Source organism: Camellia sinensis, chromosome 3 (assembly GCF_055761805.1).
Source record: "Camellia sinensis isolate YWXY chromosome 3, ASM5576180v1, whole genome shotgun sequence".
In the NCBI taxonomy this organism is placed as follows: domain Eukaryota; kingdom Viridiplantae; phylum Streptophyta; class Magnoliopsida; order Ericales; family Theaceae; genus Camellia; species Camellia sinensis.
The window spans coordinates 215,819,369-215,891,040 of NC_138963.1; the positions used below are offsets into that span (position 1 = coordinate 215,819,369).

General features: G+C 35.9%; 6 protein-coding genes across 9 annotated transcripts in view; 4 read left to right on the top strand and 2 right to left on the bottom strand.

The window, feature by feature from the left end:
• The first annotated feature begins 17,711 nt into the window (after positions 1-17,711).
• LOC114280904 (beta-galactosidase 3) lies at positions 17,712-22,944 on the top strand. The gene is made up of 18 exons (XM_028223306.2): positions 17,712-18,137; positions 18,229-18,324; positions 18,423-18,535; positions 18,713-18,779; positions 18,961-19,053; positions 19,193-19,336; positions 19,763-19,851; positions 19,954-20,059; positions 20,198-20,285; positions 20,368-20,486; positions 20,567-20,731; positions 20,860-21,038; positions 21,160-21,269; positions 21,415-21,524; positions 21,718-21,828; positions 21,906-22,019; positions 22,102-22,304; positions 22,394-22,944. The coding sequence occupies exons 1-18, from the start codon at positions 17,964-17,966 to the stop codon at positions 22,500-22,502; spliced, it is 2,190 nt and encodes a 729-aa protein (XP_028079107.2). The 5' UTR covers positions 17,712-17,963; the 3' UTR covers positions 22,503-22,944.
• Positions 22,945-23,038: 94 nt separating this feature from the next.
• On the bottom strand, positions 23,039-25,034 carry LOC114280872 (thioredoxin H1). Its single transcript, XM_082922261.1, has 3 exons — positions 24,701-25,034; positions 23,525-23,647; positions 23,039-23,382 (listed from the first exon to the last, which is right to left on the bottom strand). The coding sequence occupies exons 1-3, from the start codon at positions 24,788-24,790 to the stop codon at positions 23,221-23,223; spliced, it is 375 nt and encodes a 124-aa protein (XP_082778387.1). The 5' UTR covers positions 24,791-25,034; the 3' UTR covers positions 23,039-23,220.
• Positions 25,035-31,271: 6,237 nt separating this feature from the next.
• Positions 31,272-41,554, top strand: LOC145822224 (uncharacterized). Its single transcript, XM_082918834.1, has 2 exons — positions 31,272-33,081; positions 41,466-41,554. The coding sequence occupies exons 1-2, from the start codon at positions 31,272-31,274 to the stop codon at positions 41,552-41,554; spliced, it is 1,899 nt and encodes a 632-aa protein (XP_082774960.1).
• A 2,000-nt stretch (positions 41,555-43,554) lies between these two features.
• LOC114280906 (uncharacterized) lies at positions 43,555-45,868 on the top strand. Of its 3 annotated transcripts, none has more exons than XM_028223309.2 (2): positions 43,555-44,613; positions 45,468-45,868. In XM_028223309.2, the coding sequence occupies exon 1, from the start codon at positions 43,674-43,676 to the stop codon at positions 44,517-44,519; it is 846 nt and encodes a 281-aa protein (XP_028079110.1). In that variant the 5' UTR covers positions 43,555-43,673; the 3' UTR covers positions 44,520-44,613; positions 45,468-45,868. The 3 variants fall into 3 exon arrangements, with proteins under 3 accessions (XP_028079110.1, XP_028079111.1, XP_028079112.1); XM_028223310.2 differs by having other exon boundaries at positions 43,557-44,613; positions 45,729-45,868; XM_028223311.2 differs by having other exon boundaries at positions 43,557-44,613; positions 45,740-45,868.
• A 1,593-nt stretch (positions 45,869-47,461) lies between these two features.
• On the bottom strand, positions 47,462-52,091 carry XBCP3 (xylem bark cysteine peptidase 3). The gene is made up of 5 exons (XM_028223308.2): positions 51,393-52,091; positions 48,639-48,874; positions 48,413-48,553; positions 47,885-48,316; positions 47,462-47,789 (listed from the first exon to the last, which is right to left on the bottom strand). Exons 1-5 carry the CDS (start codon positions 51,802-51,804, stop codon positions 47,691-47,693), a joined length of 1,320 nt encoding a protein of 439 aa, XP_028079109.2. The 5' UTR covers positions 51,805-52,091; the 3' UTR covers positions 47,462-47,690.
• Positions 52,092-68,131: 16,040 nt separating this feature from the next.
• The window catches only part of LOC114280908 (LisH and RanBPM domains containing protein), a 16,411-nt gene continuing 12,870 nt past the window's right edge, over positions 68,132-71,672 (top strand). For both annotated transcript variants that reach the window (XM_028223315.2, XM_028223313.2), the window contains exons 1-2: positions 68,132-68,392; positions 70,082-70,223. In XM_028223315.2, coding sequence (XP_028079116.1) covers positions 68,360-68,392; positions 70,082-70,223 — 175 coding nt within the window. In that variant the 5' untranslated portion in view covers positions 68,132-68,359. The remainder of the gene's footprint in view (positions 68,393-70,081; positions 70,224-71,672) is intronic.

A 71,672-nucleotide genomic window follows, 5' to 3' on the forward strand; every position in this document is an offset into this window, starting at 1 on the left:
AGCTAAAAGTCCATTGAGCTAGGCTTATGTTGGGACAAAGATTGAGTTAACTATAAAAGAAAGGCACCCCCGATGGATCTAAAGTATGCAATTTATATTCTGAACAGTGAGTTTAGCACTATTGATTATCTTTGAGAGATATATTGACTTGATCGTCGAAGTGCTCCCGGGTGAACGAACCACCGCCGGAATCTTTTCTTTCTGTTGCAGGTCAGCCAGGTGTCATCTATTCTGCCAGTACTCTCTAGTTGAATACTAAGTTGGCAGTATGATCAGAAATTCACTCATACAACAACTTATGGGATTTTTCAAATTTTGCATATGAATTTTAATTTTAAATTTAATTATTTTAATCATATAAATTATATATTACCCTATACTATTAATACTTTTTAAAATTAAAATCAAATTGAGACGAGCACAATGGAACATTAGACGACGACAACAGCAACAAACAATTTTGTCATCCTCCTCACCGACAAAAGGGTAATTTTGGAGAAGTTATTGGTTGGTCTTGACTATTATCACATGATGTTTCAATAAAATTGTAATTAGTGAAGATGATAAAATTTATAAATTTATATTAATTGGTTGAAAAATATAAAAAAAATATATAATAAATTATAATTAATGTGAGATGTAACACGTGACACCCAAGACCATGCAATTATTTTTCGTAATCCTGCTGCCGTGAATTCGAAAAGCTTTTTCAACTTGTGAACCAATCCATTTCAACTCTTGAAACATTGCTCCAAATCATTTATTAAACGACAAGGGTTCAATTGTTTTTTAAAAGAGAGAAAAATATGATAAAATTTTACTATTTTAACTAATATAAATTAAGTCGGAACATCACATTAATATGTTTCAAGCGTAATGAATAATTTCCTTGTTTGAAATAGTCGATTTTTGGTTAAAATAGTAAAAAAATTAAAACATTCAATCACATCATTGCCTTTATTTTTTTCGTATGTCTTTTTATAAAAATTAAAAAAAACTAACTAAAATAGTCAATTTTGAAACACCTTCTAAATATTTTGTCCACTACATTTGAATTGACAAGAGCTGTCAAGTAACCTGTCAAAAATGTCCTAATACTACTACTATTTTACTATTAGACTCCGTTTGTTTGTTTAGAAAGAACGGGTAATAGAAAATAAAAATGGTAGAAAGTGTAATGGAAAAAAAAAAATTATTTTCTTGCATACATTTGAATGGATAAAAAAATTTGTAAGAAAATGATGGGAAAAAAAATAAATTTTCCTGTATATTTTATAATAAATTATTAGTCTAACTAATAAATTCGGGTTCGTTTGAAATGTAGATTAACTTTTTGACTATTTTAGCTTTGAGTTAAAAATCCTCGTTTGGGATGGATTTTTTTACTTTTGTCAGAGAAAAAGGGAAATGATTATAATTTGAAGTGACATTTTATCTTATTAAACCAAAAAACTTATTTTATTTTTTTATGACTAAAATTGCCCTAACCTTACCCAAATCCACATGTCAAACAAGCACAATTTAAGTTGTACATAAAACTTTAGGTTTCAGTACTTTCGGATTCTATCTAAATAAACACATAAGGTTTTTTTTTTTTTTTTCTTTCACTTTCCTGTATTATTTATCTAACTAAACTGAGCCTAAACTGAGCCTAAGGAAAATTTTATTTCAAGCTATTTTTGGATGTTGAATTAAATGAGAAATTTATTTTTTAAAACAAAATTAAATAATGTGAAAGTTAAATTTTTAACAATTTTTTTTTTTTTTTTCAAAATTAGTATTGTACGAATCATACCTAGAGCTATTTTTTTTAGGTGTGAAATATTGTTGATTTTAGATTATGTAGTTGTATATTTTGAAACAAGTAAAATAAATTTAAAATTTTAGAAATAAAAAAATATACAATTTTCTTTTTTTTTTAAAAAAAAATCAATCAATATATTATTTACAAATATAATGAAAATTACATTCGACAATAGTCCAACAATTATAAAAACTCAACAACTAACAAAGAACTCTCACAATAAAGAAGAAATATACAATAGGACATCAACCAACACTTGATCCCATGACGTCTCACATAAAAATGTATGACGGTATATGGTCCAGTTTTATTTTATTTTATTTTTTTGAGAGGTGTTTTTGTCGTAATAGAACACATTTAGGCACCGTTTGAGAAGAAGAATATGGGGTTTTTTTTGATTATTTTAGTCACAAAAGATAAAATAGGCTATTTTACTCACAAAAAATAAAACATCACATCCAATCCATAATCATTATACTCTTCTCTCACAAAAAAAATCAAAAAAATCAAAAAGTCAACAAACTCTTCCCAAACAAAGCTTTTTAACCTAGGTTAAAATAGTTAAAAAAGTCAAAAAATCAACCTACTTCCCAAACCAACCCTAAGTATATATTTTGTCAATTAGTCAATTCCAAAATAGTCAATTGACAAGTTTTGAGCTCGACTCAAATTGCGTGATATCTCTTTTATATAAGTATTGTTATGTTTAAATTTTAAATTTATAAAAAAAATAATATAAAAGAGAATGTGTGAAGAAAAAAAAACTTCGTTTTCTTTTCACAATTATTTCAATATCACATCTCATATCATGCTCAAAATAATCTTTTCCTTTGAGATGTTTGAAAAATGACTCATCAACTTTATAATAACATTAATGTATCTTTTGACTGGTGGTGGAGGCACTTGGCTGTAAATCACCGCTCCATAATATATAACTTCCTTGGTAATTTATCATTCTTGGGTTTCAAAAGTGTCTTTACACAAACACTTTCTTATTTGAAAAGAAAAATAAATAAATAAATAAAATATAATTATATTTGAGTTTATGCCTGGTAAGTCAACAATGAAAGCGATCTATCTTTTGAGGAGAGTAATAAAAAAGTATAAAGAAAAGAAAAGAAAAGAGACATTCATATGGTGTTTATCGACCTTGAGAAAGCATATGACAGAGTGTCCCGAGATATAATATGGTGGGTGTTAGAGAAGAAAGAGATGACAAAAGGCTACATTGACGTGATTAGGAACATGTATGAAGGGATGGTGACCACTATTAGATCGCCAACTGGAGAGACAAATGAATTTCCTATCACTGTAGGATTACACCAAGGATCTACCTTAAGTCCTTATCTTTTTGCTTTAGTTATGGACGAGTTGACGATAAATATTCAGGATGACGTGCCATGGTGTATGCTTTTTGCAGACGATATTGTGTTAGTGGATGAGACTAGAGAAGGAGTTAATACAAAGTTAGAGATTTGGAGAAAAACTCCTAAATCTAAAGGATTCCGGATAAGCAGAACTAAGACAAAGTACATGGAGTGTAAATTTAGTAACAGTAACAATGAAAGCAGAGGAGAAGTGAAGATTGAGAACCAAGAACTGCCTAAGAGTGAACATTTTCGTTATTTAGGGTCGATTATCACAACAGCGGGAGAGATTGATACAGATGTGGCCCATAAGATTAAGGCGGGATAGTGTAAGTGGAGAAGTGCGTCTGGGGTATTGTGCGATAAACGAATACCCACTAGACTGAAAGGTAAGTTTTATAGAACGGCTATTAGACCAGCTATGTTGTATGGGACGGAGTGTTGGGCAACCAAGAAATAACATGTAGATAAGATGAGTGTGACTGAGATGAGGATGCTAAGGTGGATGTGTGGTAAAACTAGACAAGACAGGATTAGGAGTGAATATATTCGGGAATTGGTAGGAGTAGCACCGATAGAAGATAAGTTGAGAGAGAATCATTTGAGATGGTTTGGTCATATTCAATGGAGACCAATAGAGACAGTAGTGAAGAGATGCGATACTGTAACGGTAGATGGAAGTGTTAGGGAACGAGGTAGGTCTAAATTAACGTTGACTAGCGTTATAAATAGATATATGAATCTATTTAATTTGACTAATGAAATGGCTTTTGATAGGGCTGCGTGGAGAAGAAGGATTCATATAACCGATTCCATTTAATGAGACTTAAAGCTTTGTTTGGTTTGATTTAGTTATATTTTACCACTATTTTATCTATTGTTTTTCCTTTCACTTTCTGAATAGTTGTTGGAGGGTCCAAAATGTAAATTTGTCCATGGCCACAAACTAATTAAAAGCTTCAGTGAAAAAGAGCCACAATGGGACCTAGTACATACTACTAATTATAGAGCTTTCATATCTCACTTATCTAATTGCATTATTGTTGTTATATTTTACTTTCTAACATTTATTAGTGGGTGTTTTTAAGACCGCAACTTCGGTTGATGGTGAGTTCACTACTATCTATCCTTCAAAGCTTCAACATCGTTCTCGCAACGACAATCCACCAAACGTTTACAAAAAAATTAAAACAAGATTCAAAAAATTATAATTTTAATACATATTTTACGTGTATATAAAAATGGCGGTGGTTAGTATTATTTTACGAGAATACAATAATTAAACAAAATTAGCAGAGGAAAAAAAAGTTTGCTTAGCTTTTTTTTTCAAAAAAAAAAAAAATTGAGATAGCACCACAATTTCTGATTTGTGGGCTCATACTTGTAAATTATTATATTAGCGAGAAATAGTAAGCTGATGAATAATGCAACAAGGAGAAAAAAATCCAAATAAACATGGTTGTTGTTGCTAAAGAGTCAAAAAGTCATTATAAGTTATCACATCACTTTCTTTATTTTTTTACATTTTTTTTTGTAAAAAAATAAAAAATAAATTAAAATAGTTAATTCTCAAATGAGCCTTTAGAACTTGAATTAGACAATTGCCCTAAATGTTTAAGGTAGTATGACATTATTCCTTCACTATTTCAAAAAGTAAAAATTAAAAGCGTTCATTTCTCAGTTTTTAAATAATTATTTTTTTAATTTATTTAAGTTACTCTTAATTAATTGTAAATAGAAATTAGGGGGAATATAATTTTTTTTAAAAATAGAGAGTACAAAATTAATTTCAAAATGATGAAAGTATAAGTAATTTATGCATTAAACTGTCCAAAAAAATATTGTACCTTCATCACTTAAAAATAATTATTTTTTACTTTTTTGAAATTCATAATTATTTTTTACTTTTTTGAAATTCTCCCTAAAAATTATACTACATAATTTGACACAAAATAAAAATAAAAACTCAAATACTTACAACTTTACAAGGGAACGAAATAGTCCTATATTGTTAGTAATGGGCGCTCATGTGGCATGACCATTTGAACATAATTTGGATCTTATCCAAATAGGTTTTGAATTAAATTCAAACCTATTTAGGATAACCACTCAGGATATAGATATTATCAGTTTTAACTGATACGGATAAATAATAATAATGTAATATATATCTGATATATGGTTATGGGTAACCAAGAGAGAAACAACGTAGGTTTTGTTTCAACCCATAAACTTACTCTCTCCCAAGAAACAACGATCAAGTCATTTGCACTGTGGTTTGTGTGGGTAATATTCACCATTGTAATATCACCCTACTGCTGGGATTGATTGATTAGATTCGGGAAGTACGTGATTTATCCATGAGGTTTTAGATCGAATCAGGTATGATCTAAACATTTTATTCCGCTGCATAGTTTTGTGATCTCTGATTTACATTGGTATCAGAGCCTTTGATGGATATTTTCGTGTTTCCTTTAATCATGTGTTTATTTTTACATGTGTATGTTTACAATATATACATGAATGTTTGTAAAAGAAAAAAAAATCTACTTTGATTAGATTAAGAGCATAAATATTTTTTTATGTTCATTAATGTCTTTTTTAAGACCATAAACGGTTTTATTTTGAAAAAAGGAGTCCGGCAGTATAAAAATCGGACCAGAAAACACCCGGGAAGGCGGCGCGTGTGATACACGCGCTGTATGACGCCTCCCAGCGGCCCCCACGCGCCACCACGCGCAGCCACGCGCCGGATGCCCTGCTGACGCGCCTGCACGCGCCATCACGTGCGCGTCGGCGGCGCTGTCCACGCACGCACGCCGTCCGCGCCTCGCACGCGCGCCGCGTGCTGGAGCCGAGCACCGAGCCGCGGGCTGAGCCGCGCTCCGAGCCACGTTGAGCCGACTCGCGCGGAGTTGCGCTGAGCGGCGCCGAGCCGAGCCAAGCCGTTTTCCCGCCTGGCTTGGCTCTAAGGCTCTGTTTGTTTGTTTTTAATTCTGAATTGCGTAATTGGCCATAATTTATTCGTTATAGCTTTGTTTTAAGTATGGTTGGTACCGTTACACTCAGAATTAAATTTTATATCTTCTGTAAAATTTTGAAAATTTTACGAAAATAAAAAATATTTTTTCTGTGTTAATAATTCATTTTTTATGCTTTAAAATGATTCTGGTATTGCATAAATAATTTTCTGGGATTGAAATTTTTATTGTGGACTTCTGAAATGTTTTACTATCTACTGGTAATATTGTTTCAGTTTATCAGTTTCTGGATTTTTTATTTCTAATTTTATGTGTGTTTATTACTTATTTAAAATTCCAGAATATTTCAGAAAAATTCCAGAAAATTTCAAAATGATGTACACTTTAATTATGGCATAATCTGAATATTGAATACAGCATATTTTTTTTGGATTTGTAATATGTTGTAATTAGAAGAGCATGATTATTTATTTATTTATTAGAATTCCATTATTAAATAAATATAGCATGAGTTATTTGTAGATTTACATTAAAATGCTATTGTATGGAATTTATCATGCTTTGTATATGCCATAGTCAGTGGGAGGTTATTCGATTGAGAGAAATCTTTATAAATTAACTCCCGAAAACCAATATTTTGCGCATAAATTAAACTAAATTTTAGATAATTGTCACTTGTGGCGCAAGAGATGATTACGAGCATAGCGGATTTTCGATCTTGCGACTTGTGTAATATTGTCATTATTTAATTTAGATTTTTGCGGCAAAATTATATTATGCTAATCAAATTAATCCCAATGCGAATTTCTCTCTAAATTGATTTAGCTTATGGAAGTTAATTTGGTTGACCTAAACTTAGTAGAGATGTTCAAATGTGAACAAACTAATCTCATTCTTTAGATGAGCAAAAGTCTTGGAGACTTTAGGTCAAACCTTAATTGAGCCAAAGTAAGGAAACATGACTCAAAGTCGCCGTGGTTTTGTTGCCTTGTTTGGCACAATAAAAACTAACGTGTGCGCTATAGTTAGCGGCACGCTACATAGTTTTGGTTGGCGAGTTTTGGAGTTATGAAATTAGTAAGCCCTCAGTAGATCTGTATATGATCTTGACTAATAAGCTGCACGGATTGACTTTGTAATTTGACTTGTAAATAATGTTACATCATTGGATGAAGTAACATTCAAGAGTCACGTCATCCAAGAAATGCGAGTTTAAATAAATTAGTCATTAAGTGTAAGACGAGTAGCCAGTTTGAGCAGTGTTTTGCTCTCTACCCAATTATTGGGAGTGAAAAAAAATAATAATAATAATAATAATAATAAATAAAAAATTTCATGCACTATAATAGTGTGCGTTGAAGTATCACTTGAAGATTAAAAGATTAGCGCTTAGTAGCAGCAAAATCTATTAACACTAAGTGAAAAGATTAGCGCCAAGTGGCTGCAAAATCTATTAGCATTGCTAACTTGTCTAAGTCTGGACACTTTGTTTCCACACTTAAGTGTGAGACATGGATAAGGTGCTTCTTTGTGTGATTCCTTTACTAGGCTAACGTTTTGAATAACATTTACCACTAAGCGCAAACGTTGCAGCATAGTAATGAAAAGGTTAAGGCTGACAAGGTTGTTATGACTCTAAGAATTTAACACATCGCTTGTAAGAGCATTGTGTTGAATTAGACTCTTTAGCCTAATTCGCGCTTAAGTTACTTCAAGAGCTATCATAGTTGATAGCTTATTCTCTCCTTCTTGTGGATAGTAGAATTAATTGCAAGTAACTATGAAGCGAGAAATAGAGATGGCAACAGGAGTATCGTCATCTTTCAACTAGATGTATTAAAGTGTATGGAGAATAAAATTGACTTGAAGGTGCAGGGGATTAGCACTTACTAGTTAAATTTGCGACTTAGGCGCAGTTGATATCTCCATGACATCCTTTTTATGATCTAGTGAATATGACTTAGTTGTGAGTCATTACCTAGTTGGGCCTAAACCTTTAAAACTTGTCTTCGAGAACTCACACATTAAGATGATTGGAATTAGTTTATGACATTGGTCATGAACCAGTGGCTTATTATACTTAATCACATTAATGAGATGATGACACGATGGTTTGAGTAGGCCTTCTCGGGCCCACTCGCTTATGACATCCTGCTCTCATGTGAATGTGTAACTTTGTTCGCAATGGGTGCGCACAAGTAAGTAGGAAAGCCGCAGAAGGTCATTTGTTTTGGCGCATTTAGTCCACTATGATATTTTGTGACTAGATATGTGTGAGGGTATGATAGCTAAGCCTCAATTTCGACACATTTATAGATTACGATACGCATCTGAGTCAAGACTATTTGATCTCCCATAAGTCAAAAGTTTTGAGATGATTTTTGACATTGCACATATGAGATCGAGATCAATTAGATAAGAGTTTTTTGTGCTTTTAGTTTTGACCAAGGTGGCGAGTATCTATTTGAGTTATTTTTTAGAAAACTCTGTGAAGAGAGATGGGTGCTTAGAAAATTGATTATTCCTAGTACTCAACAACACAATGGTGTAGTAGAGAATAAGGAATTAAATATTGTTAATGTTAGGTGGATAATGGCGCAAAATGTTTCCCAATTGGAAATTGCACTAGTTTGTTGCCTATATCCCTAACTAAGAGCCCTCCATATCAGATTTTACACTCCAATTTTGAGTAATAGGTTAGTAGAGAGCCATCTATGGGCGATCTGTAATCGTTAAGCAGCTTATCTTTATTTTACTTCTCATAAGATTACGAAGTTCAGACCTAGGGTTCTATAGCACATTATTGTATGCTGTCTTGTAAACACAAAGGGTCGTGTGGCGCATTATTGTATGCGGTCATGCAAACCCTCCGGGTCATGTGCATATAGGTAAGCAGCTTTGTGGTAGTGTAACTAAGTCACATAAAGTTTTATTAGTAAAGGTGACATGAATAGAGTTTTTGGAACTCTATAAGATGGAGAATTCCAAGCATAGCGCTCTATGTAGCCTAGTTGAGAATGGAAAGAAATTTCTAATATCCTAGGGACAGTGGGAGCGATGTGCCTACTAATGGATTACTCCATTAGAGCAGAATACTCTATATTCTTAGTTGCGTGGTAGCAAATGTGAAAATTTTTCACGTCATCACTGGGTGATTGAGAGGGAAACATTCATGATTGCTCCGCAAGATGATAAAGAGCCTAGGATAATGCCAAAGGCTCTAGTCCCCTGTTTTTAGAAAGTGGATCAATGTTGCGCAGTTTAAGACAAAGTCTTTGAGGATTAACCATTTTTTATAATTTGGTTGACTTTCCATTATGACGCAAAACTGTTATAAAGTTATGCGTAATTTGGATAGTCATTGTTGAGGCATAAGGCTCGCTAGATACCGAAAAGTCGCACCATTAAGGAAAGTGTAGACCATGAGAAGACTTCCTCCTGGGGAGTGAGGTTATTTTGACTTAGGCTATAATTGACATAAGTTCGGAACATTGATTTGTGGACATTGTGACCTGATTTCTCATTAGAGAATTGGATAAGTAGATCCGTAGGAATTTACCTTCTGCTTTTATGGTGAAAAGTTAGGAGTGCAAAAAGGTTGCTAGTTCCAATAAATCTTTTACAACCTAAAGCAGTTATCCAAACAGTGGTTCTTAGATTTCGTCAAGCCATGATAGGCCAACGATGATCAATGAAGACCACTGAGGCATGATCAATGGTCCAAAAGAAGTTTTTCCTTACTTAGTCATTATGAGCCAGGAATTTATAAGGTTGTCGCCACCTAGGGTGGGCAGTCCTCTATTTTAGATATGATGGACATGGGTGATGTAATTTATATGCTCGGATGTACGATCCTTAGGGATTGTTTTAGGAAAATTCTCGGTCTGTCTTCGATGACTTACATAGAGAATATCTTAGAATGATTCTAGATGCAAAATTGCAAATCCATTGACTTACCTATCGGTAAAAGCCAGAGCCTTAGCTATTGAGTGAATCCTCAGATTGTCTTTGGGAGAAACAGATGACTTATATTCCTTGATCTTTTCTTTGTTGTGGGAGCCTAAAGTACGCTATGTGGGCGTATTCGGCATGATAAGTGTTATCTTTGATAAATGGTTAACTGAGTTGTTCAGACTTTGACCTTGCTCATTAGACTGTGGATAAAATGCTTTATTAGAAGCATATTAATTTGCTCATTGTAAAATTCAGTGCGCTGGTTGGGCGCATCTGCGCTAGTTGGGCGCATTAAGAATGAACGCAAATTGGTCACCAAAAATATCTTTAGAGAGGTTATTGCGCAAAAGGTAGTGATCTTAAATCATTTCATGTGAGGCACACATGGTGGATTCCGTTGTATATACTTATCGCAAGAGGTGCTGATAAGGCTTATGTTTGGAATCTATAATTGCGCAAGTTGTGGTCAATTTTTTTTAAATCGATCACTTATTTTGAGATGATGGGATGTTGACACTATTACGGTTTGTGTCATAATGATTAGCAAATGATGATGTCAGCAGGCAAGATTGGCTCACTCACACGAGCAATCGCCCTTGACGCTTGGGAGTGAGCAAGGATGAGACTGGTGGTTTATTTTATTTGGAGCCAAGAGAGGCTTAAATCATCCACTATGTATGTCGCCTTGGTTATAACCAAGATGAGGTCGTGTTAAGGACCAAACATGGATGTTAGTACCCACTTTCCATGTTGTGCCTGTTATGATTAGCCAGATACGAGATCTCATTTGGCGCCTAGAAGGCGAGCAAATAGAGAATTCGGGTTAGGCGCTAGAAAGCGACTAGACTAATATCTGTACGGTGTATCGAGTATGACGTCACTCTTTATGGAAGAGTTACTCCACCGTAACATGTATTCATACTATATGTGCTTAGCGACCGAGTAATGAGGTGAGAGAATGGATCCCTGCTTCCTCACCGTGTGAGTCTTACGAGTCATTATTGATATGACTTTCATTTATGTACCATTTTGTGACTTTTGACTATGTCATAAGGTAAGGGGTTGATGTTCTGCTACTTTGGTATGTTGCCTGCGGTCATGCATGATTCGGCCTTAAGGGACATCACTGGGAAAGCGGTCAATCCTAAACTAAATGGCATGAGTGCAAAGGGAAGATCATCTAGTATTACACCACTGTTGTATATTCACTGCCGACAACTCACATCGCTCTGTATGAGAGGCGAATTGAGTGTGAATATATTGCAAGAATTGAGAGGGTCAAACATGCTCTTTTTTGAGGGATTAGAGATGTTTTTTGGACCGGTGTAATTAGATGGGTCTGGGGTATATGAGACACTATTTCTGTTCTTTTTGGGTTGATGTCTCTATGCTGGCTCATTTTGAGTTTCTAGTATAGAGCTCCCACATGCAGGTGTTCTCAGCAGTCGCACGGTGCAGTGGCTAGTATGAGATTGTTTATTTTTGGGAGATTGAGACAGAGATGTGGCAGTGTCATGCCAACTCATGTGCGAGTGGGAGATGTTAGTAATGGGCGCCCATGTGGCATGACCATTTGAACATAATTTGGATCTTATCCAAATAGGTTTTGAATTAAATTCAAACCTATTTAGGATAACCACTCAGGATATAGATATTATCAGTTTTAACTGATATGGATAAATAATAATAATATAATATATATCTGATATATGGTTATGGGTAACCAAGAGAGAAACAACGTAGGTTTTGTTTCAACCCATAAACTTATTCTCTCCCAAGAAACAACGATCAAGTCATTTGCACTGTGGTTTGTGTGGGTAATATTCACCATTGTAATATCACCCCACTGCTGGGATTGATTGATTAGATTCTGGAAGTACGTGATTTATCCATGAGGTTTTAGATCGAATCAGGTATGATCTAAACATTTTATTCCGCTGCATAGTTTTGTGATCTCTGATTTACATATATATATGGTAATATTGGTGATACAGGTAAAGACAAGTCACGTCGTATCAAACATATTGTTTAGTTTGTTTTTCAGAAAAAATTTTGAGAAAAATTTTCTACAAATAAATTTTTAAAAGTAATTAAACCAAACAAATTTTTTTAAAAAAATTTCAAAATTTTGTTTGGTTACGTACTTTTTAAAATCACTCTCTTTCTCATACCCATTAAATCAATCACTTTTTTTTAAAACTCTATTTCCAAAACAATTTTTCAAAATTATTTCTGAAAAAAAAAAACTAAATAAATTTTCGTACTTTTTATCTCAAAAATTAATCTATAAATATAAACCAAACACACCCACCGATTGTGTGTGTATGTGTGTGTGAAGTAGAGATGACAACTTATGGGGATTTTCAAATTTTTGTATAAATTTAATTATTTTAGTGATATAATTTATATTTCACCCTACACTATTAATACTTTTTTAAATTAAAATCAAATTGAGACGAACACACTGAAACATTAGACGACGGCAACAGCAACAAACAATTTTGTCATCCTCCTCACCGACAAAAAGGTAACTCTGGAGAAGTTGTTGATTGGTTTCGGGCATTGTCATGTGACGTTTTCACAGTGTGATCAGTAAAAAAAGGTGAAATTTATAAATTTATATTAAATGCTTAAAGAACATAAAAAAATATGATAAATTATAATTCGTATGAGTTATGACCATGTGACACTCCAGGCCAAACAATAATTTTGCCTAATTCTGCTGTCTTGAATTCAAAGAGCTTTTTCAACTTGTGAACCAACCCATTTGAGCTCTTGAAACATTGCTCCAAACCATATATTAAAGGACAAGTGTCCAATTGTCCTTTAAAAGAGATAAAAAAAATATGATGAATTTTACTATTTTAACCAATAAAAATTAAGTTGGAGAATCACATTAGTATGTTTCAAAAGTAATGAATAATTTTCTCGTTTGAGGTAGTCGATTTTTGGTTAAAATAGTAAAAAATTAAAACATTCAATCACATCATTGTCTTTATTTTTTTTTTATGTCTTTTTATAAAAAAAATTAAAAAAAAAAAACTAACATACATAGCCATTTTGAAACACCCTCTAAATATTTTGTCCACTAGATCTGAATTGACGAGAACTCTCAAGTAACCCTGTCAAAATGTCCTAATACTACTACTATTTTATTGTCAGGCTCCGTTTGTTTAGAAAGAACAGATAATAGAAACTAAAAATGATAAAAAGTGAAGTGGAAAAAAAAATTATTTTCTTGCATACATTTGAATGGATGAAAAATTTTGTAAGAAAATGATGAGAAAAAAAATATAATCACGGCATAAAAGGGAATTGTGGAAAGAAACATGGGTAAAAAAGAAAACAAAATGAACCTTGTTAAGATTTATGGGAAAAAATAAATTTCTCTGTATATTTTATAATAAGTTATTAGCCTAACTAATAAATTAAGATTCGTTTGGGATGTGGATTAGCTTGTTGGCTTTTTGGTTATTTTAGTTTGAGGCTAAAAAATCTCGTTTGAGATGGACTTTTTTGACTTTTATGAGAGAAAAAATAAAATGATTATGGTTTGGAATGACATTTTGTCTTATTAGACTAAAAAATCTATTTTATTTTTTTTGGCTAAAATAGGAAATTATGCAATAATCTCGGAACACCACGTAACCATACTTCAAGCCAATCATCAATTACTTAATCCCATGTTGTTCCCCATCCCCAACATAAATCGTGGACCCCTATCACTCTCTATCAATCAAAACCTTATAGAGCACTACGTGTTTATACTCCACGAATACTGAATAATCACTTGTATGAGCATGAAATAATTCTTCTCGTATGATCTTGTTGATCAAGTTTGCGCTCCTCCAAACGTCGTCGCTTTACTTCCTAAAAACACAATTGTGAGCTAGCCGGCGGGTGTGTGCCGGAAATCCCTTCGATGTCTAAGTCAACAATTAGACAATAGACAATAAGCTCTGTGTATTCTAAAGTAAGAATTGAGATACCTGTCCATAGGTCTGGTTATGAGCTTTTATAGACTTTACTTTGTCATAAGCCTAGTAGGATTCCAACTCTCCCTATGAGAGTCCTCGTAGGAATCACACATCCTATTCACTACCAACCAAGTGAGATGGTTTTGCACAATCCTAGTAGGACTCTACTCTCCTTTGCATAGTCCTCCTAGGAGTCATACTCCTATTCACTACCAACCAAGTGAGACGGTTTGCACAATCCTAGTAGGACTCTAACTCTCCTTAGCAGAGTCCTACTAGGAGTCTCATCACTGCAAGCTAAGTGAGATGGCTGAACCCTTTACCTCGGTTATACATTTCTGACCGAACTGTCTTATCTCGGTCTCCTGCCATTCGGACCGTGTGATCGAAAGCCAATCTATCGAATGCCACCCTGCCGAGCTATACACAGCTCGGCCCTCGCCATTGATATTACCTCTTTTACCTCGGCTGACATCCTTACCTCGGCTAACATTGCGGTCAACTAGGTTATTTCGGTTCGGTGATACTTTTTATGTACCACTCTCAGTCTTGACTCTGAGATGACGCCCTGCAGAGCTATCCTTTAGCTCGGTTCTCCCCCCACTGATACCTCGGTTTTGTCTGTTTAAACCGAGCTAACTGCAGCAGTCTCCGACCGAATTAACAAGGACGAGGTCCAACTTGCGAAGCCCAAACACCTCGGCCCATAGTTCAGCCCAAATCCGTAATATGAGATGTCTTTTTGGCCTAAGATCGAGCTACACCAACCCTTATTTCGGCCCATTACGCGGCCCAACTCTCAAAGAAGACTTTCCTAACTCGACCCAATTTGCTTACAAATTACCCTCTCATCACCCAACTAAAATAGCCTAACCTCACCCAAACTCACATGCCAAACAAGCACAATTTGAGTTGTACATAAAACTTTAGTTTTCATTACTTTCAGATTTTATCTAAATAAACACATAATTTTTTTTTTCTTCCTTCGCTTTCATGTATTATTTATCTAACTAAATTGAGTCTGAGGAAAATTTTATTTCAAGTTATTTTTGGATGTTGAATTAAATGAGAAATTTATTTTTTAAAACAAAATTAAATAATGTGAAAGTTAAATTTTTAACAATTTTTTTTTCAAAATTAATATTGTACGAATCATACCCAGAGCAATTTTTAAGGTATTTTTTTTAGGTGTGAAATATTGTTGATTTTAGATTATGTAGTTGTATATTTTGAAACAAGTAAAATAAATTTAAAATTTTAGAAATAAAATAATATACAATTTTCTTTTAAAAAAAAATCAATCCATATATTATTTAAAAATAAAATGAAAATTACATTCGACAATAGTCCAAAAATTATAAAAACTCAACAACTAACAAAGAACTCCCACAATAAAAAAGAAATATACAAAAGGACATCAACCAACACCTGATCTCATGACCTCTCCTATAAAAATGTATGACGGTGATTAATTGATATAGTCTAGTTTTGTTTTGTTTTTTTTTTTTTTTTTTGAGAGGTGCTTTTGTCACAATAGAATATATTTAAGTATCTACTTTGTCAATTAGTCAATTTTAAAATGGTCAATTGACAAGTTTTGAGCACGACTCAAATTGCGTGATATCTCTTTTAAATAAATATTATTGTGTTTGAATTTTAAATTTATAAAAAAAAATAATATAAAAAAGAATGTTTGAAGAAAAAAAAAACTTTGGTTTTCTTTCCACAATTATTTCAATATCACATCTCATATCATGCTCAATATGATCTTTTCCTTTGAGAAGTTTGAAAAATGACTCATCAACTTTATAATAACATTAATATATCTTTTGACTGGTGGCACTTGGCTGTAAATCACCACTCCATAATATATAACTTCCTTGGTAATTTATCATTCTTGGGTTTCAAAAGTGTCTTTACACAAACACTTTCAAATTTAAAAAGAAAATATATATATATATAATTATATTTTACCTCTATTTTATTTATTGTTTTTCCTTTCTCTTTCCGAATAGTTGTTGGAGGGTCCAAAATGTAAATTTGTCAAAGACTACAAACTAATTAAAAGCTTCAGTGAAAAAGAGCCACAATGGGGACATAGGACGGCGTAAGGATCCTCTAGAGTGAAATCCTACATTGATCTCCTACAGTGATGCATGAATAGCTATCACGTGTCTTACTCAACTTCCAAGGGTTGAGATGCAAGTTTTGGTGAGTAATTTAAAAAAAAAAAAAAAAATTCCAGATTCCGCAGAAACACAGAAAAAGAAAGAGAGAGAGATGGCCATTGATTGTGTGTGGCCTGATCATCCACTCCAACCCAAATCAATCCCAACTGATGGCCAGATTGCACCTTCTTCCTCCACATTTCTTGCCTCAAACTTTCCCTCAAATCTCTCCACCCCCTCTACCTCTCCCACCCCCTCTCTCTCCTCCCCAATCCACCTCCCAATCCCCACAACAACAACCCCTAAATCCCCTGCACCCATTGTCAAACACCTTGCTCTAGCTTCACCTACCACTGCTCACTCTGTTCCTTCACTCTCCACCTCCACTGCGCTTCTCAACACCATCATTTCAAACTCAAAATCCACCACCACCATCTTGCATTTTCAGTCTCTCCGTGAAATGGGTTCACGTCGTTTCGCTGCAATGTTTATGGTGATTTTGGTTATGGGTTCAATTTAGGTTGAGTGGATCAGAGATGTTGGATCTGGAATTAGAAGATGGGGTTTGTTGGATGAGTCTGGTTCCTCCATTGATGATCAGAGATTGAAAAAGAAAAAAGAGAGTTTGAAATTTGAATTTTTTTAAAAAAAAATTTAAAAAATTATTCACCAAAACGACGTCATTTTGGTGTGACTTAATCTCAGCCTTTGGATGGATCACTCTAGGAGATCACTCTAGAGAATACACTGTAGAGGATCTTAACTAATTATAGAGCTTTCATATCTCATTTATGTAATTGCATTATTGAATTGTTGTTATATTTTACTTTCTAACATTTATTAGTGGGTGTTTTTAAAACCGCAACTTCGGTTGATCAGTGAGTGTGGGTTCACTACTATTTCAACATCGTTCTCGCAACGACGGTCTACCAAACGTTTGTAAAAAATTAAAAAATATTTAAAAAATTATAATTTTAATACATATTTTACGTGTATATAAAAATGGCGGTGGTTAGTATTATTTTATGAGAATACAATAATAAAACAAAATTAGCGGAAGAATAAAAAAAGTTTGATTAGTTTTTTCTTTTCTTTTTTTAAATTTGAAATAGCAGTATAATTTTTGATTTGTAAACTTATACTTGTAGGTCATGTTTGATTCACAACACTAATAGTGAGGTATTAATAATCCTATCAAATTAGTGTGGTATTAACTATCCCACTCCTACCCCATTACTAATAATCTTACAAATTTGTTGGATTAATAATCCTAAACCAAAATATCAAAACAAACATAGGATGATTGGGCCCACGGATTAATAATCTCAATCTCATGCTTTAATCCTTCCAATCAAACATACCCGTAAATATTATGTAATAATATTTAAGAGTTCGAATTTAAAAGTTTAACTTGCTTATTTTTTTTTCCTTTTTCTTTTTATTTATTTATTTGTTTATTTGACACCACACTAATCAGTGTTAAGAGTACCAAGTATTATATTAGTGAGAGATAATAAGCTGATGAATAATGCAACAAGGAGAAGAAGAATCCAAATAAACATGGTTGTTATTGCTGTATTTGCAGAGTAGTGGCAGTAGATCAACAGCTGCTCTCTGTCTCTCTCTTCCTCCACATATTCCTCCATTCTTTTTCTCTCTTCCAAACTTCAAACCCAGTTCAGAAGAAGACAGAGAAACAGAGGAGAGAGAAAATGGAGACTAACTCAGTCTCCAAGTTGTTCACCCTGTTGAGCATAGCTTTACTAATGGTGGGTACTCAGCTGATCCAGTGTAGCGTGACCTACGATAACAAGGCCATCATCATAGATGGGCATCGCAGAATCCTCATCTCTGGCTCCATACATTATCCCAGAAGCACCCCTGAAGTAAACTTTTTAATTTTTTTTGGCTCATTTTTGTTAATATTGCAGATATATATATATTGATGATGATGTGGCGAAATGGGTATTGTTGCAGATGTGGGAAGATCTTGTACAGAAGGCTAAAAATGGAGGATTAGATGTGATAGATACATATGTGTTTTGGAATGTTCATGAACCTTCCCCTGGCAATGTGGGTGGTTTTTAGATCTCCATTTTTCTCACTCCGTTTTACTTTAATTACTCTGTTTTCAGTTCAATTATTTTCACTGAAAATGATTTTTGTTTCAGTACAATTTTGAGGGAAGATATGATCTTGTACGGTTCATAAAGACAGTTCAGAAATTTGGGCTCTATGTTCATCTCCGTATTGGACCTTATATTTGTGGAGAGTGGAATTTTGGGTAATTACTTTATTTAAAAAAATATATTTTAGTAGATCAATCATCATCAATGTGCCTTTTCATGTTCCATTTCAATTACATGGTGAATTCTTGATTATGGGCTTTTTTTTTTGTACTTCTTATTTCTGGTTTTTTATTTTTTAAAAAATTCCATTGATGAGTGCTTGATTTGTGCAGAGGGTTTCCAGTATGGTTGAAGTATGTTCCTGGCATCAGCTTCAGAACCGATAATGAGCCTTTCAAGGTTTCTCATTCCATCCATTTCCTAAGATTTCAAAAAAAAAAAACAAGAAAAAAGAAGAAGACATTATTTACAGAACTACTATCTTATGTTCGTTTCTGCTTTCTTTTTCTCTCTCTGGGTTTTGTTGGGGGTGGGAGTTAGAATGTTGTAATTTATTTATTTGCTATTTCTTGATTTGAAGGCAGCAATGCAAGGGTTCACCCAGAAAATTGTTCAGATGATGAAGGGTGAAAACCTGTATGAGTCCCAGGGCGGACCCATCATCCTATCTCAGGTATGAGTAAATCAAAGTGCCATAATTGAACGTCTTAGCTTCAATGTCAATTTCTCCAATAAAAGGATAAAATAAAAAAGAATTATTGGATAATTTACTACAAATGTAGATATCGATTGCAATTTCATCTTGTGTGTAGATTGAGAATGAATACGGGGCAGAAACAAAGGCTCTTGGAGCTCCAGGGAAAGCGTACATGAACTGGGCTGCTAGTATGGCGGTTGGATTGGGTACAGGAGTCCCATGGGTGATGTGCAAGGAAGATGATGCCCCTGACCCTGTGGTCAGTTATTTCTCTGAAGTTTATAATCATCAGATCTTTTTACATTGGTTCATTTCTTGATTACATACATCAGTTAGTAGTTTTATGCCACCCTGTTTCCTAGATTGTCTCATATTTACTCCAAATATCAAAATCCTGCTAAATTTGTTGCCATTTGTTGAATTTGAAAATCCAAATCCACTAATTCTATGTTAGGAGGGACCTTGTACTTGTCAAGAGGAACGAAAAGGAAATGGAAAAGATAATGTGAAGATAACTAAAATTCTTTTGTTTGGTTGAGTAACCATATAAAATGAAAAGTAAATTTCCTTTTCCTTCGACGAATCCAAGATCCAAATATAATGCAAGTCGTTCTTGTTTCGTGAACTCAATTTAGTTTCAGTTAAAAGAAATTCAACTTTTTTTTCTTCCCTATCTTGGCAACAGATAAATGCGTGCAACGGTTTTTACTGTGATGCATTTACTCCAAACAAACCTTACAAGCCCACCATGTGGACTGAGGCTTGGAGTGGCTGGTAAATATTACCTTTACATACACTTCTTCAACGTTGAATCTGTGGCATATAATTTTTTAACTCTCACTCCATTCAAATTTTTTTTTTTGCTGCAATAACAAGGTTCACAGAATTTGGGGGCACAATTCACCAGAGACCTGTTCAAGACTTGGCATTTGCAGTTTCTCGATTCATACAAAAAGGCGGCTCATTCATTAACTATTACATGGTTAGTCACCAATGTAGTTTCAACTCATCTTAGTTACCACAGACGCACACACAAAAAAAAAAATGAAGTTTCAACTCATCCATTAACATAACAGTATCAAAGCCTAGTTCGATATATGCAATTGACTGTTTCTGATAGTACCATGGAGGAACAAACTTTGGGCGCACTGCTGGAGGACCTTTCATCACAACCAGTTACGACTACGATGCTCCTATTGATGAATATGGTGAGAGACTCAAAACAGGTTTAGTATATCACATAAACTTCTAAATTCTAAAAGGTTTAACAAACTTCCTTGTCGCTTTCAGGTTTAATCAGGGACCCTAAATACAGCCATTTGAAAGAGCTCCATAAGGCTATTAAGCTATGTGAACAGGCCTTAGTTTCATCCGATCCTATGGTTACTACATTTGGAAGCTCCCAACAGGTCAGTCTCTTCTAAACTCAGTTTCTAAGATGAACTAACCGTCCTTAATGATCATTAACTCAACTATCACCATTTTCTAGGCTCACGTGTTTTCTGCGGGAAGTGGAAATTGTGCAGCGTTCCTCTCAAACTTCGATAGCAAGTCTGCAGCGAGTGTTATGTTCAATAACATGCATTATGATTTGCCTCCGTGGTCCATCAGCATCCTCCCAGATTGCAGGAATGTAGCCTTTAACACTGCAAAAGTAAGTGACACAGTCCATGACCAATTTATATCCTCTGTCAATACCATCTTATGGTACTTTGGGATAGTGTCTTTTGTTAGTTTCTCTAACAATGAAGTTTCTCGTGTTGTTGTCCTTTGATCGTTAAGGTTGGAGCTCCAACTTCATCGCTGAAAATGTTGCCAACCAATTCTATGTTGTTTTCTTGGGAGATTTACAATGAAGAAATTTCTTCTTTGGAGGACAGTCCGACAATGACAGCGGTTGGACTGTTGGAGCAGATAAATGTCACTAGAGATAGCAGCGATTATTTGTGGTACATAACAAGGTATTTTGCATGCTTATCGGATTATTTGTGGTGCATAACTAGTGTCCTAATTTAAGAACTATCTGACATAAACACCTTCACTACATGCATTCTGACTTTTCCCACTTTCTCTCTTCTCCAGTGTTGATATCAGTTCATCAGAATCGTTTCTGCGAGGAGGACAAAAGCCCACTCTCATCGTGCACTCAAGAGGCCACGCAGTGCACGTCTTTATAAATGGACAGTTTTCAGGTATGATTTGAATAGACTACCTCAAGAAAAATTTGATAGATTTTTTACACACATGTGCTATTTAATTTTCACATTAAACCCCTCCTCTCTCATCCATCACAAAATAGTACAATGTCGATGACATTGAATTTACGAGTAAGTACAGGTTCGGCCCACGGGACTAGGGAGGCCATGAGATTCACATTTACCGGACCAGTCAATCTGCAGGCTGGAATGAATAGAATAGGACTACTCAGCGTGGCAGTTGGATTGCCGGTTAGTTTTTTTTTAATTTTATTTTAAATTCCTTGTATTATTTTTATTTATTTATTTTTTTATTTATTTATTTTGGGGGGGGGGGGGGCATCTTGAAGAACCTTAATCTAATCTTTATATTTGTGCTTCAAATTATTAACCGAGTAAGTAATTTTAGTTACTGACTAAAAACTTTCGGTGTTTGTTGTTGTAGAACAATGGGGTGCACTACGAAATGTGGAATGCAGGAATCTTAGGGCCAGTGTCACTAAATGGCCTAAACCAAGGAAAGAGGGACTTATCGTGGCAGAAATGGACTTACAAGGTCGAATAACCTCTCTACATATTTCGCAATTTCATTGATTTTAGAATTTCTAGTACTCTTACACGCTCATAAAACAGGTTGGCCTGAAAGGAGAAGCAATGAATTTGGTATCTCCAAATGGAGTCTCATTGGCTGAGTGGGTTCAGGGGTCGCTAGTCGCCCAAAGCCAGAAACATTTGACTTGGTACAAGGTAAGAAAAGGAGAAAATGATAGAGAAGTTCTAACATAAATTAGTTCAATAATCGAAAGTTATGTTGGTTTGGTATTTTCAGGCTTATTTCAATGCTCCGGATGGAAATGAGCCGTTAGCCTTGGACATGCGAAGTATGGGAAAGGGTCAAGTATGGATCAATGGACAAAGCATAGGCAGATATTGGATGATTTATGCGAATGGCAACTGTAGGGCTTGCAATTATGCTGGGACATACCGAGCCCCTAACTGCCAGCTTGGTTGCGGCGAACCAACTCAGAGATGGTATTGACAAGTTGCAATTGAATATAAACTCGGTTAATGATATTAACTATATTCTGATCATTTCTTTTGGAATTTTGGGGTTTTATCAGGTATCATGTTCCCAGATCTTGGTTGAACCCGACACAAAATTTGTTGGTAATTTTTGAAGAACTAGGCGGGGATGCATCAAAGATCTCACTGGTGAAAAGAACAAAATGATGAAAGGAACCACAAAAGGAGAAGAATCCAAAAAACTTCCCACTGTAATTAGATTTTATGCTATGGTAAAATTTGAAGCAGAAAGAAGACGAAAACCCGACACTTCTAAGTCGATGGTCATCCGATGCCAAGCAACGAAATTGGGTCTGGTGGCAACACCTACCATTCACTAGTAGATGGGGCAATATGAATCTGTTGAGTGCTATTAGGTAGTGGAAAGCTTGCTATGCTTTGTATCAGGGTTCAAAAGGTGGGCTCTGTAATAAATTGTGTAATGGTGAGTTAAAAAATAACATATTTGATCATTCTTCACGACCAAAAAATAACACATTTGAAGGGTTCTAGGATTGTTTAGATGATTGCGGTGTAAATTTGTGTGCTTGCATGTAGACTAATATCCGTATTCAACATCAATACTCATGTGTTCTCTTGTTCTTATCAAGTGAGTTTCAAATAAAACCTAGTCAAATAATTAAAGAATCAGATTTGATTGAAAAGCATCTATCATCGACAGGCACTACACGAGAAGAATACAATTATTCCAACAAAACCTCATAGGCATCATAAATCAACATCAAGATGAAGTAGCACAAACAACTGGTAATATACACGCATTCAAAGTTTAAGATGGGGCTAGAAGATCTATTTATAAATAAAGCATAGTTCATAAACATGACTTAGGAAAGGTAGTGAGGTTCGTATATCCTCCAAACGTGAGTCAAGCAGCAGCGGTAGAAGCAACAGCAACAGGAGTCTCGTGCTTTGCTATTGTGTTCTGCAGTTCATCTTTCTTCGCACCCACAACACGGTCCACAATTTTTCCTTCTTTAACAAACACAAAAGTTGGCATTGCCTCGATGGCCCAATCCTCAGCAACAGACTGCACAGAGAAATTTCTTGTTAGAAATTACATCAGGAATTTCAAACTAGTCATTTCCATAATCCTAACATGATCAAATAGTATTCTCAGGTTGGCATAAGAATTGAAACACACAAATAAGGGTCTTGCATGTGATTTTTACCTTCAATTCATCGACATCCACCTTGAGGAATATGAGATGAGGCATCTTCTTGGCCATCTCTACCAGAATTGGGGTGATGAAACGGCATGGTCCGCACCATGAAGCTGTGAAATCCACCACAACCTATACAAAATAAAAAATAAAAACCCTTAATAATGACCGATATGGTTGTGCAAATTCCCTTATTTCAAAATTTGTGAACTTTTACTAGTCAGAAAAAAATGCATTAATTATAAAGGCATTGAACATAACAGATTTCAAATCTCTCAGATTTAGAGCTAGCAATTCCATGTTCTAGAGAAGAAAGCCAAATTTAAATTTTCAAAAATAAGGTAAGATTTTGAGTTATAGGGGTGACTATTGGTTAAATGGTAAAACTTTGACTTAATAACTTTTAGGTTATGGATTCAAGTATTAAGACAATCACTTGGTGCAATATGCTAAAGATTAGGTATGTATTCAATTTTTTCCTTCTCAAACACACATTAATGTATACTATTTGGACATTCCTTTTTTAAGGTAAGATTTTGAGTTGTATTTATAATTTGTATATGCAATGATTGTAAAGTGGCATCACATATTATTGGGACAGCCAAATGGACCCTAAATTAATAAAGTTGAATCCACAAATTTGTGCCTGTAAATTGATACTTTGATAATAAATAAAACTCTGGTGATTAATCTAATGGGCGTTAAAACAAGTCCCCAGCCTTATACGTAAACAACAATCTCTAAAAAACCCAAATTAAGCCCTTGGATTACCATAACAGAAAAGCAAAAAATTAACAGAAGTGACAGAAGAAAAAAGCCCCAAGAGTCCAAGACTGACTCCATGGAAAAGAAAGCAAAAATTATCAGGTGGGTTTGGGAATTCCACCATGACCATGAGCAGAGAAATACTCACACCAATGGTCAATTATGTTTCCAAAAAATAATAACTTCTCCCATGAAAAATCCTAATCAAAAAAGTATTTCTTGAAAACAATAAAAACAAAAACAACAAGAAGAGTTAAAAACCCAATCAAAATCCAACCCATTAACTAAAAACAGACATCAATCAAACATGGGATTAAAAGAACAAAAAATAAATTGTACATGGATTGAAATACAGAAAAAAAAAAAAAAAAGTGTAAAAATAAATCAAAGAAAACAGAGAGAGAAAAATAGTTAGAATACCAGTTTCTTGGAGTCATTGGCCGTCTGTAGCTGGTTGTTCCACTGGTCGAGGGTGTGGCAGCTGATCACTTGTCCCTCCTCTGAAGCCATTTTTGCGTATTGAAAATTATAATTGAAGTAATATCTCACTCGATTAATTGAAACAAGTTTACAGACAACAGACAGAGAAAAAAAAAGCTTTGCCAAAAACCAAGTTCTTTTTTTGTTTACAATCTGAAGAATGAAGATGTCACCCCCGCCCCTCTAACCTCTATTTATAGCCGGCCAGCCCTTACGTGTCGATTAACAAAAAATATATATAATAATATAAGACGAATTAATTTACGTGATATATTTTATCATTGTATTTTGTATATATATATATATATATTTTTTTTTTTTTTTTTGCGGATAAGGTGTTTGATGACGTGTTAACATACGTCAAGTGTGAACGCGGTCTTGCGTTTTTATTCCGACGACGACGGTACTCAAGAAAAGTCAAACTTCCTCAGAATATCTTTTTCAAGCAATATAGTGTTAGATAGAAAAATGCCCGGGAGCACTAATTAGTGCTCCCACTAATTATATGGCAGTGGGTTACGTTATTAATGATGTGATATTTTAGTTTTGGAGTTGTATTTTTTTTTTTTTTTAATACGTTAATGCTATTAGTGGTGATATTTTTAGTGGGATAAATTATTGTTGGTGTTAGATATTCTAAAAAGGATAGTGTTAGATATTCTAAAAAAGAAAAATGTTATGGATTTTAAAATTATCAAATTTTTTATTAAATCTTTTAAATGAATGTGAAACTCATACAAATTATATTTATGTAAATTTTATATTTATATAAGAGATTTAATAAAAAATTTGACAATTTATTTAGAGTCCCTAACATAACTTCTCTAAAAATGCTATAAAAATGTTTATTAAATGTCAAATTTACATCGAAAACTTCGTTTGACATTGGCTAATATAACCAACTTTTTTATGTTAGGACTTTTTTAACCTCGTTTGGTTTGAGTTTTTTAATTTTTTTGACTTTTGTGAGAGAAAAATGTAATATTTATAGTTTTGATATAATATTTTATCTTATTAACTTATTTAGGCTATTTTGCCATTTTGTGATTTTTCAGCCCCAAAATGATCGCCAAACCGGGGCTCCCATAGTGGAAGTCACACACTTATATGAGACATTTGATAAAAATTTTAATAGAATTTTTAAAATGTCTAACATTTTTCATATTAATGTGTTTCTAGTTCTTTCTAAGGTGTTTTTAACTAGTATCTTATTTTTATTTTTATTTTAAAAAAAAATTAAAAATAATAATAATAATAAAAAGAATACTAGATTCCGGAGTTATGTAATTAAAAATTACAAAATACTTCTAATTAAGCATATAATCCTGTGATATTCTATGAGAGGGGAGTTTGCGCCGAGCAAACGAGCCGAGCTAGTTGTGACTTGGGCCTTGCCGTTGGATTACGCGACCGAGTTGGCATAGTTGAGAGCAGTTTGGCCGAGGTTCTAGATGTGGCTGAGTTAGCCCACAAAGTCCGGAAGTTGGACCGGGCTAAGCCGAGCTAGGTGAAGCGATGGTCCAAGACCGAGCAAGATTAGCGGGAACGAACGGAGTTAGACAAACCGAGCTAGTTATTGAGCTTGACCCTGAAGGTCGATCGGAATTGAGGCTGGAACTAACGGAGCTATGCCTAGCTCGGTGGAAATTGCCAGGTGGTCCAATTGGAATGTGAGAAAAGAAACCCGCCAATGGCATGCTTCAATACCGTTTGGCAATTTAGCCAATATTGTTTGGCGGTATTGACGGGTACGCGTGTAAAGAATAAAGAGGGCAGTACAGCCACGTGTCCAGGAAAGAACGAGCAGAGCAGCGCGCGCAAGGGCTATATAGACTGAGCGGGGCCTCTATACAAGAGGTCTAGATGTCCGACAACCTAGAGCTCTATCTCTCATTTGTCTTCTCTCTCTCTCTTTCTCTCTTTCTCTCTTTAAAAGGGAGCTAACTTGATCGTCGGAAGGGCTTTTCGGCATCACACCTGCAAGGCAGCTCACCATTGTTTTGTTCTCAGGTTATTCGGAGTGAAGTAAAGCTTGGACACGAGGAGTACTGACAGCGACGAATATTTGCTCCCAATACAATTGGCGCCGTCTGTAGGAATATCGACAGACAAAACCTTGTCTTCCAACCTTTTCCAATCATCTTTTATGGCGAATAACGATGACATTCTGCTTTCTGCCATCGACGGCATCACTTTAGAATGCGTTCGGCACAGAGATAACCTACCCGCCATTTCGACGATGGTTGGTTTGGAGACCTCTGCACGAGGACTTCCCAGTGATGTACAAGACAAGCGCGCAAGGAGTTCTGGGCGCTCTTTCCGCCATCGACGGCATCACTCTAGAGTCCGTTCGGCACAGAGATGGCCTACCCGCCATTTCGACGATGGCTGGTTTGGAGACCTCCGCACGAGGACTTCCTAGAGACGCGCAAGACATGTGAAAACCCATCTTTAATTATTCCTTAAAGAAAATAAATAAATAAATTAATTAATTAATTTTTTCTACAGTCTATCTGAATTATATATTAGTGTAAAAGTTAGTTTTAAATTGACTCAATTCAATCACTAACAAGACATTATAAAAAAAATAATAATTTAGTGGGTGTTCAATATTTGTTGTTTATAAATTATTTTAATTATGATTCAATATAATAATTATTCTTACTAAATACCTTAGTTAAAAATCTTAGTGTGTCAATTTTCAGAAACCCACACACACACACACAAAAAAAAAAAAAAAAAAAAAAAAAAAAAAAAAAGGGAATCAAACCTTTGCAGAATTTTGGTGGAGGCTTTCCACATGTTGATTTGCATGCTTGTTTAGGGAAGAAGAGCTAATGATGCTCTTGGAATTGAGAGAAAGAAAGCCATAGAACTTGGAGAAAGAGAGCAAAAAATTTAGTGAAAGTCACATTTCTTAGAACTTGGAGAAAGTGGATGGATTTATTAATAGAAAGAATGTGTGAGAGGGAGGGAGAGAGAGAGAGCTAGCCTCGGAGAAGATCTATAAAATGCACCTAGTAGTCATGCACATTTTGAAGGCTAAGCATAAACCATATACATCCAATAGAGGGAATTCTTGTGGAAGAAGAGGAGGAGGTTGAGGTTGCATATTTTCCTACCATTTCATTATTCCATTTCAATCCTACTACTAAGTAAGAAAACCCTCTCAACCCTCTCATTTTTTTTATAATTGAAATTTTTCAGATTATGTACATTTGATACATTGTCTAAAACTGTGTTGAGAATACTCTGTCTTGAATCTGCCAGCATGTTACCCGATTTTTTAGACAATTTTATACTCAGAATTTCGAGATGATTTCTTCTACAAAGTTGTTGATAATGATGTCTAGTTTATCCAGGAATTTTTGGAAACAATTTTCGAGCTTTCTACGAATTTATACAAATTTTTAACTGAACCTGAAACTGTGTTGAGAATACTCTGTCTTGAATCTGCCAGCATGTTACCCGAGTTTTTAGACAATTTTATACTCAGAATTTCGAGATAATTTCTTCGACAAAGTTGTTGATAATGATGTCTAGTTTATCCAGAAATTTTTAGAAACAATTTTCGAGCTTTCTACGAATTTATACAAATTTTTAACTAAACCTGAAACTGTGTTGAGAATAATCTGTCTTGAATCTGCCAGCATGTTACCCGAATTTTTAGAAAATTTTATACTCAGAATTTCGAGATGATTTCTTCTACAAAGTTGTTGATAATGATGTCTAGTTTATCCAGAAATTTTGGAAACAATTTTTGAGCTTTCTACGAATTTATACAAATTTCTAACTAAATCTGAAACTGTGAGACAGATTTTACCATGTATTTGAAAATTTATTTAAAATTCTATACTAAGCCAAATCTGGTAATTTCTAACTAGAAGATGAAATTTGAGAAGTCTAGTTTCATAATAAATTTTTAGATTATGGGTTTGATCTATAAATTTAAGCATGGAATTAACGTAAGGAAATGTGACAAATCTGTGTCATAAACACCCTTAGAATTTGTTTAGAATTATTTATAAGTTATTTTTGGAAAAAGCTTTCTGAAAAATAACCATAACATGTTTATTGAGTATCCTGTAGATTGATATGAATTTTAGGGTTGTATAAGTAATGTATTTATAATTTTAATTGCAAGATATATACTCTGAAAATTTTTCTAGACAGAATAAAATCACCACTTTAATATTATGCTAGTCTAATTTTGTAAATCAAAAATTCGTGCATGTGTGTGTTTAGGGTTCAATTCTTGTATCTAAGTTATTATTTCATACCACGGTTTAAATAAATTGTTTATTTAAATTCTGTACTTTTATTTTGTATTGTGTGACACATGCAATATTTTATGATTGAGAATTTTAATGAGTTGGTATAACATTATTTGTGATTAAAAATTTGGAATTGTTTGTGATTAATATCAAAATTAACTGAAATGATTAACGGCATATACAAAGTTAACAATTGACGGTTAATACCAGTTGTTCGGAGTGAGTCTTGGTTTAAAGACTGTACGGAATTAAGGGTTGACGGTTAACACCGGTTGTTCAGGGTGAGCCCTGGTTTTGAGAATTCTCACGTAAATTGTGTTGCGAAACTCTAAGATGGCACGGGACTTATTTGAACCCTTTTCGGTATTCGGTTTTGGAATAAGGGTGGATGTGCAGGTGGCACACAGGGAGGTTGCTTACCCCTGGCAGACCGTTTCCTTGGGGCAGACCACGGATGCCACTACTTGGGTATATAACTCCGGACGTGGGCATCCCTGGTAGTTACGATTGGTAACACTTAAATATTTGACCAAGGGAGGGTTTCAAATTAACCGTTGCCATGCTTAGTGGTTGGTAAGTTAAATCTCTTTGGTGAGATTTCGAGTGTCACCTAATTTATTAAAATTACTGAAACTATTCTAATGGTTGTAATTTCTGTGTATAATTATATTGTTATCTCATGTTTAGAATATTATTATTTGTCTCTTAAAAAGAATGGTAGGTTGGTTACGTTTTCTTACTGTGTTGCAAAACTCATGGCATATATTTTGTTGCCCTGGCGTTTCATGCCAGATTATGTTGAAGAAGGGACTGAGGCTGAAATTGGAGCTGCTGCCAATATCGAACCTTGGCTGACTTAGAGTCAAGATTTTGTCATAATAAAATCCTGTTATCCCTTGTATTAGGATTAAACTATGTTGTGACGTTGTGTGTGAACTTGTAGTTTTATTCTGTCGTTGGACTTTGGCTTTGTAAGAACTTAAAAGTTCCTAACTAGTAGTTAAAATTTTATCTAGCAAGTTATTGTTATTTAAATCTTATGATGTTTCAAAAAAAAAAAAAAAAAATTTTTTGGGGCGTCACAGCGTGGTATCAGAGCCAAGTTTGAACCTTTGGGCCATGGATAGTAGTTTATTATTTTTACAATTAAGAAAACCTTAAGTTAAATTGTAATTCTCGGTGACCTAACTAAGTTAGAACCTTTTTATTTGTAGGATGCCAGGGTCATCAGACATTAACTCTAACGAGGAAAATTTAGTGGAAAACTATGACATAGAATCCGACCCGAGTGAAGACGTGGAAATGCCTATAGAAGACTATGAATCTGAGCCTGAGCTTGACCCTGAACCTGATCCTGAACTTGAGCCTGAAACTGAGTCTGAAGAAGTTGAAGAAGTTGTACCAATATACAACCCCCCGGAGGTTATTGTGATTGAGTCAGACACTGAGGATGAGTCTATGGAAGGCAATACCGAGGGGAACCCTGGAGATATAGGAGCCACGTTTGAGGATTGGGATGTGCAAAACGGGTTACCAATTGGCTCTTTTGTATATGTCAGACTTTATCCCCTCGGAGGTTGTGCTTGGAAAAATGAGAGTTGGGTGGGCACCTATATCGGACCTATCCAGATTCTAAGACAAGAGACTCCCTGGGTATATCAACTAGGCCCCTTTCCGGACGGTTTCACCGAAATAGTGGGCGACCTTTTTGACTTTTGGAGCCTTCAGTATATCATGCCCGACCCAAGCAGAATTGTGAGGAGAGATGGGTCAGTGGACTTCAGAGACTGGAGGACCTATCGGGAGGAGCCGGTGCTGCTGCTAGGGCATCGTGTGTGCGAAACTGCTATCTTCGTAAGGGTGCTATGGCGATTCATGGGACTTTTCCAAGCCACATGGGAGCCGGAAGCCCTGGTGTGGAGAGACTTTCCTTGGCTATTTTAAGGGGTCTTAAGGGAATTATAAGCTAGGCTAACTGATTGTTTTGTATGCTTACATGTAAAAGAAATTGCCTAGTTTAGAATTGTGAGTGTAGGAGTTAACTCGGATTGTAGGGGCTATCTCTTGCCCGTAGTATGTTATTTAATCTTTTCCTTTGTTCTATTTGTATTTTGCTAATTGTAGCTTATCTAATCTAATTAATGAAGTCTTTTTTTTTACTGTCCTTGCACATAAGTATAATAATAATACTGATAATAAATAAGTGAATAAATCACACGAAAATCCCGTAATGCAGAATGGCTGGACGAACAAGAAATAATAACAACGGTAATGGCGATGGAGTGCCTGATGGCGATGTCGCTCGAATTATACGCGCGATTGCTGATAGGGTAGGCAATATACCACCCCGCAACCAAGATCAAAACAAATCAGAGATGATAGCAAAGTTTGAAAAGCTACGTCCCCACAAATTCCTTGGTGGATCAAACCCCCATGAAGCTGAAGCTTGGTTAAGACAAATTAAGAAGTTGCTAGATACTTCCGACATCCGAAATGAGCAAGATAGAGTGACTATAGCGGCATTTCAAATGGAAGGGGAAGCAGATCATTGGTGGGAAATGATCAAAAGTACTCGACAAGTAGAGACATTAACTTGGAGACAGTTCGAAGACCTGTTCATGGAAAAGTATTTTCCTAACTCGCTAAGACAAGAAATGATTCAAGAGTTCCTTCAACTGAAACAAGGAAAAATGTCAGTCGCTCAATATGCGAACCGTTTTGAAGCTCTTTCACGGTACGCTTCAGCCATAGTAGCAAATGAAGGGGATAAGGTTAGGCGATTTGAATGGGGTTTGGACACAGACATTAGAGGAAAATTGATCGCAGTACAACTCTCCACTTATGCCCAAATGGTGGATCGAGCTTTAATTGTGGAACGAGAGTTAGCAGATTCTGAACGCATTCGAAATCAGCGATCAAGGAACAACAACCAACCACGCGGAGGAGGCCCAGTCCGCAACACCAGAAACCATCCTGCGCCAGCACCTTATGCCGGAGGGATGCAGCAGCAACAAAGACAGAATCGAGGAAACCAGCAAGGAGGAAACTTTGTAAGTGAGTGGAAAGGAAGATGTTTCGGATGTGGTCAACAGGGGCATCGTCGAAGTGAGTGTCCTCAAGGAGGGAAGTATTTTATGGATCAGCGAGGGGCACAACCATACGACAAATGCCAACCAGGGCAAGGTTCTAAGCCTACTCAACATGCCCAGACCAACAAGGGGCAGCCTCAAGCCTCTAAGAATGCAGGCCGACCAAGAACACAACCACAAGGAGCTGGAAATGGAAAGAAACCGGGAGAGACTAACCAACAGGCAGTAGGAAGAATGTATGCTCTCCAAGAAGAAGAAGATGTTGATAACCCATCAGTAATTCAAGGTATGTTAATCCTTATGAATTCTTGGGTTAAAGTATTATTTGATTCTGGAGCTTCGCATTCTTTTATATCCACTGCATGTGTGACAAGTTTGGGTTTAAAGCCAGAAGCGTTAGAGATAGCTATGAGTGTCGCTTCACCCTTAGGAGGTCAAACCCGAGTAAATCTAGTATGTAAATCTTGTGAGCTAGAAATCTCCGGTTCACATTTGATCTGTGATCTAAGAGTTATGGATATGTCGGATTTTGACGTCATCCTAGGAATGGACTGGTTGTCAGTTCATCGAGCCATTATTGATTGTTACTGTAAGACAGTGACAGCATCCTCCCTTAACGGCACGAAAGTCCAATTTAAAGGGGATAGACAAGATTCCCTAACTCCAACGTGTCGCAAGTCGCGATGGCATGATCAACTAACTGGATGGTTGGCGAGCCTAATTTTGGAAGACGAAAATCGAGAGGATCCAGGATTACCCCATGTGGTGTGCGAGTACGCTGACGTTTTCCCTGACGAATTACCAGGATTACCTCCAAAACGAGATGTAGATTTCACGATTGAGCTTCAACCCGGGACTTCACCGATTTCAATAGCACCACATCGTATGGCGCCAGCTGAACTTCGAGAATTGAAGGAGCAGTTGCAAGAACTGTTGAGTAAGAAGTTCATCAGACCAAGTACGTCCCCTTGGGGAGCGCCAGCATTATTCGCAAAGAAGAAGGATGGGACCTTAAGATTGTGCATCGATTATCGACAACTAAATCGAGCCACCATTAAAAATCGATATCCCTTACCCAGAATTGATGACTTGTTTGATCAATTAAGAGGTTCAAAATGTTTTTCCAAAATTGACCTTAGGTCGGGATACCACCAACTTCGTGTTAGAGGAGAAGATATACCCAAAACTGCATTTCGAACCCGTTATGGCCACTATGAGTTTGTGGTAATGCCATTTGGTTTGACAAATGCTCCTGGGGTATTCATGAGTTTAATGAACAAAATTTTTACCCCCTATTTGGACCAATTTGTGGTAGTATTCATTGATGATATTTTGATATACTCACGATCGGAGGAAGACCACGAGCAACATCTGAGGACCGTTTTGCAAACTCTAAGAGAAAACCAATTGTATGCTAAAGCTAGCAAATGTGAATTTTGGCTAGAGGAAGTAAAGTTCTTAGGTCATGTTGTATCTGAATCAGGGATATCAGTGGATCCCGCTAAAGTAGAAGCAGTGATGGGGTGGAAACAACCTAAGAATACGTTTGAGATTCGTAGTTTCTTGGGATTAGCAGGTTATTATAGGAGATTCATTCAGGATTTCTCCAAATTAGCCAAGCCGATGACATGCCTAACGCAAAAAGGAGTAAAGTTTGAATGGAACGAAGCGTGTGGACAGTCATTTCAAGAACTCAAGAAGAGACTGACAAGCGCTCCTATATTAGTCATACCCGAACGTGACGTTGGGTACACTGTTTATTGTGATGCCTCTAAGGAAGGGTTAGGTAGTGTGTTAATGCAAAACGGGAAGGTAGTGGCTTACGGATCAAGACAATTGAAGAATCATGAGAAAAATTATCCTACTCACGATCTGGAGTTGGCGGCTGTGGTCTATGCACTTAAGACTTGGCGACATTACCTTTATGGCGAAAAATTTGAGATATTTACCGATCACAAAAGCTTGAAGTACTTGTTCACACAAAGAGATTTGAACATGAGGCAGAGACGCCGGATGGAGTACCTTGAAGATTACCAATTCACCATATCTTATCATCCCGGGAAGGCTAATGTTGTAGCAGATGCACTAAGTCGAAAGACAAGAGAGATGGTAGCCAACATATCAATTAAAGAATGGGAAATGGTAAGCACTGTGAATGAGTTTAAGTTACAACCAGAGACTCAGAATGGGATGGGTAGGTTGTTTACAATAGTTACAACACCCCAACTTCTTACCAAAGTGTTGGAAGCCCAAAGATTTGATCAGGAGACCGACTCCATCAAGGCCCGATTAGTGTCCGGGGAATCTTCACCAGATTGGACGCTCCATCAAGATGGTAGTTTAAGGTATTTAGGTAGAATTTTTGTGCCAAACATCGAACAATTAAGAGAGGAAGTACTTAAAGAATTTCACCATTCGGTTTTTGCGGTTCATCCGGGAGGAAATAAGATGTACCAGGATCTTAAGCGACAGTATTGGTGGAGTGGAATGAAGAAGGACGTTGCTCAATTCGTATCTAAGTGTTTGACGTGTCAGCAAGTGAAGGCAGAACATCAAAGGCCGGCAGGGAAACTCCAACCTTTACCAATACCTAAGTGGAAATGGGAACACATAACAATGGATTTTGTAACGGGATTACCCCGATCGCCACAAGGCCATGATGCAATTTGGGTGGTGGTTGATCGATTAACTAAGACGGCACATTTCCTACCAATAGGGCCAGCAGGCACACTCGAATCTTTAAGTCGATTATTTATTCGAGAAATCATTAGATTGCACGGAGTACCAGTCTCAATAGTGTCAGATCGTGATTCTCGTTTTACGTCACAGTTCTGGCAAAGTCTGCAAAAGGCCTTGGGTACAGAGTTGTGTTTTAGTACAGCTTTTCACCCTCAAACTGACGGCCAATCGGAAAGAACAATTCAGACTTTAGAAGACATGCTTCGAGCTTGTGTGATGGACTTTAAAGGTAGTTGGGAGAAATATTTACCACTAGTCGAATTCTCTTACAATAACAGTTTTCAAGCAAGTATTGGTATGGCACCGTATGAAGCTTTGTACGGACGACCTTGCCGATCACCAATATGTTGGACAGAAGTCGGAGAAGCACCTCTTTTAGGGCCAGAGTTAGTTCAGGAAACTACCGAGAAGGTGAAACTAATTAGGCAAAGGCTTGAGACCGCTCAGAGTAGGCAGAAAAGCTATGCAGATCAAAGGAGAAGACCTTTAGCATTTAAAGTTGGAGATCATGTGTTTCTGAAAATACAGCCTCGCCGAGGAGTTGTTCGTTTCGGAAAGAAGGGAAAGTTGTCACCTCGCTTCATAGGGCCTTTCGAAATTTTGGACAAAATAGGAGAAGTGGCGTACCGTTTGGCTCTACCGCCTCAACTGGCTGGAGTGCATAATGTTTTCCACGTCTCTATGCTACGAAAATACGAGCCACACCCTTCTCACATCATCAATTGGGAGGAAATTAATCTTGATGAAGACGTGACATTTGAAGAAAAGCCTGTCAAGATTTTAGATCGTCGCGAGAAGAAATTACGAGGCAAAACTATACCTTTGGTTCGAGTTCTCTGGAGACATCGTGGGATGGAAGAGTCAACGTGGGAGCGAGAAGATATGATACGTGTCAATTACCCTCAACTATTCGAGTCTAAAGGTACAAATTAATTTCGAGGACGAAATTTTCTTTTAGGAGGGTAGATTGTGAAAACCCATCTTTAATTATTCCTTAAAGAAAATAAATAAATAAATTAATTAATTAATTTTTTCTACAGTCTATCTGAATTATATATTAGTGTAAAAGTTAGTTTTAAATTGACTCAATTCAATCACTAACAAGACATTATAAAAAAAATAATAATTTAGTGGGTGTTCAATATTTGTTGTTTATAAATTATTTTAATTATGATTCAATATAATAATTATTCTTACTAAATACCTTAGTTAAAAATCTTAGTGTGTCAATTTTCAGAAACCCACACACACACACACAAAAAAAAAAAAAAAAAAAAAAAAAAAAAAAAAAGGGAATCAAACCTTTGCAGAATTTTGGTGGAGGCTTTCCACATGTTGATTTGCATGCTTGTTTAGGGAAGAAGAGCTAATGATGCTCTTGGAATTGAGAGAAAGAAAGCCATAGAACTTGGAGAAAGAGAGCAAAAAATTTAGTGAAAGTCACATTTCTTAGAACTTGGAGAAAGTGGATGGATTTATTAATAGAAAGAATGTGTGAGAGGGAGGGAGAGAGAGAGAGCTAGCCTCGGAGAAGATCTATAAAATGCACCTAGTAGTCATGCACATTTTGAAGGCTAAGCATAAACCATATACATCCAATAGAGGGAATTCTTGTGGAAGAAGAGGAGGAGGTTGAGGTTGCATATTTTCCTACCATTTCATTATTCCATTTCAATCCTACTACTAAGTAAGAAAACCCTCTCAACCCTCTCATTTTTTTTATAATTGAAATTTTTCAGATTATGTACATTTGATACATTGTCTAAAACTGTGTTGAGAATACTCTGTCTTGAATCTGCCAGCATGTTACCCGATTTTTTAGACAATTTTATACTCAGAATTTCGAGATGATTTCTTCTACAAAGTTGTTGATAATGATGTCTAGTTTATCCAGGAATTTTTGGAAACAATTTTCGAGCTTTCTACGAATTTATACAAATTTTTAACTGAACCTGAAACTGTGTTGAGAATACTCTGTCTTGAATCTGCCAGCATGTTACCCGAGTTTTTAGACAATTTTATACTCAGAATTTCGAGATAATTTCTTCGACAAAGTTGTTGATAATGATGTCTAGTTTATCCAGAAATTTTTAGAAACAATTTTCGAGCTTTCTACGAATTTATACAAATTTTTAACTAAACCTGAAACTGTGTTGAGAATAATCTGTCTTGAATCTGCCAGCATGTTACCCGAATTTTTAGAAAATTTTATACTCAGAATTTCGAGATGATTTCTTCTACAAAGTTGTTGATAATGATGTCTAGTTTATCCAGAAATTTTGGAAACAATTTTTGAGCTTTCTACGAATTTATACAAATTTCTAACTAAATCTGAAACTGTGAGACAGATTTTACCATGTATTTGAAAATTTATTTAAAATTCTATACTAAGCCAAATCTGGTAATTTCTAACTAGAAGATGAAATTTGAGAAGTCTAGTTTCATAATAAATTTTTAGATTATGGGTTTGATCTATAAATTTAAGCATGGAATTAACGTAAGGAAATGTGACAAATCTGTGTCATAAACACCCTTAGAATTTGTTTAGAATTATTTATAAGTTATTTTTGGAAAAAGCTTTCTGAAAAATAACCATAACATGTTTATTGAGTATCCTGTAGATTGATATGAATTTTAGGGTTGTATAAGTAATGTATTTATAATTTTAATTGCAAGATATATACTCTGAAAATTTTTCTAGACAGAATAAAATCACCACTTTAATATTATGCTAGTCTAATTTTGTAAATCAAAAATTCGTGCATGTGTGTGTTTAGGGTTCAATTCTTGTATCTAAGTTATTATTTCATACCACGGTTTAAATAAATTGTTTATTTAAATTCTGTACTTTTATTTTGTATTGTGTGACACATGCAATATTTTATGATTGAGAATTTTAATGAGTTGGTATAACATTATTTGTGATTAAAAATTTGGAATTGTTTGTGATTAATATCAAAATTAACTGAAATGATTAACGGCATATACAAAGTTAACAATTGACGGTTAATACCAGTTGTTCGGAGTGAGTCTTGGTTTAAAGACTGTACGGAATTAAGGGTTGACGGTTAACACCGGTTGTTCAGGGTGAGCCCTGGTTTTGAGAATTCTCACGTAAATTGTGTTGCGAAACTCTAAGATGGCACGGGACTTATTTGAACCCTTTTCGGTATTCGGTTTTGGAATAAGGGTGGATGTGCAGGTGGCACACAGGGAGGTTGCTTACCCCTGGCAGACCGTTTCCTTGGGGCAGACCACGGATGCCACTACTTGGGTATATAACTCCGGACGTGGGCATCCCTGGTAGTTACGATTGGTAACACTTAAATATTTGACCAAGGGAGGGTTTCAAATTAACCGTTGCCATGCTTAGTGGTTGGTAAGTTAAATCTCTTTGGTGAGATTTCGAGTGTCACCTAATTTATTAAAATTACTGAAACTATTCTAATGGTTGTAATTTCTGTGTATAATTATATTGTTATCTCATGTTTAGAATATTATTATTTGTCTCTTAAAAAGAATGGTAGGTTGGTTACGTTTTCTTACTGTGTTGCAAAACTCATGGCATATATTTTGTTGCCCTGGCGTTTCATGCCAGATTATGTTGAAGAAGGGACTGAGGCTGAAATTGGAGCTGCTGCCAATATCGAACCTTGGCTGACTTAGAGTCAAGATTTTGTCATAATAAAATCCTGTTATCCCTTGTATTAGGATTAAACTATGTTGTGACGTTGTGTGTGAACTTGTAGTTTTATTCTGTCGTTGGACTTTGGCTTTGTAAGAACTTAAAAGTTCCTAACTAGTAGTTAAAATTTTATCTAGCAAGTTATTGTTATTTAAATCTTATGATGTTTCAAAAAAAAAAAAAAAAAATTTTTTGGGGCGTCACAAGACATGCGCGCAAGGAGTTCTGGGCGCTCTGTCAGCCCAGAAGAGCATCACCGACGGCGAGACTCACACACTCAACACCTGGAAATACCATCATCAAGAAGAGGGCGACGGAGATGGAAGCCATGAAATACCAGATGAAGGGAAATGGCGTCACTGGAGTAGGGAACCACAATAACCATGCCTATTCTCACCGTTTCGGCAGTCAGAATAGACGTCGCACCTCTTTACTCTCCGTCACAAGAAGCTTCAAAGCTGAAGACTACGTCACACGGGCAGCGACATCTCGTACGCGGGACAACAGTTACAACCTCTTACGTCAGACGACGGCATCGGGATATTGTTCGCCAAGATGCAAGGTGCCGAGCTGACCTTACTCGCCAACCTTGGAGTTTTTTGCCGAGCTTAATTTACTCGCCAAGATGCAAGGTGCCGAGCTGACCTTGCTCGCCAACCTTGGAGTTTTTTGCCGAACTGATTTTGCTCGCCAAGATGCAAGGTGCCGAGATGACCTTGCTCGCAACCTTGGATTCCCTTACAGAGCTGATTTTGCTCTCCAAGATGCAAGGTGCCGAGCTGACCTTGCTCGCAACCTTGGAGTTCCTTGCCATGCTGATTTTGTTCTCCAAGATGCAAGGTGTCGAGCTGACCTTGCTTGCCAACCTTGGAGTTCCTTGCCAAGCTGATTTTGCTCACCAAGATGCAAGGTACCGAGCTGACCTTGCTCACTAACCTTGGAGTTCCTTGCCGATCTGATTTTGCTCACCAAGATGCAAGGTGCTGAGCTGATTTTGCTTGCCAAGAAGCAAGTTGTCGAGCTGACCTTGCTTGCCGACCTTAAAGTTCCTTGTCGAGCTGATTTTGCTCTCCAAGATGCAAGGTGCCGAGCTGACCTTGCTCGCCAACCTTGGAGTTCCTTCTCAAGTTGATTTTGCTCGCCAAGAAGCAAGTTGCCGAGCTGACCTTGCTTGCCGACCTAGCTCACCGACCTGGGAGTTCCTTGCCAAGCTGATTTTTCTCACCAAGATGCAAGTTGCCGAGCTAACCTTGCTCGCAAACCTTGGAGTTCCTTGCTGTACTGATTTTGCTCGCCAAAATGTAAGTCGCCGAGCTGACGTTGCTCGCAACATTAGAAGTTCCTTATCGAGCTGATTTTGCTTGCCAAGGAAGTTGCTGAGTTGATTACACTCACCAAGAAGCAAGTTGCCGACCTGACTTTGCTCGCCAACTTTGAAGTTCTTATACTGAGCTGAAGTTGAGTAATCTCATTCATGTTACAACAGAAGGGATTCAAGACCAACGACCGAACAAAGTGAACCACCGAGTAAAGAGTCTAGCCCGACCTAGTAATGTAATTCCAGTCACGCGAATGCAGACGGAATTAAAGGGCAATTGAGAGGGGAGTTTGCGTCGAGCAAACGAGTTGAGCTAGTTGTGACTTGGGCCTTGCCGTTGGATTACGCGACCGAGTTAGCATAGCTGAGGGCAGTTTGGCCGAGGTTCTAGATTATGTGGCTGAGTTAGCCCAAGGTCCAGAAGTTGGACCGGGCTAAGCCGAGCTAGGTGAAGCAATGGTCCAAGGCCGAGCAAGGTCAGTAGGAACAAACGGAGTTGGGTAAACCAAGCTAGTTATTGAGCTTGACCTTGAAGGTCGACCGGAATTGAGGCTGGAACTAACCTTGCTATGCCTAGCTCGGTAGAAATTGCCAGGTGGTCCAATTGGAGTACGAGAAGAGAAACCCGCCAATGGTATGCTTCAATACCGTTTGACAGTTTGGCTAATGCTGTTTGGCGGTATTGACGGGTACGCGTGTAACGAATAAAAAGGGCAGTACAACCACGCGTCCAGGAAAAAACGAGCAGAGCAGCGCGCGCAGGGGCTATATAAACTGAGTGACGCCTCCATACAAGAGGTCTGGATGTCTGGCGACCTAGAGCTCTATCTCTCTTTTGTCTTTTCCCTTCCTTTCTCTCTTTAAAAGGGTGCTAACTTGATCGTCGGAAGGGCTTTTCGACATCACACCTGCCGGGCAGCTCAACGTCGTTGTGTTATCAGTTTATTCGGAGTGAAGCAAAGCTTGGAAACAAAGAGTACGGACAGCAACGAATATTTGCTTCCCGTACAGAAAGGAAAATGAAATTCGTTTTATTTGCCTATTTTCACAAAGGGAAGAATTCACCCATTTATGAAGATTTCCTGATTACTAATCAGTAATATTAATAATAAGAAATATTAGTATATATACATATATATATATATATATATATCTGTAACTTCTGATTCTTTCTACAATTAGATCTTATGTCACCAAAAAAAAACCCCATTCTTCTGATTTTGACTTTAATTCCAATAAACTAATTACAAATAAAACAATTAAACTTAATACTCTACTTGATTGAATTTTGATTCAAAGGAAAGAAAGGATGAAATAACTTACTCAGAATGCTTTTTAAAGGATTACATGATATGATTAGATCGAACAACCCCTTCTGGAATAAATATTCAGCTATTTGTGAACCTTCAGGTATTGTTTTATTCAAAAACGCCTCTTAGCTTCCTTTTCTTATTAAAAGGTCAACCAAAAAAAAAAAAAAAAAAAATTAGCACTTTCAAAATCCCCTTATAATTATAAAGTTTCGTATAAAGGAAAAAATTTAATATTTAAATATTTTATTTGATCATTATATCTTCTATTTCTTCTATTTCTTTTACAGTACTCTCTCTTTTCACCAACTTGATAGTTGTTCATCGTTTCCACCATCTTCATCATCTGTTGGCATCGTTTATCCTCACCGTCGACTAGTGACCACCATTTTTACCATCAAACCACCACCATCTTAGATTTAATACTTACGAACTCATATTAGAGACCAATAACTTCAGATCTGCGTTAAATGAACTTAGATTTGATAAAATAAAATAAAAAAAGAAATCTAGAGATTACAATGACAAATCAAGAGTTTTTTTGTCTATTTATTCATAGATCTAAAAGCAAAATTTGACTCTTATTCGTTCATTATATACTCTCTTTTTTTTTTGTAACAGTTAAATTTTACTTTGATTAACGACATGCTAATCTGCTTAACGATAGTAAAATTTTATTTTGAATCAAAGTAAATTTTACTCTGAAACACATTGTGAGGATGGCTTTACAAGAGAGGGTTGGATCATGAAGTAGAGTAAAATTTTATTGTCTGAAGAACAGAGCATCATGAGAAGAAAAGAGAGAGATAGGGAGTCAGAGTTCGAAAACAGAACATCATGAGAAGAAGAAGAAGAAGAAAGAGAGAGAGAGATGGAGTATAAATGATGAGTGACACACACACAGAGAACACGAATCGTTAGAACCAAAGAGAGAGAGAGTGAAGGATCTAAGATCTGAGGTTTGCAAAACGGCGAACCGTCATTTTTCGGCGATGACAACGGTAAATGATCTTAGAATTGTGAATCTCTCTGTATCAATCAAAGACGGAATTAAACTTGCGATTATGTCTTAAATTTGAACTGTAAGTCATAATCAATTGGGTTATTCATTTTAGTTCCCTAAGATCTATGGTTTTCACATATAGCCATGTTTGTTTATGGGTTTAAGAGGAGAAAATTGGATTGTGTGGAATTCACACCATGTGGGTCCTATGTGAGTCCCATACCTATGTAAGACATTTAGTAAAAAAAAATTGGTAAAACTTTTGGGGTGTATATCATTATTACTCATTTGAAAAAAGTAATATTGAATATAAAATCATTCCAAGGAAAGGATTAGCTATTCCATAGGACTTGGATTTACTAGTAATGAGATTAGATGTGAAAAAATTATATTATCATTCACTTTAAAAAAAAAAATCACATTTTATATAATGAGTGTTTTTACATAATTTTATAATTTAATCTCAATCAATTAATATTATTACAAACAAACTCAATTTATTTTACAACTTGAACATAATACTATCACTAATAATTTCTTTTAGTAATCTTAGGCCATGTTTGTTTGGGCGGACTGGATTAGCATTCCCATGACTAATAGTCCTAAGATTACGAATTCGTTGGATTATATATCCTATCTTAACTAATAATCAAGTTTAAAATAATTATTCCCTACTTCAATTGTTTAACCAAACATTGGATTAATAATTTTATTGGACTATTAGTCCAATCCCAAGCTCATGTCCACTCAAACAAACATGGCCTTACTGTACTCATAATCCCATTAAATTTAATTTAACAGGTAAATGTAGTCATAAAATAATGTGTTTGATGATTTAAAAGCGAATTCATAGTTAAAATACTTTAGCCTGAAACTATCTTACATATCCAGAAAATTAGTTGGGCAAAGCCCAGCCCGATCACAAGATAGCCTAACTATATATCCAGAACATTAGATGGGCAAAGCCCAGACTGGTCGCTTTTGAGAGGAAAAAAGTCCAAATCTTTTTTCACGGGATTACAATTTCTTTACACATAATCAAATCAAATTTGAGCAAGACAACTCCACCACAAACTTTTTTGCTGATGAAAAAAAATAATAAATAAATAAACTCAAAGAGCTTCACCACAACAAAGAAGAAAAAAACAAGAATTGAACTATATATATATATATATATAATGAAGATGATGGAAACTTGAAAGTGAGCATGGGGGACAATGAACACCACCCAAACAGTGGAATAATGGAATTGTAAGCACGTGCCACATAAGTCTCAACAGACAAACATTTCCACGTGTGAACTTGTACACCACAATCACTCAAACACCCTTCTTTCTCTCTCTCTCTCTCTCTCTGTATTATCCACAGCATATCTCTCACTCATCCCTCTAAACCACCAGATTTATGGGAATGAACTACGATTCTCATTCTTCTCTTTCCACAATGCCCACTTTCTCTCTCTAATATCTCTCTCTCTCTTTCTCTTTCTACTCTAATGGCTCTTCCTCAACTCCTCCCTTCTCCATCTTCTTCATCTTTCACTCCCAAACCCTACTTAAACCCCAATTCCTTAAACCCTACACCTAGATCTCTCTCCTCAACACCCTCTCTGCTCCGCCACCACCGCCGCCGGAAACCTAATTTCCTCCGCTGCTCCGCCTCCTCCTTCTCCGAGAAGCACCACACCGGCTCCCCCAAATCCGACGACGTAATCGAGCTCCCTCTCTTCCCTCTCCCTCTGGTGCTCTTCCCCGGCGCAATCCTCCCCTTACAAATCTTCGAATTCCGGTACCGTATGATGATGCACACTCTCCTCCAGACCGATCTCCGATTCGGCGTTATATACTCCGACACCGCCACCGGAACCACCGACGTAGGCTGCGTCGGCGAGGTCGTCAAGCACGAGAGGCTCGTCGACGATCGCTTCTTTTTGATTTGTAAAGGTCAGGAGCGGTTCCGAGTCACTAGACTGGTTCGGACTAAGCCGTATTTGGTGGCGGAGGTGGCGTGGTTGGAGGACCGGCCCTCCGGCGACGGCGAGGAGGATTTGGATGCTCTGGCCAATGAGGTGGAGACTTATATGAAAGATGTGATTCGATTGTCCAATCGATTGAATGGGAAGCCTGAGAAGGAAGTTCAGGACTTGCGCAGGAATTTGTTTCCGACTCCATTTTCGTTCTTCGTTGGGAGTACTTTCGAAGGCGCGCCGAGAGAGCAGCAGGCGTTGCTTGAATTGGAGGATACATCGATCAGATTGAAGAGAGAGAAAGAGACTTTGAGGAATACGCTTAATTACTTGACTGCAGCGTCTGCAGTGAAAGATGTGTTTCCGTCTTCGTGACCAAACGAGGGATGAGAGGGGGGAATATGTGTGTCTCCTTGGTGATTGAATAGTAAAGAGAATGAAGAGGTAGAGTATAATGAGAAAATGATAGGTATTGAATGCTTACTCTTTCTTTGTGTATCTCTCACACTACAATGATTTGTGAATTGTAAATTTTGATGCTTTAATTTGGTTTACTTCTCTATTTTTTAGTTCTATTTTACATGTCCAAATGGGTTGCAATATCATCAGATGCTTGTATGTATATGCCACTAATATTACTTTCTCATAGTGTGTAAATTTGTTGTAAACCCATTCCGGTGTTGAAGAAATCAAATAGGGTTTACTAGTTCGCATGCATTGAAGTTGCAATATTAGGAAAATTTTGGGAGAATAGGGTGCTGGTGTTTGAATCACCACAATCAAATTACTCTTCCTATATACCTATCCTACACTACTATTAAATGTTGCACTACCTTAGAAGTGGGTTAATGGAAATCTTGCATGACTTTCACCTTTTGGGCAGTTGCGATGGACATACATTACCCATTAGGAAAAAAGATACTGGCACACCACATAGTAGTATCTTAGTTTTTGGTTTTATTAGGCATGAAACATGATACTACACATGGTTAAAAACTATCAACGCAAATCCTGTCTCTGCAAAACATATGCTCATTAGGTATGATACCAGATTGATGTATAGGTCTTGTTGTTTGAGAAAGTATGAATCTTACATAGAGTTATCACATGATTAATTGGATAGTTGATGAGGTAATAACTTTCCCTAGTCTCAAAAATGTAGGTTTTACTTGCTGGTAATTCAATAGTTCTCACATAGGAGCCATCAGAGTGCAATTTCATAGTCTTCACATTTACGTTGTAAATTTATTTCAGTAGTTAATAGTCCCAACTTTTAGCTCACTTGGAATTGTTCTAACAATCTATTTAAAAATTTATTAATAGGGAGGTATCACTTGGTTATCACATGGTACTAGAAGGCAGAGCCCTGTACTATAAAAGGAAAGAAATTTGAGCATGTTCAAAACAAGAAGAGCATTTGCAGAACAAATAGTCTCCTTGAAAGATTATGCACACCCCTCCTGTCTTTCTTTCTTCTTGCACCAAATTTAGCCCCAGATTTGATTCATAAACTCATGATGCTTCTCATGTCCGTGTTGTATCACTTTGCTGTGGGCAAATTTAATTTGACATGTCTACAACTAGATTTTGTGTAGGTTCCATCAAACATGGCATTGTTGGTCGGTTGAATTGAGTTTGAGAAGTGTGGAACTAGCTTTGAAAAGGCATGCATTGAACAGATTGTGATTTCTGCAAGATATATTTTCAAGTTTGTTATTTCAGCAGTTCACTTGAGGTCCAAATTAACGGTAGGTTGTGGTGTTAGCTCTTAATTTTAATTTTTTTAAATTGTCTGAAGTGGCTTATGCTTGGTGTTCTTACATTTTTTAAAACTAAAATAAAAAAATTAAGGCATTACTTCTTCTCCTTTTTTATATGGTGAAAAATTCATGAATCATGCTAGTAATTTTAATTGATTGCTTTTTATAGTTTCGTTTAGAAGTTTGGGTATATTTTTTATTTAGGGATTCCACCCATGTTTTCTGGGGGCTTGATGGTCTAGTGGATCCAGAAGGTTCGTTATACCCAATTTTAGGGGTAACAATAATTGTACAGTAAATTCTGGCACTGAGTGCTTTTTTCTTCAGCTATTCACGCACTTAAATTTGTTCTTCTGCCTTAGCTGGAGGTTGCTCTTCATGGATCTATGTAAGGCTGATGTTTATTTCATGACACTGGAAAATGAATATCATCTGTTTTTCTTTAAAATAGGAATGGAGATAGTGATCCTGATTGATTGGATTTTACAAGGCTACACGCTTAGTTTAAACTTTGTTGTCAACAGACTCTGTTGGGTGCTGTTTGGGCTCAAGCAGTTTCAGTGGGTATAATAAGGTTTCAGGCTTCCAGGGAGAAGATAAGCTATTGGTTTTTAGCTGATGTTTCATAATGCAGTGTAGAAACTATTAGTTATTTATTCCCATTTAGCCTTTGTTTGGCACAAGACTTTTTAGTTAAAATAGTCACAAAAGGACAAAATAGGCTTTTTAGCTAGACAAAATGTCACATTCAAATAATAATCATTTTATTTTTTCTCTCATAAAAGCCAAGAAAGTCAAAAAGTCTATATCCCAAACGAGATTTTTATCCAAAAAGTTAAAAAGCTAATCCACATCCTAAACGAATGCTTTTTGGCTAAAATAGTTACAAAAAGACAAAGTAGACTTTTTAGCCTAATAAGACAAAACGTTACATCTAAATCACAATTATTTTATTTTTTCTCTTACAAAAGTCAAAAAAATTAAAAAGCTTATTCCAAATGAGACTTTTTAATCTCAAACTCAAATAGTTAAAAAATCAACCCACATCTCAAATATGCCTAGTACTCGTGGAGGATTTGAGCTGCTCTGCAATTTGTAGCCCTATGAAAATAAATTTGAGGCCTTCATTGGCTTATGTGATCAATTTCACCAAACAAGTCTGCTTATAATTGAGCTGGCAAAGCTTATTTTCATTTTTGTTTTTCGAACTCCATTAGACATACCTTTTCAGCTCAGTAAGTTTAAAATAGCCGAGTCAATACTATGAATGGAAGAACATGAGTTTTAAGGCCTCAAAAGGCTCTCATTAACTCATTGACCGATCATTGGATCAACTTTGTGCTCACAAAAAGTTGCAGTATCTGTTCTCAAAGTTGTGAATACAAAAATGAATCTAAATCTGAATTTAAGAGAATTTGAGAGGCTCATGGAGTCTACCATGGTCCCATGTCGATGATCCAAATTGTAATATAAGAAGAGTTCAAGCATATTACTTGCGAAATTGAAGTAGAAATTTCTACTACTATAGTTTGAAATACTACAAAATACCAATGCTTGTTTATGCAGAATTTAGTATCATTTATATATTCACGCTAGAAAAGCAAAATTACACCAGAATCAGGTATTTTTTCAATAGTATCATTGAACCATAAATTACAATAATAAAAATAATAAGTACTTCCATGCTTGAATCCTGGGTCATTTCTTTCTGTGGCAGACCATACAACTGGTAACAGGAGTATGGTTCAAAAAAAAAATTCACTCACTGTTGCAGATGGCAGCACTTCTACATATTCCAAACCCGAAAAAGCGAACCCCATCCATCTGACCTACCAAAAAAGCCTTTCTTCTCGAGCCCTTTCACCATCGTACCATTGCCAGTTTGCTGCAATCATATTATAGTATGCTTAATATTATTTATTTTTTGGTGAAGAAAGAAAAAGGAACAGAAAAAAAGCAATGGAAGAACTCATTGCAAACCTTGAGGCACTGCTTCCTTCGAGTATCACAAATCGGATAATCGTGAGGGCAACAGTGACGGTGGTCCTTGCAACACACTGCAGAATCCAACTCACAACATTTCCAAGAAAAGCATACGCCAAGAACTCGTGATGCACAGCAGCAGGTTTCACCTTGCGAACAACTGGTGAAAATATTACATTTAGTTGGACCGGGGGTAGGTGGGGGTGGTGGATTTGGGTTAGTCTTAACCGGGTATGAAGCTAGTGTATTGATCCCACAAACTCCTTGAGAATTCCCGCTGTTTCGTAGCATCTGCATATAACCGTTCGTTCCCCAATGTGATCCCCAAGAATTCTTAAGGATCCAGTAATCAACTCCGTTTTCCGAACCATATCCAACAATTAGTACCGCATGATCAAGGGCAGTTGAGCAGGGACCGGTAAATATCCCCTGTTACAGTAATTATCTAAAGATCAAATCCAAACATTTTTTAAATTTAAGATAAAAATACGACGATATTGAAATTCAATACAAGGACCAACCAACCTTGGAGTACAATTGAAATCCTCTCTCACTGCCACATACACCTACACTTACAGGTTGAGTTGCCACAGCCTGTAGTAGGCGTTTCTCGTTGTTTGGGGGAACATCAGTATAACCATCAATGGTTACAACATGTCGTTTTAGCTGGCATTGTAAATAGGCACAAATTTAACATAATAGAGAATGAATTTAAACTCTCAGTAATATTTCAAATGTTGAAGTTTTCTACCTTTTCCTTGTTGCATGACCTTCCCGCACCTTGATAGGGGTAATCTTCCTCAGTGTCAATCCCATGATTTTGTACAACAAATTGATATGCATAATCCATGAGCCCGCCCTCGCATCCGCTATTGTAAGATCTGTCACAATCAACCAACTCTTGTTCAGAGAGGCAGACAAGAGATCCAGTAACAATTTTATTAATGCCTTCTATTGCTCCTGTAGCTGAAAATGCCCAACAAGCACCTGGAAAAACATCAACACCACCAACAATTAACTCTTGACTTCCACAAAAATTAGCTGCAGCAACAATTTGATAAGCAGTTACATAGATATTGCAATGGCTTATGAACATCTCAAAATGAAGTAAATCACTGTTTGGTATAACTTCAACATAAAACTATTAGAAGAATTTTCAGTTGAGTGTTGATAAAATGTAATTATGCAGCCAACATTTACTCACAATGATCCGTAGTGAAACCCGAGGCCTGTGTACCATGAAAATAAGCAACAGCCGGGTGTGTTAGGCTAAGCTAGCTAAGGTGTGACATTGCAGTTTCGCGGCATAGAAAGGTTTGAGCTCCTCATATTAGGAGGTGTGGGTACACGTGTCTAGATCTAGAACATGGCATGCCACATTATCGGCACATCACTATCTTCATCGACTTTGGATCCATGTGTCTGCCTCACACATATCTTCGTATGCTATTTGGTGTCAAGGCGGCAGCCGAAGCTAACATATATGGTGCCCTAAGCTAGAGCCTAGATGCCAGAGACCTCTATTCTTGTCAGCTCTCCTGGACACACTTGAAGCACCCCGTTAGCCCTGTGCTCAAGCACGTCACTCTCTTGCTCATGATGACATGCTCAATACTCTGGTTTTGACAGTGTCACTCGAGTGTGTTTCTCCTATGCATCAATCCTTCATCTCCAAAGTTATCTCTAATTACCTCAAAAAAGCACTATGATGCTCTCACACCAGCCTAGGACAAGAGCAAGGCCTAAGGACCCCTCAGGGTTGGCGACACCACCATGGGCCAGCAAGTGACGACCTCCAAAGATATGTGGTTTGTCTTTGTTTCCCTTCCTCAGGGGACTTGCACCTTAACCAGTCTTAGAGATTGAGAAAGATCCATAAGACAACTTCAGACCATGACAAAGACATGTGGTGTGTTTTGTACCATCTCATACTTGAGGAGCAGACCCGACCACTTTTGCAAGCCTTGCAATCGGCATCTGGTCCTCCATCGTCTGAGCACCTACTGTACTTCCCCAAAGGGTTTCCCACAACTAGCCCGCTAGCCCTCAATCGTCCACAAAAGGCAATCATAGAGCCTATCCCCAAAAAATGCGAAATTGACGAAAGAACTTGACAATAATCAAATCCAAATGAGCTTTGTTGAAAAAGTTAAGGTTAGAAGTCAATACTTGACCAAGCGGGCTCCAAAACAAACTTAAATTTCTTTTCCACTAAAATCATATATGATCCATTCCTATGGTATGATACTTAGTAAATCCTAATTTAAACGATGCATCTGTGACAAGAACCAAAGAAGAAACTATTTTCAATAAAGGAATGTATAGGTTGTCTTGTATGATTTGCATCCTTGCATACCAATCTACAAGCCAATACATACTTGTCAGAACACCCCAATTTTGTTACATCTACAAGCCAAAGCTTCTCGCTCAACGTCCCTGTAATAGACTCTGGCTACCAAGCGAACTTATTAGCTATTCATAATGTATAGCACATTTATGCATCAGTAAGATTCTTCTCTCAAAGAACCACCTGGGTAAAAGTGCACTACTTTTTTCAGGTCAATTTGGTTTCGTTTGGAAAGTGGGTTGGCTTTTTTACTTTTTTGGCTGTTTTAGCCTAAGGCTAAAAAGCCTGGTTTGAGAAGGATTTTTGGCATTTTTTAATTTTTTTGTGAGAGAAAGAATGTAATGATTATGAGTTAGATGTGATATTTTGTCTTATTAGATTAAAAAACTTATTTTATTTTTTGTGACTATTTTAATCAAAAAAATCTTCAAACCCAACTTCCCAAACATAGGCTTTGTGTTTCTGCCACCACATCAAGTCAGTAATCCGATGCTAGCATAGAATCATAATAATCTTAAAATAGATATCTAAATGATGGACCCTTAATATTTTTGTCATTATGCATTTCCAAATCCCTTTTAACCCATTTATCAAACACATATGTTTGCCACTGTAAACGAAAAGATGCAGAGAGTTGTTCAGTTCTCTTTCATCTGGGGCATCAGCAAAGCTACATTTGTCAAACCACACATAAATCTACACACACAAAACCCTGGCTCCCTTAAAAGTTCTAAATGTTTTCTTACTTTGGCCTTTCCCCCACTTTAGCCCCTAATGCTTCAACAACCAAGGGCAGTTCAAAATTACACAAGTATACATTATTATACATATTTAGACCCAAACCCAAAACCCAAATTCCAACCTCTTTCTCTCTTCTCCCTGTAAGCTCTGCATAATCTTCGTTCTCATTGGAACTCAAGGGAGCAAAGTGTACTTTACCTCACGAAAAGAAAAGACCGCAAAAAAGTTAGGTTTTATGAATGCAATGGAAACTGTTTGATGCTTAATTGATGAGAGTCAAAATGTGTTTCCTCTTAAAATAAATCACAAAATTTCATATGGGTATTGGTATTCAAATCAGATCATGCACACATACACATTTTTATATAGCAATGAAAAAAAGCAAAGAAATTCAAGATTAGAGAAATACTCAGATACCACAACTGCCCTGATCTTTGACACCCGTGACAACCCCACTCTTCCTCCAATCTACCGAAGAAGGCACGTCGAAAAGAACATCACTGGACTCATCAATTGATGGCTTGAAATTGAATGTACTCAAATCACTGGAGGAGAGACCCAAGCGAGAGGCCTTGAATTCATGGTGGGTAAGATCAGCAAAGGCGTTGAGTGAGAGGGTATAAGTGGAATTGGGCATGGTATTGTGATGGGAAACAAAGTCATAGTTTTCTTGGAACACTTTGAGTCTGTAAAGCTTTTCTTGCTCGGAAGAGTATGTCTTTCCATGGTTTTTGCACCAACTGTCGAAGAGATCGGAAGTGAGTGAGGATAGAGATGTGGGGACATGGAACAGAAGAGGGAGAAGCACAAACGACCATAACCAACCCATAAGACAGAGGAGAGAGAGAAGAGGGGGTTGGGGAGTGATTTGGAAGTTTGTTTGATCGATTCCTGAGGGAGAGCTGAGCCAAAGAAGTAGAGAAACTTGGGGCTTGTGGATTGGAACGAGTCCGACTCTTCTGAGCTAGTTGAAAGTGCTGACCAGAATATAAAAAAATCTTTGACAAATTTAAAGAAAGACGACAAAAAAAACCTTACAGATTGGAGGTAAGATATTAACAAGATAGTTTGAATGTGCCCTCGTTTCCGAACGCAATTCATGAACATACTGGTCATGTTTGGTTTGAATTTCTAGAGTGATTTTGGAAAAAAAAATTTAAAAAATTTGTTTGATTTGTAAATTTTTTAAAATCATTTTTTTTCTCTTACCTATCAATCAATCACTTTTTTTCTCTCCTCTCTCATTTTCAATCATTTTTTCTCTCATACACATCTACTCAATTATAACAAAATATCAAATCATTACAAACTCCCAAACTCCAAAATTACTTTCAAAATACACAACCAAACAAACCAAAAAAATTTCTAAACTCTCTTCCTAAAATAATTTTCAAAAACTACTCTACCAAAAACAAACCAAACAAGCCCACTATTTTTTTCTTTGCGATATTAAAACATGGAAAATGAGTGAGAGCACTAATTAGTGCTATCACTAATGATGTGACAGTGGGCTTCACCAGGAATGATTTGATGTTTTGGCCTTGGTGTTGTATTTTTTTTCTTTTTTTATTGAGTGTCATGTCATTAGTGGTCTTTTTAGAGCTCTAAAATTAGTGGTCTCTATCATTGTTGATTAAAACATTGACCCCATGTGAGGATATCATAATATCTGTAGATTTTGATTTTGAAATGATTAGTTATTCATCAGATTTAATCTAATTTAAAGAAAGGGATCTACTATTGATGAATGCACTTATTTTTAGCACAGAAAGTAAAGTCACGATTAGAACACAGCGCAATTGGTTTTACTGTTTAAAAAATTGACCGTTAGTCACGTTCTCAAGAGTCGAGCCTTGCCCAACTGTGTGGAAAGAAGGCATATTTCCACCCTATTACCACTTCTGGTGGTCAGAGATAGAAATAGGAGAAAATTATGAGGAACATAACCCCCTGTTTCTGTGAAAAATTTTGTTTACTATAGTACTTTTAAAAATATATATATCTTATTTCATAAATAAAATGACCTTTTAGTATAAAAAAACATATATCTCATATTCTCTTATCTTACATTCTCTTTTTAGTTTCTGTCAAAAAAAATTCTCCATCCTATTAGAAATTATTTCTATAGTATTTGTAGGTATTGATTTCCGACCACACAACCAAAAATGAGAACTCAGCTGGAGAGCACTGGCAGAATAGATTAAGCCCGAACAACTTGTCACAGAAATATAAGAATCCCGCGGTGGTTCGTCCACCAGGGGGCACTCCAACGATCAAGTCAGTAAAATATCTCTCAAAGATAACCAATAGTGCTTAACTCACTAGACAGAGCATAAAAAGCATACCTTAGACTCATGAGGGTGCCTCCCTTTTATAGCTAACACAAACCTAGTCCCAATAGAAGCCTTGCTTCAATGGACTCTGGATTACTGCTAATCTTGGACTCCCAGTAGGATTGGGATTAACTCTCTAAGAGTCTTATATTTATCCAAATTGAAGTTATCTCCCAATCTAGGACTCTAGTTCTCTATCCAAATATCTCAGATTCTAGTATCATCGCACCATATGTCGGCATCATGGTCCGTCCACGTGGCACTTCAGCTAACAACCTCGGCCACGTGGACTACCCAAAAATATGTCCCCACAACTGCCCCCTAGGTTCTATTACCTCGGCAAACTGAGGTGATGAAACCTATACATGTACTCCTCCGACCGAGATCGTGACTTGTCGACACCAAGAAATAAGGACTCATATGTCCACTCGTCAAGAATCAAGAATCAAGAACCATCATGACTTGCTAGTTCAAGAACATCAAGATCCTAGTATCATCTCATAAGAAACCAAGAATAAACAAGTTCTGCTCCCATCCAAATTCAACATCTCAACTGAAATCATCATGTCAACCGAGATCATCATCTTAACCGAGATCATCACCTCTACCGAGATCATCTCAACTGAGATCGCACTTCTCAATCAAGATCATCATCATATTGGAGCATACTAATCATGTCTCCATCGTGTTGCATCAGTTTTGCCCCCAGTCGTCTAACATCAACACGAGTACGTCGCTTAAGGACTCGAAATCATAACTTTTTGCCATCTTTTTTATTTTGCCTCTATCTGTGTCCCCAGACTCTCTCTTTTTGCCTCTGTAAACCATCATCGTTGTTCTTGAAGCATTCATTGCCATGAATAATCCATTCATGCCCCAGGTTCAAACTCTATTAGCTGAACCAGACTAGCAGCCAAGCACTTCATCATCACTGCTCCATGTATCAACCCATCATTTCAATGGCAGTGCAAACATCGACATAGCGACAATCTTGCAGCTAGAACCAGGAACAGGAAACACCGAGGTCCTAAGCTTCCAGCCTTAGACTTTGATAATTTTTCAATCGCCTTATCTGTGAGTAACCATCGTCGTAACCAACGACGACATGTCTCGCCGAACTCTTGTCGTAGAAGACCTTCTTGTTGACATCCCTGATGTCATAACTGTGCAATCCACTCCATCTCCTTATAGTCAATCTGACATACTCATGCCTTCAGCAACTCAATATCTCAAAAGAGAAGCACATGAAGCAAGTGGACCAAGTTATTATTGCCAAAGCCGAGGCCATTGTTAAGGCTGAAAGAACAAGTCAACATGCCCTGCAACAAAGGCTACTATCTTGACTGGATGACAGCCCTCAAAAAGATGTTTGTCCCTGAGAACTCTCCCCTCCGTGATATGGGTCAGCTCAATGTCCCTTTTCCTTCCTCTCCCAATCAATCTGAGGATGAGGCCAATGAAGTAGAAGAAGCTGACGATGAGGAGGCCAGAGACAAGGAAGAGGCCAAGGCTGAGGTTGCCGAGAAAGAATCTAAAGCTGTTGCTGAGGTCAAGTCCCCTACTCTGTTGTTGGGGCCAAGTCCTCTACTCTAAATGATCAAGTCCTGGACTTGATTGGGGAGGACGAGGATGAGGTCTTCAAGAATACCTCACCAAAGAAGGCCGACACTTCTGAAATCGAGATCACTGCCGCTGCAAAAAGCCTGGACCAGACTCTTCTAGAAATCAATGCCGAAATCACAGCCGAGAAGTCTGCCTAGCTGTCTGCCGAGAACGAAACAATGCCAACAGCCGAGGTTGAATAGTCTGAGATTAATGCACAAGATCCTAGTACTTAGGAATTTTTCTTTCCATTGTACCTTTTTCTTTATAATTTTCTTCTCTGTTTTGAACAGTATCTGTTTTGTCAGACCGATGTGCTTGTTTATGTATTTGAACAAGCTATCCCTTTTCAATCCAAGCCTTCTATTTTCTTCTAAGTGTTGAATATTGCTTTCATCATGTATGCTTACCGTTTTTCTTCTATGCTTTGCATGTTTTCATACTTAGAATATTTTGCATGTCTTCAATGTACACCTTAACTGTGTAATCTTCTCGGTGCGGAATACTTCGGCTATACCCACTAGCAGTTTTATCTCGACTTTGACCTAACACTTAAAAATATTTATCATAATATTTTCACAAGTGTTATTTACAACTTGCCACTTCACTCTTTACTTATCAAGACCTCTGTCTTCTATTATTTTAACATAACCTTGGGTTAACTTCAATTTGTAAACTTTTCTTAAAATTTCAACAAGTGTTAAACCAACTTCCTTTAACATAACCTCAGCTTAACTTTAACTTGTAAATTTTTCTTAAAATTTCAACAAGTGTTAAACCAATCTTCCTTTGACATAACCTCGGTTTAATTTCAACTTGTAAATTTTTCTTAAAATTTTAACAAGTGTTAAACCAATCTTCCTTTGACATAACCTCGGCTTAACTTCAACTTATAAATTTTTCTTAAAATTTCAACAAGTGTTAAACCAATCTTAGCTTGTAAATTTTAACTCTCAAGCATCATTCTCTAGCCCTCTGCCCCCCTAATGTGAACTTAAGTTTCACTTGAGTTCTCATTAAGCATGTGGCTTTAACCTTGTCGTCGATGTCAGATTCAAACAAAGACTGGCCGAGGTTACCAACCTTGGTCTTTTTGTTAATCTGACTGATATGCATCTAATTCCAATATGTGTCTAACTCTGCCGATATGGCAAGTTCAAGTTGATTTAACTTAGTTCAACTCTATTATATGCAAGTAGGAACTTTGCCATATAATAAGTCTAAGTTTATTCGTCATGTTTCAATTAGAAATATTGTCAACTTAGTTCAACTCTATTATATGCAAGTATAATTCAACTCTGCCATATAATGAGTCTAAATTATTCGTCATGTTTCACTTAGAAACATCGCCAACTTAGTTCAACTTTATTATATGCAAGTATAATTCAACTCTGCCATATAATAAGTCTAAGTTATTCGTCATGTTTCGCTTAGAAACATCTCCAACTTAGTTCAACTCTATTATATGCAAGTATAATTCAACTCTGTCATATAATAAGTCTAAGTTATTTGTCATGTTTCGCTTAGAAACATCGTCAAGTACTGGAATCCGGGATTCGAGATCTAAAATTCGGGATCTGCTCACTTAGGTTGAGCTCTTGTCTTCTCGGACCTAATCTTCTAGGATGAGATCTTGTCTTCTAGGATCTGGGATCCGGGATCCGGGATTTGCTCACTTAGACTGAGCTCTTGTCTCCTCGGACCTACTCATCTAGGCCGAGATCTTGTTTTCTAGGATCTGGGATTCGGGATCTGGAATCCGGGATCTGTTCACTTAGGCTGAGCTCTTGTCTTTTTGGACCTACTCATCTAGACCGAGATCTTGTTTTCTGGGCACCAGTTTTGGTTACTAGTGCCGGCATGTCTTGTAATAGGGATGTCGGTTGCATCACGTTGTTCTGCATCATGAGGTTGACCACTGTTTGTAGATCTGTTAATTTATTTGCCATGTCTTTCAATTTTCTCATTTTTTCTCCAACATCTGTCCTTCCATACCTGAAGGTTGCTTTTACGGTAGTACTTATCTCGGCCTACTTTCTTCGGTGCGTCTCCCTTTTGGCCGATATTATTCTCCCCGGGATTTTGATCCCGTGCTCCTTCATTACGGTTTTCTTCTTCCACGTTTAGATTGGCAAGTTTACCACCCCCGCTAGGGATGTCGTCCCCAATCTTTTCTTCCTGCTCGTTGTTGGCCATCTATTCTCCTTAAGTTCCCACAGACGGCGCCAAATTGTGAGTGTTGATTTCCAACCACACAACCAAAAGGGAAAACTCAGCTGAAGAGCACTGACAGAATAGATTAAGCCCGAACAACCTGTCACAAAAATATAAGAATCCCACAGTGATTCGTTCACCCGGGGGCACTCCGATGATCAAGTCAGTAAAATATCTTTCAAAGATAACCAATAGTACTTAACTCACTAGACAGAGCATAAAAAGCATACCTTAGACTCATGAATGTGCTTTCCTTTTATAGGTAATACAAACCTAGTCCCAATAGAAGCATTGCTTCAATGGACTCTGGATGACTGCTAATCTTAGACTCCCAGTAGGATTGTGATTAACTCTCAAAGAGTCTTACCTTTATCCAAACTGAAGTCCCCTCCCAATCTAGGACTCTAGTCCTCTATCCAAATATATCAGATTCCGATATTATCACACCATATCTCGGCATCATGGTTCGCCTACGTGGCACCTCGGCTAACAACCTCGGCCACGTGGACTACCCAAAAATATGTCCCCATAGTATTTAATTTTTTTTATGTGTATATATATAACTTACATATTGTATATTGTACATACATATATGTTTGTATATATAATGAAACAATATTATTCATTTTCTAGTTCCATCGGTGATGAAATTCTAATTCTGTTCCCGTTGGTAGTATGAACACGTTATCCTTAAACCTATTAATTGGTCACCTAAAAATGTTACGCATTATAAAAATATAATTTTAAATTTTATTTTAAAAAATAAGTGTATAATACAACGGGTGAGCACCAATAAATTTCAAAATGTAATCTTATGAACTGTTTAGTCCTCCATTTTTTCTTATGAACACAAAGGTTTCATTAAAGTAGAAATTACAAAAAAGAGTAGTCACTTATATGTTTTGGTTTAATTTTTCAGGAATAAAAGTGAGTTTCTCTAAATGTAAAATTACACATTTGGGTAATATGTAATACAAAAATTTTGGATTTTTCTTCCTTCTAGAACAAATCTCACATTACGAACAAAAACGTAACACTCTAATGTAATATTCAAAAAATGTAACATTCTAATGTAACAAACTAAAAAACTCATTTGTGTACTTTTTCTAAATGTAACAACGTAACACTAAAAAAAAGATTCCTTTGTGTACTTTTCCCAAACATAATAATGTAACACTCAAAAAAAATTCTCAGTGCACTTTTTCCAAATGTAACACAAAAAAAATTCATTAGTATACTTTTTCCAAACATAATACTCCAATCAATATAATTTCAAACATAACATTTCAATGTAACATGCTCCAAGTAACACAAAAAACACTAAAAACTCATTAATGTACTTTTTTTTTTTCCTTCTAAACGTAACACTCATAGTTTGAAATTATACATTTGCTCCAAAACTTACTAAGAAATTTTTGTATTCCTATTAAAATGGTTTGAAAAATCCCTTATCCTTAGTAAAACATCCTTAGTAAGTTTTACTAAAGACTTTTTAGTTGTACTTCTTACCAATGAGTGTTTTTAGAGTGTTATATTAGAGTATTACGTTTGAGAAAAGTACACTAAGAAATTTTTGTATGTGTTGTATTAGAGTGTTACACTAAGGAGTTTTTTTGTGTGTTAGATTAAAGTGTTACATTAAGGAGTTTTTTTGAAGCGTTAAATTGAAGTGTTACATTTAGGAAAAGTACACTAATGAGTTTTTTTGTGTGTTCTATTAGAGTGTTATACTAAGAATTTTTTTTAGTATTAAATTGGAGTGTTATATTTGGAAAAAAATACACAATTTTTTTTTTTTTTTAATGTTACATTAGAGTGTCATGTTTGAGTGTTATTGGAGTGTTACAATCTGAAATTATACATTTGTCCAGAACTTATTAAGGAGTTTTTGTGCTCTTTTTGAAATGTTTAAAGAATTACATATTATTTTGGAATGTTTGAATGTACTCCTTTTGAAATGTTTTCCAAATAAAAAAGATTCTCATATAAAAATTCATTCCAAATTTGATTCTCATTAATTGTGTACTTTATTTTTCTAGCACAAAAGAAAAAAAAAGAAGGAAATATAATAAAAATAAGGGTATAATCGTAAATTCAATTTTCAAATAATATATTAAATCTATTTTTCTAAAATCAACAGGACAAATTGGTTTATAAAAAAAATCTTGGAACTAAATGGATCACCATTACTCAAAATGAGATTTATAGATAAATTTTTCTAATATAAATTTAAAATTTGTAAAATGTGAGCTATATTTACAATAAATATAATTTATTAATTAATAATTTTATTTTCTTCTTTTTTAGGAAACATAAGATGCATTTACGGTCATAGACCAGACATAAAAAGCAATTATAAGATAGTATTTGTGGATGCTACCTTAATTATCTTATAAAAAATGCTTTGAAACTCTAATTATTGAGCTTTAAAATCAGTTTTAATGAGCTGACAGTGAATCCCACTTATTGTAATGTAATGTTTTGGTCTTGGTTTTTTTTTCTTATCACGTCATCATTGCTCCATTAGAACACAAAAATTAGTATTTTGAATCATTACTGTCGCCTTATATGCTATATTTATTACCAGTCTAGACACTTTGATTATACAAACATAATCTACAAACATACATAATTCTATATTTATTACCGGTCTAGACACTTTGATTATACAAACATAACCTAAAAACATACATAATTCACATATTTATTTTTTAAAATCATAGAATTATTTTTTCCCACCACTATGGACCACTATGGAAATTGAAAACCCTTTGGAGCCATTTAAGAGATGGATTGCGAGGACACAGAAGATACGATAGTGTGAGAAAAGAAGTAGAGTTGAATAATAATAAAAATAAATAAATTATAGACACACCTCCTAACATTTATTTAAATTATAAATTATTGTATGTAGTTCTAAAAATTACATTATGTCCCTAAAGTTTTTAATTTCATAACAAATAGGTAATTTTGTTAATAAATCATCAAGTTAATTAATAGTTTTTGATAATATTAAAATTTTATTTTAATTAATATTTCAAATAATTTTATTATTGTATAGGCGAACAGTTAGAAATTTCACTTTTTTAATTAATTCTGTTAATTAAAAAATTATGACAGAGAGATATTTGTAATTTTTTAAATTATAAGAGATAATTCGTATTTTAAGTAAATCTGAGATGATGTATTTGTAATTTACCTTTTAAAAAAAAAAAGTGAGAAAAGAAGTAAAGGATGGTCTGGCGGCGGAGACATGGGTCGGGTGGGTCATCGCTCTTCAAAACTTCAACCCAAAAGCAGGAAAAGAGATAAATAAATTTAGCCTCCGTTTGGGAAGTGGGTTGTCTTTTTGGCTTTTGACTTTTTTTGCTCTTTTAGCCTGGGCTAAAAAGTTTGGTTTGGGAATGATTTTTTGACTTTTTGACTTTTTTGACTTTTTTTGTGAGAGAATAATGTAATGATTATGGGTTAGAGGTGATATTTTATTTTTTGTGGTTAAAATAGCCTATTTTGTCTTTTGTAGCTAAAATAGCCAAAAAAATCCCGTTTAGCTCTTGCCAAACGGAGTCTTAAAGTCTACGCAAAAAATTTATTAAATAATTTGATTTAAAATAAATAAATTAATGAATTGATACGTGCATATATATAAAATTCCAAATCAATGAAAATAAATAAAATATAAGGTGAAATATTAATAAATTTTAAAATGTGATGTTGTGAATTTTTTAGTGTTTTTTTTTTTTTTTTTGACTTATACATTTGGATTTAACTTTTTAAAAATAATGGCAATTCCGATTCGTAACTCGAAAGTCGAAGACTCGAATTTGGCTCGACACCAAAATGACGTCGCTTTGGTGTCTTTTTTTTTCTTTTTCTTTTTTTTTCGTGTCTCTGTCCTGAAGAATAAGAAGAAATGGAAAGGGGCTGGGTTTCATCAAAAGAAGAAAGAAGAAAGGGGCTGGCAACCATCATCAACATTAACATCATCACCAGCTGGGTTTCATCAAAAGAAGAAAGAAGAAATGGGTTTCAACGCAAATTTTCAAAAATTGGGATCATCAACAAAAATGAGCTAACACAGATTTTTTTTTTAACAATCCCGATTCATCTTGAGATTTTTTTTTTTTAAATCTGCCCAAATGAAGCTTTGTTGGTATCTATTTTTTTTTAAATCTGCCCAAATTTTTTTTCCTTCATCCCTGATTTTTTTTTTGTCCCCTTTATCCTCAGATTCAAATCAGCAACAACATCATCATCATCTTCAACATCACCATCATCTTCATCAACAAAAAAAAAAAAAAAAATACGTTTAATCCTCAAAAAAATTATCTTTAATCTGAAACCGAACCAAGGAGCTGGGTCTGGTAAAGAATTAAGAAAAAGAAGAAGGAGCTTGGTCTGATGAAAATCCGTGGGGTTCGATCTTCCTTCTCCTCTTCTCCTCTTCTCTCTCTCTCTTCCTTCGTCTCTTCTCTCCCTCTATATTTGAACACAGAGAAAGAAAGAAAAGAAAAGAAAAAAAAATAGCCAAAACGACGTCGTTTTGGTTATTCAGGCCAAATTCGAGCCAATAAATTCAAGTTACCAGCCATTTTTCTAAAAGTGGGTTTCTTTAAATATAAAATTACACATTTACACAACTCGCACTATAGAGGTTTTGGATTTTCTCTCATTCTAGAACAAATTTCACATTATGAATAAGAACATAACACTCTAATATAACACACAAAAAAACTCTTTAATGTATTTTTTTTTTCAAACATAACAACATTACATTAAAAAAAACTCCTTATTATACTTTTTCAAATATAACATTTCAATATAACATTCCAAAAAAACTCTTTATTATATTTTTTCTAAACGTAATATTTCAAGCAATGTAATTTCAAATACACATAGAAACACTACAAAATTCTTTAGTGTACTTTTCCTAAACGTAACACTTACAATTTGAAATTGTACATTTGTCCAAAGGTTACTAAGAAATTTTTGTACTCTTTTTGGAACAGTTTGAAAAATCTCATATCTTTTTTTTTTTTTTTTGTTATGTTTGGAAAAAAATATAATAACGAATTTTTTTGAAGTGTTGCATTGGAGTGTTATATTAAATAATTTTTTTGGAGTATTACATTTAGGAAAAATACACTTAGAATTTTTTTTGAAGTGTTAGGTTTGAGTGTTACATTTGGGAGTTACAATTTGAAATTATACATTTGTCCAAAACTTACTCAAAAATTTTTGTATTTCTTTTGGAATGTTTGAAGAATTTCATATTTTCAATCATTTTTATACTATTTTTGAAATGTTTGAAAAATCTCACATTTCAAGTCATTTCAAATAAAAAAGATTCTCATATAAAAATTTATCCAAATTTGATTTTCATTAGTTATGTATCTTACCTTTCTATCATAAAAAATAAATAAATAAAACATAATAGAAAAATGTTATAACCGTAAATCTAATTTATAAATAATATATTTAATTTAATTTTCAAAATTAATGAAATCAATTGATCTATAAAAAAAAATTGATACTAAACGGATCACCATTCATTAAGATGAGATTTATAAATAAATTTTCCTAAAATGTAATTATAAAAATATAGAGGTGAAAGTGAAGTTTATGCTATCATTTTCATTTGTACCCAAGCACACATTTAAGAATGGCAATAAAGGTTTATTTTGACAATTGAAAAAAAAAAGTCACTTCATTAATTTATTTGGTCATATTATATATATATATATATATATATATATATATTTAAAAAATAATAATAAAAAACAGAAAAATCACATCCGGAAATAAGTGTCCAAATGAGGAGAGTCTGGTTTCCCATTCTCATTCCTTATTTTTTGGTGGTGGAAAAAATTTGAGGAAATGGTGGGGACAAAGTAGAAAAAGGAGTTCAATTCCTTATGGCTAAAGTTTGGGGTTTAAGTCTCAAAGTCATGAGTTCAATTTATTTCCTTTTGGACCAATCTTTTGGGGGAAGCACAGTTGGTTAGGAGGTTGGACATCAAGTTGTTTAATCAGCACTTGGTGTGGGTTCCATGCTCTCCCGCTGTGCGAGTTCTGACTTAAGCGGAACTTGTCTTGGGAAGTCGGGATAAGTTCTCAGGTTGTAGTCTCCTCGCTTGGAACGGCTAACAGGACACTCTGGTGATCTCTGTAAGGGGCACTGCCTTGGACCTGCGAGAGGGTAGAGAGGATTTTCCTGTAACAAAAAAAGTAGAAAAAGGAAGACAGTTTATCACTAATAAAAAAGAGAACCTTGCTGCAGACCTCCAGCTGGGCAACCCCCATCCACCCACCCACACGCCACCCCCCCAAATATAGGTGGGGGCAGGGAGAGGATGCAAAAAAGAATCTTTTTTTTTTAGGCCAATCACACCCCACTGGAGGCCCTAAAGGTCACCTCCAGTGGGGGTCTCCCGCTTTTTCCTAAAAAAGACGATACTAAGGTGTCCTTTGGTATTGACTTTTTGAATTAAAGAAAAAAAATGTTAAGGTAGACTAAATAAGTTAATAAAATAAAATGTCACATTCAAATCATAATAATTTTATTTTTTCTCTCATAAAAGTGGGTTGTTTGAGATTTTCTAAATAAGTATACTTTTTGACTTTTTATGAAATATGGGTTGGGTTTGAAGTGATGTGGTAGAGAGGTAATGTGACTTAAATAAGATGATGTGACTTAAATAGGATAGCGACTTTTTTATTTTTTGACTTTTTCAAAATATGCCAAACTAGACCTTAAAAAGTCAAAATATACTTTTTTACCCTAAACTAAAAAGTCTTAACTTAAAAAAATTAATTAAAAAAGTTATAATCAAACAACAACGGGTGATTTGGGAACCAAGTAAAAAATTGCGTTTTGTAGCTTCAAAACGTAGCCAACAACTTGGTTTTTTGGGTAACAAACCATTTGGGAAGGTAGCAAAACGTAACATGTGAAATTACGTCAACTACCCTCAAGTTGCAAAATGAGCACATGGGTGAAATTGTAAATTTTTTAAATTGGGTGGGAGTATTTTGGTCATTTTAATGTGATAAATAAATACCAACAAAAAAAGTCAAAATTAATTTTTTATCAACTTCTCAAATCACTTCCTAAAAAAGCAAAAGAGCTTGATTAAAAGTAAAAAATCAATTTTTAACCATCTTCCTAAAACACCCTAAATGAATTTATAATGTTCATAATTTCTAAGTCTACCACTAATGAAAAATACTAAGAACCCTAAATATCTTACACAGTAGGTGTTGGGAAGTTGTTATTTTAGTAGGTTTTTTTAGTTTTTGATTATTTTAAGAAGTTAAATTTTTTGTGTTTAGGAAGATAGTTGGGTTTTTTGTAATTGGATGTGATGTTTGTGAAAGAAAATGTGAAATGATTATGGGTTTGATATGATATTTTGTCTGGATTTGTTTTTTTTTGATTTTTTAACCAATTTTGTGCTTTAGTATTAAAAAAAAAAAAAAAAACACTTCCCAAACACCACCATAATGTTGTTTGGGAAAGGTTAAAAATTAGTTTTTTAGGTTAAAATTTACAAAAAAATAAAATAGGTTAAAATAGTCAATAAGACAAAATATCACATCAAACTTATAATCATTTTACTTTTTTTTTCTCACAAACATCACATCCAACTACAAAAAAATCTCGCAATCTTCACAAACACAAAATTTTAGCCTATTAAAATAATTAAAAACTAAAATAACTTATTAAAATAGCTAACTTCTCAAATAAGGCCATAGATGTAAGACTTATATAATATAAATTTCATATAAATTCTACACCTATATAAAATATTTAAAATTTCTAATTTTGCCCACTGCTTATTAGGGGTGTTTGGTGTGGGTTATTATTACCTAAAAGCTAATAATTAGAAAGCATTAAGCAGTAGCACCCCTTTCCCACCTTCTAAGGGGGTGTTTGATGTGGATTATAGGTGGTGATTGTAATTTGAGAATCTGTGCTAGACTGTTTGATGCAGTTTCTACTTATAATTTTTTAGGCAAAAATAATATACATAAATTGAGAAAAACTGATTATTTAAAAACTGGGAAATTAGGCTTTTGCTTACAACTTTTAGCTTGCAATAATCCATACAAAATACTCCCTAAATAATCAATTTTTTTCAACTTATTTAAACTCTTTTTACTTAAAAAACTATAAGTACCAAATTATCTAACATAAATTTCTAAATTAAAATAAATTATAATCACATTCTATAATCTTTCCCAAACACCCCCATTATAGACGAGGGATAGCATAAGAAAATTGTTTTAGGGCGCGAAATCAGTTTGCCCGAATTGGCTCGAAACCTAAAACGACGTTGTTTTGGGTTTCATTTTTTTTTTTTCCTTCTTTTTTTTTTTCTTCCTTTTCTTTCTTTCTTTTCTTTTTCTTCCTTTGAACACAGATAGATGCGAGAGACAGATGCGAGAAGAAGACGAGAGGCGAGAGAGAGCAAGGAGAGAAGAGAAGAGAAGATGAAGAGAGAAGAAGGGGAGAAGGAGGAGAAAGAGAAGAAGACGGTAATGGCGGTTGATCGGAGCTGGAGTTGAATTTGAATCGGATCTGAATCAAAGCTGATTCAGATTCGATTTTTTTTTTTTTTTTTTTTGACTGATGATCTGAATCTTTTTTTTTTTTTGATGATGATGATGAAGATGTTGTTGATGAATTTTTTTTTTTTTTTGTGGATCTTGGTGAAGATGTTGACTGTTGATGAAGATGTTCCTCTTCTTCTTTCTCTTCTCTTCTTCTTCTTCTTCTTCGTCTGTGTTCACTTTTCATCTTTAACAGAGAAAATTTCAAAACAAAAGAAAAAAAAAAATCTAAAATAACATCGTTTTAGATTCGGAACAAATTCAAATCTGAAAATTTGGAATCCTGTACCAGCTTTGATAACATAAAGCGCGAAAACAATCGGATAAACAACTAATAATAATAATAAGAAAAATGTTTGGGAGCACTAATTAGTGCTCCCACTAATTAGGTGGCAGTGGGTCTCGCCATTAATGTGATGTTCTGATCTTGGAGTTGTATTTTTTTTTTTTTACTTTTTTAATTCATTAATGTTATTAGTAGTGATATTTTTAGTGGGATGAATCATTGTTGTAATAATAAAGGAGATTTTCCTTTCAAATTTTTTTTACCTTCGCCCATCAAATCAGTGTCATATCAGATTTTCATTAAAGAATTTGAATGCAGCCAGCTAGCAACTGGACCACATGGACACAAATTATTTATTTATTTTATTATTTCAACTAAAAACGAAATTTTTTTATGAAATGTCATCATTGCATGCAAAGATTTAAGTCATGAGATAATTGATTATCGGGCTTGCTCAACTGAATTTGATTTAACCCAACCATGGAAAGAAATTAATCACTGAAATATTAACGGAGCTCAATCACATATTATAGACAAACACAAATTCAAGCAAAGTATATGACAAAATCTCTAAAAAGAGTCGGATATAAAACAATGAATTTATCTTTTTAAGTTCGAACTTAGGTCATGTTTGTAGAAAAAAATACCTTCTCCGCTGAGTCACTATCCCAATGGTAATAATTTAGAAACCAAACTAAAACATTCTTGAAATGTTTGGTTTGTTTTTTAGAAAAATTTTTGAGAAAAATTCTCTACAAATAAATTTTTAAGAGTAATCAAATCAAACAAATTTTTTCAAAAGAAATTTCAAAATTTTATTTGGTTACTTACTTTTCAAAATCTCTCTCTCTCTTATACACATAAAATCAATCAATTTTTTTAAAATTTTCTCCCAAAATAATTTTTTAAAATCATTTCTAAAAAAAGGCAAACGAAACAAATTTTTGTACTTTTTATCTCAAAAATTACTCTACAAATACAAACCAAACACACCCTCTATCGTTCAAAAAAAACTAAGGATGTGTTTGGTAACATTTACGTTTTCAGTTTATATTTGCAAATATTTTATAAACTGATTTTTGTTTATTTTTAAAAAAACATAAATTACAGACGCGTTTGGTAATTGACAAAATGTTTAAAAAAATTTAAACATATAAAAAAGAGTGAGAAATGACAAGTGGTGGCAAGTGGCAGTGAAAGACGATGGTGGAAAGTGGTGACGGTGGGTGGTGGGTAGATGATGATGGTGGGTGGTAACGGGTGAGTGGTGGTGGTGGTGGTGGTGGTGGTGGGTGGGTGGGTGGGTGACGGTGGCAGGTGGTAGCGAGTGGGTGGTGGATGGTGGATGGTGGTGGCAGGTGGGTGGCGGACGGCGAGTGGGTGGTGGTGGCGATGGTGGGTGGCGGTGACGGGTGGTGGGTGGTAGCGAGTGGGTGGTGGTGGCAGGTGGGTGGCGAATGGCGGATGGCGGGTGGTGACGGGTGGGTGGCGGGTGGTGATGGTGGGTGGGTGGGTGACGGTGACGGATGGTGAGTGGTAGCGAGTGGATGGTGGTGTTGGTGGTGGTGGTGGCGAGTGGTGGCAAGTAGGTGGCGGATGGCGGGTGGTGGTGGGTGGTGGCGGGTAGGTGGCGGGTGGTGGTGGTGGTGGTGGGTGGGTGACGGTGGTGGGTGGTAGGTGGTAGCGAGTGGGTGGTGGTGGTGGTGACAGGTGGGTGGTGAGTGATGATGGTGGTGGTGGTGGTGGTGGTGACGGCGAGTAGGTGGCAAGTGGCTGGTGATGGTGGGTGGTTAGTGGTGGCAAGTGGTGGATGGTGGTGGCAGGTGGGTGGCTAGTAGGTGGCGGGCGATGGATGGTAGTGGCGGGTGGTGGGTGATGGCGGGTGGGTGGTGGGTGGTGGTGGCGGCGAGGGGTGGGTGGTGGTGGCGAGTGGCAAGTGGGTGGTGGTGGCGGACGATGGGCAGGTGGGTGGTCAGTGGTGGTAGCAGGTGGTGGTGGGAGGTGGATGGTGGTGGCGGAAGACGGTGGTGGAAAATAGTGACGGGTGGTGGCTAGTGTTGGGTGGTAAAAAAAAAAAAAAAAAAACTGAAAATTGAAAATAGAAACACATTTTTTATGTTTTTATTTTTTGAACAAATTTATTCTGCAAAAACGTGTAAATAGGGGTAAAAGATATACACACTCACGTAGCGCACACGAACACACAAACCCTCTTCTTCGACAATGGAAGAAGCCCTCTTCGATTCACAGCTCCTTCAATTCTCCGAGCTCTGAACCCACCCAATTGAATAAATCGATTATTTTTATACAATTAAACTCACAAAAGGTGTTCAATAATGGACGTCGATCCTCGACAGTACGAAAACATTGTAAGTGTTTTTGTTTTTTTGTTATCTGTTCATGATTGTATAAGAAGCCCTAGAAAGAATTGAATGGTTTGGTGATTTTGTTCTTCAATCAGATCGTTGATGTTGACTTTCTTGGGAACCCTAGTTTCTGTGTGTTTGCAAATCTGGGAAGTTGCAGAACGGGGTTGTATAGATAGTATCATAGTATTGGAACGTATGAATTCTTTCTCTGGGTGCCCCCAATTGATGGTCTGTAATAGTTGCATCTGTGGAAATTAGATTGGGTCAACGACTTTATTTTCTTTGTTTTTGTAGTCTATTTGGTGTTTTTACATATTGTTATGACTGATAAAAAAAATAAATGTTGGTTATACTGATTGATTAATTCTACACAAGTTGGAGATGGGTAGATGATTTGAAATAAAAAAGAAGAAAAAATTGACACCTTTATTTATGGATTCTTTGGATTGGAGGTGAACAAGAAGAGGTTTACATAGGTTTTGGGGCCTGAACACAGGAAGGGGACCAATTTGACATGCATAATGAAGTTTGTAGAACTAGAATAGACAAAAAGAAGAAGAAGATTGATTTACTCAAGATTGACGATTAACTTGCCTTGAATTTCTGATTATTAGATTGTTAGAAGGCAAAATGTTATAATTTTGAGATCTTGGCGATTGTATGTATGTAGTATCTCTCTCTGTCTGTTGAGGTTTTTCTAAGATGTCAGCGGGCCTTTCATATTTCTTTACTGTGTATAGGGAGAAATTAGTAGTCGTGCCATTAACTTGAACTTACTCGTGGAGGTTGGTTTGACATTTGGAAGGACATTGTACTGTCTGGTCAAGCATTTAATTGTAGTACATAATTAGGGATGCAGCCTGAAGAACCTGTTTTTATGATTAGGTATTGACATGGAGAAATGTTTATTAAGAAAATTGCTTTCTATTATTTTGCAAAATAGCAAACTGTTAGAGTCATCCTGCCAAAGTTAGAGATGGTGCTTGGTTATGGTAGCCTAGGAATGTAGGCTGCATTATGCATATCATGTTGCCCATAGCATCTCTCCTGCAATGATGGTTCATGGCTTACTTTCGAAAATTATTGATATTTTTTGTGCGATGGGCAGTTGATATACTTCTTGTAATTGGTCTTTCTTTCCTTCAATTTTGTTTTGGGTAACTTTCCTTCAATTTAACAACATTGATTTACAAATTGACAAATTTTTACTTGTCTTAGCAAACTGCCTTTATTTTTTTTGTCAGATTAATGTCTTTAAAATTTCTCTATTGCTTAATCTTTTAAAAATTATGTTACATGAATTTGGGTGCATGTGCATTTCCAAGTGGTTAGACTTTTTTAAGACTTTTAGGATATTGTGATATGTATCTAAAAGTTGGGTATGGGTACATGGACTTGTCATAATCACTTATATGTGTTGCATATTGTATAATATTTTTAGATAAGATAATGTAAATTATTTAGAAATGTTTAGATGGGTGGTTGGCTGCTCCGGACCTTTTCCCTCCCTCTAATGTTTCCTTCAGGTTTTTGCACCAGGATGTTTGATTATATGATTGTGTATATGCTATAGTTTCTGTAATTGAGCACCAAAGACAAAATTCCTCATTGATGTTGCTTTAGTCTGAAGTCTGTTCAATGTGCTCTATATTTAAATTCTAATAGTTTTTGACATTATGTGTTTGACAGGTTGTCAATGACAATGACATACACAACATTGTCCTATCGTATCTTGTGCACAATTGCTACAAAGAAACTGTGGAGTCATTCATTGCTTGTACTGGGATGAAGCAGCCGACCAATCATCTTGAGGATATGGAGAAAAGAAAACGTGGGTGATGTTATTTTTTCTTTTAATATATTGTTAGGAAAGTATGACTCTCAACTTCATTTGTTGCTCTTGGACCACGTAGCTCACTTGTGTTAATCTCTGAGGTTGCGCCTATTGGTGTCAAAGTCCAATTTGAGTTTGATTCATAAATTAAGTCATGACATGCTTTTGGTAATAGAAATAACCTCTCAAGATAGACAAAGGTCTAGATTTTAATTGATAAAAGAATGAAATTTCATTTGACCATGTGCTTACATAAGTGTGGGAGCCGAATAAGTAGAAGAGTCGGAAGATGCGTACTCCAGAAATTAGATACTATCCGGCTTCATGTTGCGTGACTAGGACGCCGAATACGTTAGGAAGGCCGAATAGACGGAGGTCAGTGGCTCCGAATGAATAAAAGGGGAATGGGATAAAAGTAGGCTCAGGCCCCGAGGCCCAAAAAGCAAGTATAAATACAAGAACCATAGATTTAGAAAGGTATGTAAAAAATCACTTGACAAAACTTAGTAAAGAAGCTACCCTGAGTATCTGAACTAACTTGTCCGTCGGAGTGCTAATTCCGGCACCCCTGACCGGAATGTTTGTATCTTTTCAGGTGACTAGTTGAGGATCACCAGCGTCTCCCAGGATCCGAAGAGTATTTCCGAACTACTTCTCCACAATTGGCGACGTCTGTGGGAATACTCAAATACATCCATGGCAGCGTGACTGAAGATCCTCTGATAGCCACTGACGAGACCGCACAGAGAGGTGACCTCATTCCAGCGAACTCGCTTGGACCAAAAACCATCGCAGCAAGACTTGCCTCGGACCTCTGCTCATCTCCAAACCCAACGCAAAAGGCAATACAAGTGACCATGGCACAAGCTAGGCAAACCAAACAGAGGTTGGACAACATCATCGCTGAGAACAAACGCCTTCGTCGCGATCTAGCCTCGGAAATAGCAAAATCCAAACAAACAGTGCGCCAAGCTTCTGCGCGACCCCCGAGGGCAGATGATCAACGATCTCGGACCCGACAGCAAGAAATTGACGGCCGCCATGCTTCAACAGATCATCTTGAGGAGTTGGTAAAGGACGAACGTCTCCACCAATGCGTCCGAAGGAGTGTGGTCGAAACACCTGCCCATCCGAAGGATGCATTTCCGCTTGACACCGTCCACATGATATACAGCCTGTCAGCAGCCCCGGCCGTGCTTGCGATCCAATCACATCCAGGCCCCCAACAACAACTCACGCCAGCAAAGTGGCCCCGAACGCCAGCAAAGCGGCCCCGAGAAACGCCAAGTATCACCTTTGACGATTCTGATTTGATCGGTGTAACACTCCCTCACATCGATCCCTTGGTTGTTGAGCTGCGCGTAAACCGGTTCACCGTCGAACGCGTTCTTATCGACTAGGGCAGTACCTCGGAGGTTATGTATTATAAAACCTTCACCAAACTCG

Coding starts and splice junctions, on each gene's coding strand:
- LOC114280904 (XM_028223306.2), top strand. CDS start 17,964: ATGGAGACTAACTCAGTCTCCAAGTTGTTCACCCTGTTGAGCATAGCT. Junction 20,286..20,367: donor TGCTCCTATTGATGAATATG/GTGAGAGACTCA, acceptor TGTCGCTTTCAG/GTTTAATCAGGGACCCTAAA. Junction 21,829..21,905: donor GGCAGAAATGGACTTACAAG/GTCGAATAACCT, acceptor CTCATAAAACAG/GTTGGCCTGAAAGGAGAAGC.
- LOC114280872 (XM_082922261.1), bottom strand. CDS start 24,790: ATGGCTTCAGAGGAGGGACAAGTGATCAGCTGCCACACCCTCGACCAG. Junction 23,648..24,700: donor CCAATGACTCCAAGAAACTG/GTATTCTAACTA, acceptor TATTTTGTATAG/GTTGTGGTGGATTTCACAGC. Junction 23,383..23,524: donor TGGATGTCGATGAATTGAAG/GTAAAAATCACA, acceptor TTCTCTGTGCAG/TCTGTTGCTGAGGATTGGGC.
- LOC145822224 (XM_082918834.1), top strand. CDS start 31,272: ATGGCTGGACGAACAAGAAATAATAACAACGGTAATGGCGATGGAGTG. Junction 33,082..41,465: donor TAAGAAGTTCATCAGACCAA/GTACGTCCCCTT, acceptor TTTCTTTTACAG/TACTCTCTCTTTTCACCAAC.
- LOC114280906 (XM_028223309.2), top strand. CDS start 43,674: ATGGCTCTTCCTCAACTCCTCCCTTCTCCATCTTCTTCATCTTTCACT.
- XBCP3 (XM_028223308.2), bottom strand. CDS start 51,804: ATGGGTTGGTTATGGTCGTTTGTGCTTCTCCCTCTTCTGTTCCATGTC. Junction 48,875..51,392: donor CAAAGATCAGGGCAGTTGTG/GTATCTGAGTAT, acceptor ATGTTTTTCCAG/GTGCTTGTTGGGCATTTTCA. Junction 47,790..47,884: donor GAAGGAAGCAGTGCCTCAAG/GTTTGCAATGAG, acceptor ATATGATTGCAG/CAAACTGGCAATGGTACGAT.